At 49.0% G+C, this 52469-nt stretch overlaps 3 protein-coding genes across 5 annotated transcripts; 1 reads left to right on the forward strand and 2 right to left on the reverse strand.

Moving 5' to 3' along the window:
- Positions 1-217: 217 nt before the first annotated feature.
- Positions 218-12671, reverse strand: LOC144946462 (eukaryotic translation initiation factor 4E-like). 3 transcript variants are annotated; one of them, XM_078875351.1, is made up of 7 exons: positions 12626-12671; positions 9736-9848; positions 8874-8969; positions 7239-7302; positions 6390-6503; positions 5651-5790; positions 218-3485 (listed from the first exon to the last, which is right to left on the reverse strand). In XM_078875351.1, exons 1-7 carry the CDS (start codon positions 12641-12643, stop codon positions 3371-3373), a joined length of 660 nt encoding a protein of 219 aa, XP_078731477.1. In that variant the 5' UTR covers positions 12644-12671; the 3' UTR covers positions 218-3370. The 3 variants fall into 3 exon arrangements, with proteins under 3 accessions (XP_078731477.1, XP_078731476.1, XP_078731478.1); XM_078875350.1 differs by having other exon boundaries at positions 12614-12643; XM_078875352.1 differs by lacking the exon at positions 8874-8969.
- Positions 12672-17527: 4856 nt separating this feature from the next.
- Positions 17528-33337, forward strand: METAP1 (methionyl aminopeptidase 1). Its single transcript, XM_078875361.1, has 11 exons — positions 17528-17659; positions 19742-19793; positions 23912-24018; positions 24329-24389; positions 24908-24999; positions 25634-25717; positions 27519-27657; positions 29314-29445; positions 30063-30206; positions 30930-30995; positions 31705-33337. The coding sequence occupies exons 1-11, from the start codon at positions 17546-17548 to the stop codon at positions 31869-31871; spliced, it is 1158 nt and encodes a 385-aa protein (XP_078731487.1). The 5' UTR covers positions 17528-17545; the 3' UTR covers positions 31872-33337.
- Positions 32416-50106, reverse strand: ADH5 (alcohol dehydrogenase 5 (class III), chi polypeptide). The gene is made up of 9 exons (XM_078875362.1): positions 49932-50106; positions 46076-46177; positions 44521-44662; positions 43506-43593; positions 42859-43078; positions 41430-41690; positions 40526-40661; positions 39574-39712; positions 32416-32821 (listed from the first exon to the last, which is right to left on the reverse strand). The coding sequence occupies exons 1-9, from the start codon at positions 49950-49952 to the stop codon at positions 32797-32799; spliced, it is 1134 nt and encodes a 377-aa protein (XP_078731488.1). The 5' UTR covers positions 49953-50106; the 3' UTR covers positions 32416-32796.
- Between the last annotated feature and the right edge of the window lie 2363 nt (positions 50107-52469).

The raw sequence follows: 52469 nt of genomic DNA on the forward strand, positions 1-52469 counted from the left end.
AATTTAATCACGTCTTTATTCCAACTAATGACATAAATCCAGGCGCAAATAACAAAATGCTGCCAGAGCTTATTTAGGAGGTGTTAATTCATCATTGCAAAAATGTCAGTCGCCCATTTCAGCCGCCGTACTGCATCGACACACGGGAACTTCTGAGAGAAAAGTATACAGAGGCGCCGCATCACGTAGGCCCATCATTTTTTTCCTTACGAGTTCATGAAATAAACAATTTAATAGCAAAATAGGTTACCGGTACAAAACACGTTATTTGCTCAGATGATAATCTTACACGCAGAGAAAAGTCAGGAGAAAGGAAACTAGCGTAACAACGAAACCTCCTGGTTGCGAAATTGGCCACACGTAATGCATGGCTTCACAACCATGGCAAGAGTCCACACTTCTACGCGTGAGCACACGAGACGACACTTCAATTAAGCTAGCCACAAGCCGCCATGTCCACTACACATATAAAATCACGTACTGCACTTATACACGCCGCGAAACGCAGAGGTTTGCTATTGTCGCTTGAGATTCAGGTCAGGTTCCTATTTGCCACAGCCACTTAGTTCCTTGAGCAGCCCAAATTGCCTTCATATTGGTTTCAAATCCCGTTTACTGCCCTGAACCCGTGGTGGACATTACACGTTCTTATGGCACGCGGAGTCCTTCCAAAGGATATCCGTCGACCAGCCTTACGAGAAGACGGGCCAAGGTGACCACCAACTGGAATGAACTGACAACGGTCCGGTTGCAATCTGTGCACTGCCCTACACCAATGCGTCAAACCGGCTGGTAATCGTTTCATTATCAAATACATTCAGGCCATTCCCATTCACCAATGAAGGCCACCCCACATCATGTCGTTTATTGGGCTTTTGACCACTACGCTAGTCAGTTTAGGTTAAAGGCGAGAGGGCAGGACTGGTTGCGATATCACTTGCCACTGATGCTAGCCGTGACCAGGAAATCCAACTCGGGTGGCCGCATTCATAGCGCCGCTGGCTAATCGCTGCCACCACAAACTACGGCTCCTCCCCTGGAGATTTAACCAAGTTTAGGCGAGGGTCAGGGCTCGTTCTTAGCCCTGGCACTAAACCCAGCAGCACCTTAATTCGGTCTATTCATCCTTCAAAGCAGTCTGGCCTACACAGGGAACAAACAGCTGCTACGGCAAGACAGGAAGCCAACATTCACCCCGTCATTGTGGCGGCATTACGCTGCCAAACAATTGTGTAAAATGCCATTGCAAAAAAACACCGAGGGCACGTGCTTCGGGCCCAGCACCCGAAGTAGCCGGAGGACCCTGTTTACGCGCTTCCGTGTCGATAGCGGGCTTGTGTTAAGGTGCGCGTCTCTGCGGAGCAACCGTGTCGAAGATCTGCGACGGCGATTGACGTTGAACCGAGAGCCAGGACGAGAAGTCGATCAAGCCGATTAATCGACGAGAAATTGCATTCACCTACATTTCAACTTGATTTCAAACGTAGACGTCCATGTATGATTGTTACACACATTACATCCATACGAGAGAATTGCTCTTCTTGTGGTCGATACCTGTGCCCCTTTAAAAAAATTCAAGCTCCTCCACCCCACGTCCTGCAAACTGAAGGCGAGAAACCCCTGGCAATTCATGGTCAAGAGTCGGCTGACGATGCTGGCGATGCCACCAAGCACCTGCCCATCACCTCCTGTCCAGCAGCACACGTAAGGGTAGAGTTGAGACCCCTCCCCCCCCCCTCAATTACTTTCGTGTCATCAGATTAGTGGAGTAACTTAACCAATTATCGGTAAACTAATAGATTACCTAAATAATCGGAACAGCCCGGCTCTAGAAAAAAGATTAAGCGTTTATTAAAACGCAGTTGACAAAAGAAACGCTTTCATTTCTTAAAGTACGCCGGTCGGCAACGTTGGTTGGCTTGCGCTGCCGATACGAGAATCTCGAGTGCACCATTTCGACTCGCGCGCTAGAAACTAAATGCACACCTACCTCTCCCGCAGCCACCGCAAGCACGCGTGAAGTACAGCGCTTAAATAATAAACGTGCGCACCCGAGGGTGCTAAATGTACAGTGTGACAAAAAACGAGTACTTAATGAGTGGATTGCAATGTTAGACCATAGACACTTAAAACACACTATAATAAATACATTTTAAGTGTTGTGTGCCAGTCCGCTCTCGTACAGACTGCCAACACTTGTGCTGCGTTCGCTTGCTCTAGCATCCAGCAATGGTTATCACACAAACAGTACTGTACGATACACAAAAATAATCAAAATCAAAATATGATAGTGTCAGATGTGGTAACCTAAATTTGCAGTTTGGAAATATTAAGAAAACGTGCGGATGCGCGCACACATCAGGTCAAGAGTTTTTCAATCTTACACTAAGAGTTTGGATGCAAATAACAAAGCTCAATTAGTGCATGGTAACCTAGGGCAGGTTGCCAAGTTGCAGATATCCCTCCTATACCTTGCAAGAAACACCTCTATGCAGACTTTAGCTAACGCCCCAAGCACACGGCTTCACGAAGACCGCTGCCACGTGCACACATGGGGGGGACCTGACTGCAACATTCGAGTTTACATTATTTTTTGTTTGTTTTTAAAGGCCTAAGGCATTTGTGTAAACTCACACCAGATTGGCCCTCGAGGAATTGTGGGGTGTGGGAGGGAGGGTTAGGGGGGATGTAGACATCAAGGGAGGGGAGGGAGTCATGTGGGTTGGCTAAGTTGTCTGAAAGACAACCCAAACGGCTGTTATTTTGTACACACACCTGGACTGTGCGTTCCAAGCCGACACAGGCCGCAAGCCTTTCTTCGTGAAATCGAAAGCCGCGACCCCGGGTCCTCTAGTGGTGCAATTGTGATATGATCGACATAACGTTGAACGTAGTGTTCACCACATTCCGACACGTGGTGCGGTTTGGGAGCGGGCACTGCAGCCGTGTCCTGACACACGGCGGCGCATGCCGGCACCCGTCACCGCCTTGCACCAACGTAAAGTAGCGTGCTGGGAAATTTGAAAACCACAATTGTTCTGCACTCATTTCAAGGTTTTCTGGACCAGATTTCGAATACGTTTCAGAATGTTGACGCAATTTGCAAGAGCGCCTGCGGAAAAACTGTGAACATGACGTCGTTTTGGTAAGGAGTTAAAGTACCAGTCAATTGTGTTTTTTCGGTTGCATCTTGCGATACGAAGGTGGCTCGCGACGGATATGACACTGGAAGGGAGATGGGAGGGGGGGGTGAGGTGGGCTGGCAATGGGGCGTCATGGGGTGCAGCACGGCGATGGAGCCATGGGAGGGGGGGGCGTCGAGGTCTGGGGGGGGGGGGAGAGGTGGGGGGCAGCAATGCACCCGCCCCCCTCACACGGTAAACATGTTCTTGGTGCTGGAACCGCTCTTTGTCGCCGTGTCCGTGTGGGACTGGTAGCCGATGATGATGCGAGGAGGCAGCGCCAGGCGGTCTTTGTACACGCGCCTGTGGTGAGCACAGGGAGACGCGCATCACTCGTTAAGCAGGCGGACACGGCAGGAGCGTAAACTTGCGCGGCGGCTTGGGTCACCGTACATATTCGTTTCGATAAACCCTTGTCTGGAAAAGCGATTGGCTCAACTAAATTATACGCGCACGGCTCTTTTGTCGATCCAACCGCTGCCGGGTGAGGGCCTCCCCACGCCGTGCAGGTTGTGCGAGTTTATTTGGCGACACATCACCACGCTGGCGAGTGAGGGGTTGGTGAAAGTGTGGAGCGTAGGCCCAGCAGTACGGTATAACAACTGACTTTGCTTCACTGCCGTCTGTTAGCAGCAATGTAGCCTCCACAGGATGTGGGGTGCAAGAAATTACAACCCGATGACTTAAAACATGTCAATATTCACTGCAACAGAATTATTCAATTGTCACGATTCAGGATCCCAATCCAATGTAAAAGTTAAATAATGTTTCTCTTGATATCACCGTCCCGTTTGTCTTTTTTTTTGTAGTGTCCACTCCACTAGCCCATGAATACAATTGGCATATGATAAAACATATAAATAACACATTCTTATATACACAGTTTGTTCCATGTGTAGTGACCGTGATTGTCACTGTGTGGTGCCGGGCTTATGAAGCCACGGCAGATAATGTGTTGACATTATGTGGAGCCCGCTTACTGGGCATAGTACCAGCCCTAGCGGGGCTTGGGTGAGCGCTGGTCAGCGCAGGGGCACCACGTACAGTGTGCGGTGCAGGCTCCCGGTGAGGGAGCGAGAGAAAGTGTCAGCCAGCCAGGGTTACACGTTGGGGCAATGATACGCTGGTTGACCTGCTGTCACGTGACCGGATGACATTGGAGGGGGGCCACCGGTGGACGGGGGCCGCTGGGCGGTCACGTGGTATAGAGGAGCTCTCGGGAGCCTTTGGGAAAGAACTCGAGAGATCTAGAAGGTGGGCGGGGCGAGGGGCGGAGCCAACCCCAGCCCAGGCCGATATAACGGGGGGGGGGGGGGGGCCACTGTGAGGGGCTCGGGGTTCTTCGTGTTGCTGGTAATAAAGATCCACGTCGGGTAAAAGAAGCCTCTAGCCACGCAGTCCGGGAAACCAGCTTGTGGTCCGGGCCGGGATAGCGAACCGTGTCTAGTTCTGCCGTAGTGTGGCTAGATGAGCATTCAACACCCAAGTGTAGGTTGTGTTATGTTATGTTGAATTACTGAATTAATAGTGTTGCTCCCAAGACAACGTCTGCCACTCAGTTGGACTCACTACACATGCATCGTGAACATAGGACAACAGTCATGGATTAATCGTTGCGAAGAACTCTTTTTGTTAGGACAGCAAAGTTACGGATGTTCGTGATGAGCAATTAAAACAGCAGGGTGGGTCATGCTCATTTCGTCTGTGTTGCAATGCTGATTAAAATAAATGTGTCATTTAATCGCCACCACGCCCTCTATAACCGCTGCTTGGTGTAGTGGTTATAGAAGGCGTGACTCACAATCACAAAGTCTGGAGTTAAAATCTAAATTTAGAGATTGACTCAGACCATCATCATCCCTCTGGGGTGAAATACTATTTGTACAATGTTCTGAAAAGCCAAAGGTGATTGTCCGAGAAATTAGCCCCAACCAAAAAATTTGAAACTTACAAGTTTGGCCAAGAATCAACGAAGGGAGAGGAGAGTCCTGCAATGCTTGTTCACGCATTTCAATCAAAACTAAAAAACGTTCATGAGCTCTGTCATCTGTAAACGGGAGTCATGAGAGACCTTGTGAAGATGAGCCAATGTGAACAAAAATGTTGGTTTCTAACAGTATTGCTTCGATATTTACCCAATTAAACCAGCTACGTTAATCAAAACGTTACCCCCTAAACTTAGCGGAGACAAAACAGGCAGTAAAAAGATCTGCCTTGGCATCCAAGCCCTCTCCTCAGACTGAACCAAGACCCGCTGTCTCATCGCGGCCTACCAACGTACTACCTCTTGTACGCCTGGCTTGAGCGCTCTGGTTATTACCACTAATTAAATACTCACGAAGGACACATGCTGGAACACGATGCACAATCCGGTCATGCATGTGCGCGATTTCCACCCAAACTTGTGGTCTTTTACAAAAAAGAAACAAGCAAGTTATTTTGAGAATAAGCAGAAGAGAACGCCTTACCCAATGCCGACAACCGATTCGCGGTTGTCGCAGTCCGCCGTCCACACAGCGATCTTGTCCGCCTTCGGCCGCACGTTAACCACCGCGCCACACACGTCGTCGCTGTGGTCGTCAAATGCCTCCCCGATGAGGCACAGCAGCTGCAGCCAGACACAGCGACACTCGTATGTGAATGTATGTACGTTGAATTTATTTCCTACCATACGTAGCCAACCGTGCGAATCGGAAGTATGGGGGGGATTGACAACAAACTTAACACAAAAAGCAGGTCTAAAGAAATTCGTTTTCAATCTAGGTTTACAAGCACGTAGCTCTAGTGGATTCCTAATATCGTAAGAGTGTTCGAGACGGCCGAAAAAGCACATTTGAAAGCACGCAACGCAGCGACTGTCTTTGTTCAATGGCTCGACAAAAGCTGCTGCGAGGATGACCAGAGTAGTTTGCGTGATGGTCTTTGCTCTTTAACGAGATTAGCAAGATATTTTGGTTAACTTGTGGCAAGCACTTTGTGTGCAATGAGTGTGCCCTTTATAATATATTCGTTTGACAACCGGAAGCCAAAAAACACTCGTTCATTACTAGTTAAAATTATTGTCCACAGCCCCTTTAGCTCATATTATTATTAAAACATTTGTTTACAAATGAGCCAAGTTATTTGGTTGGTACCATCTGGAACGGCGGGGACTCAACACCAATTGCACTGCCAGCACACTCAACAGCTACGCCCAGCGGCACGCACCGTCTCTAGCCAGTAGCGGTCGAGGTCGGAGTGCCTCTGCGTCTTGGTGAGCGTGATGAGCCAGCGGCCGCCACGCTTGTTCCTCTCGTCCTCCCACATGGGCTCAATGCCGTCCTGGGGAGGAGACACACATGGTGGGGAAAAGAGGGTTAACCCCCAGGTATCGACCCAAGGTCGCATCTGTCTATTCAGATACGGCAAGCACATCAGCTTTACGATAGAGATTGGAGAAGTTCCACAGTGGATCGCCAAAGATAGTTTGCTTTGTTAAAAAACTTAAAGTATTTTATATTTTACCAGGTAAGGACGACTCGAGTTTTCAGAAACAATCTGGCCACAAATGATACCTCAACAAAGTGGCTTATCACGTGAAAATTTAAAGCAGCCAAACACTCTAAACGCGTCATGTTGATTCTAAATGGAGGGAAAAACCGGAGAACATGCAAACTCCAAAAATACAGGCGTCAGGGTCAGGATTGAACTCACAACCTCCTGTATAGTTAACATCTGAAAGGGAAATAAATGTTTACAACGCAGATGTCAAGCGCGACGGTGCGGGGCTCGGAGATGTTGATGACCAGACGTCGACGCTCGTTCTCTTCACATACGTCGCACGCTCGGAGAAGAATCCACCGCTGTTCATTCAGCCCTAAAGCTCGCCGTCAACGTAACAAGAGCCCTCTCGCCATTGACATCGTAAAGCCTTAAATGTCGCAGGTGACCGTCAGAAGAGGCAGGCGTCCCTCGCCGACCTGATCCGAGGCTTCGCAGTCACTCTCCTCACCTACCCCTGCGATCCATCAAATCACCAATGATTCCGTGAGACTCACTTTGCAGCGGCGAGCTCACCTTGAAAAGGGAGTAATCACAGCCTGGCATGAGACGGCTTGCAACCTGGATGTGATTGTACAACCTGGAGCAACATAAAAAAAAACATTCAAATGTATTACATTTAAACCAAATGTCTCATAACTACTATATATCGTTATTTTTTTTACTAGGTTGCCCTTACAAAAAGAAACAGTTTCATGCATCTCATTTTCTTGTTGTTAAATGAAGGAAACACTGACAATCTCTGTAACTCCCACAAAGCAATATTTCAACATCAGCATTTTCAAAAGCAATCGCGTAGGTTGACTGGAAACGTTCATGGCCAAAAATGATGAATGCTCATGACAAATGTTTGGGGCTCTTAAAGCGTTTCATTCCATTTAACAAACAAGATGTTTCACAAACAATACGGAGATAATGGTCATCATGGGTGCAAGATTATCTGCTGCTGTGTCTATCGTCTGGGATTCCCTCACCCGGCCATTCATGCAACCGACTTCCTGACCCCGTGACCCCGTTCAAGTCCAGCCTTCAAGACTTCTTCTCTGCTCATGACTGTCTATTATCTACGATGTCTCTTCACACACACGTATCTTACCTCGAAAGTACAGGGGGAGGCATAAGTCCTTTGCTCTGGAAAGCAAACGTCCTGCTGTTTTGTAGCATCTCGAGATGCAAATCCAAATTGTAAATTCTCGTACATGTTGTTTATTGTGAAATTTCGGTCACAGTTCCTATGATCACTGTTACATTGCTTATGGCTTTATTTTGGTGATTTCGAAAACGTTTTGTGGTTCGGCCATGTTTGTTTGTTGTAGTACGGAGTTAGAATGATGGCTTTAATCTACGTTGTCTTGTTGTTGTTGTTTGACTTGCATCCCACTGGGATTTTTGCACAGCGTTGGTGTATGGTGCTTTTTTTCTGGAAGACGTTGCAGTTTTTTCCTGGATTTTTCTGTTTACCCATAGTCACTTTAAGATGTTTTCTTGTTCATGATTTAGTTTTTTGTTTGTTGCGGTTGCACCCGATTCAAGATCCGAATGGCTCACAGGGCTATACCTAATAAATGAAACTGATTATCCTGAATGCTAAGTGTACGATGTGGTCAGCCCAGCAAAGTAAATTGTTGTACTGTACTCCTAATGCCTAACGTCTATGCTCCCTGCCTTCACCAACCCGCACTAACCAGTGTGGAATACGAGAAAAAAATCCCATCAATAACCGCACTAAACAGGGTGGCCCCTCATCCAGCAGTGGATTGAAAATGAGCTGGACACGGCAATGATATGAAATTGTAACATTTTTATCAATTAAAAAATAATTCGTGGCATATAGGTCCACCATCCTATGGGCCTTCCGAATTGTGTTACAAAAGCATTTAAGCTGCCAAACTCTGGACAGGTTTTGACTTGTGTGTGGATGTATGTATATTTATATAATATAATGCATATACGTATGTATACAGATATATATTCTGGATGTATTGATTTACATACCTTCGCAACATCCCACACAGACCAGCGTGGCCATGTGTGGTCAAATAATCCCCATGAACCGCACGGCGTGAGAAGCCCCTCATCTATCAGGGGATTGACAAAAACGGCTGTACGTGTACAGATAAGTGTTAAAAGCGTGTTAACGTATGTACGTACGCCCAAAAGTCCTCAACCGTGTCCACTTTGGTGATGAGTCGCAGGTTGGCCTGCCATGACTTGCTCTTGTCATTCTTATAGAACCAAAGAGCCCACCTAAAGCACACAGACACATTCATGTGAAGCTCAAATATATCATTGGAAAGGTTATCACGAGGCTTGAACTTGCTTCTTATAGGCTTCTTAATCAGTACATTCAAAAAGCTGCCTTGTACCAAAAGTAGGCTAAACCAATTTCGGGAAAACCGAAGAAAATAGCTTTGCATTCACATATAGTCCTGATTAAAAGACGTCAGGAAATTTAGATGCATCAGCAGCTTTAGAATAATTTCAAAACCCCATCTAATATGGGTAAATATGACACGGGTAAACGTGCAGTAACATTACACAGGCTATGCAAATCATGGTACCCAATATAATATACGGCACTTAAATGTATCGTCTTATAAATAGTGGACAATCTTGTAAGTCTCAAAAGTGTTACAATACCGGTAAACATGTATGCAAGTAGAATTCCATTGTGAGTCTTCACATGTAAAACGTAACTCTTCAGTCACGAGCTAATATCCATTCAAGTGGCTACATATAGATTGGACGCTGGGCATAATTGCAACTTGCATGCCCAGGTGCCAGGTTTCAGACTACGTACCTGATTGGAAGATGCACCCCCAATTTTTACTTTCAATTATTTTAAAAAGTGCATTTTATAATCTTAATATGGCCGCATTAAACTGTGAATATATAATCTAAAATTACTAGAAGGTAGCTCCCAATCCCACATAGAAATTGATGCGATAACATTTTTTCATAATCGACCAGGTAATCGGCAATCCATTACTTAAGTCATCAGATAGCCCAGCACCTGTTCTGCAGCGGGTGCTTGATGTAGTGTTCCGGATCGACGTCCGTCTGGTCCGTCTCCGAGTCCTCCACCTTCTCCGGCTCCTCCGGCGTCAGCGCACGTATGGCCATTTCCTGGGATCACAGGAAACGCGTAATGATGAGCACTCACGCCCTCGACATCAACATATAAACAGTTGTGTCTGCTCCATGAGTGGTGTAATAAGCACGGGTGGCAGTGACGTAGTGGTCAGCACCCAGCGATTCGAAGTTGATTCCCGGACACAGCTAACATCCCGTGGTCACATGTGAACTCGCATCAACCAGCACTGACCAACATGGTGAAGTATGTTCAAACATAACCCCATGACCTACATGGCTTCGGAACGTAAAGCACTAGCATATTTGCTTGAAATGTTCATATATTGTAAATGATCGATTCTCAAAGTAACTATTGCCATCCTTGCGTGACTGCTATCACAAATTATCATCATTGCTGTGCCTACGTTGTTATGGACAAATGCTTTAATGTATGTATCATGAGCATTAGAATATATTTCAATCGAGAAATCAAAGCACTGCTACATGTTGAACACCAGCCTTTGAGAGTTGTCAAGTCTAATGTAGGCTTGAATAAAGCATTACAATGTTAATTATGCTATTCGGCGAGGATCAACATCTTAAAGATCCATTCCTTGGGGAGGTGAGAGAGAATAAAGACATTTTTATGAAAATCCAGATGGCCAACGTGACAAAATGGCCAAAACACATATGTTGGCAATATCAAAATAATTCACCACCGTTAGAAAATACGAGGCGATAAGAGCATTTTCCCAAAAAGAAAATGATTAAAATGAACATTATTCAAGCTGACAATCAGGCTCGTTGTGTTCAGTTTTAATAAACACACATAACGTTAATGATCCCTTATCTACTCAATCCCAAAACAAACTCCAACGCAGACAGGCTCAGTCTAACCAACCTAAGGCAACAACGTTAACAATACCACAAATCTCCGTCCAACACAACACAGACTAGACAATAAAAAAACTTTGCCTCCATCATTATTCACACTGCCCAAGAATAAACAATAGTTTAAGGCAGCGGTTTGAGTAAGGCTCTTAAGACAGTAAATGTATAACATGCTTCCCAACAAACACAATTACACCCACGCTAAGCAACCACTAACAGCATACATAACAGTGCCATGCAAACAGAGCCAGATGATAAAGCTTAGGCCAAAGGCGCAGGAAAATGCCATTCATAAAATTCACTTTTGGTTAGCGCATTGTAGTGTACTATGAACCTAGGAAACCTTACGATGATTCATGGCCACGGCTTAACATCAGTTAAGAGTGATATTTGAAATGGTCTTGGGCACTTACTCAGCGTAAAAGTATGGTCAAATAATCCCCATGCCGTGTGGAAGCCCGTGTGCGCTAAGTGTAACAACGCAAACGCTTAAGTTTTACAATGCGACGTATGAATGTTGAACTTCTTTCGAACCGTACGTAGCCAACCGTGCTGATCAGATGGTTCACTGAGACAAATAATTTCCGAGTTTATGCGAATGCCGGTACCTCCCTGCTTAAACTAGCAGGGGGGGGGGGGGGTAAACCTCTGCTCATAATGGCAATTCAGCGTTCCCATGGTGGGGCTATTTTTTGCACAGTTTAAGACACTTTTCTTCTTATTACGGTCCTTCGTCAGATAATATGAGCAGAGGATAATAAGCGTAAAGGATCGTGAGAGATGGCGACGGATTGGAGAGGCATCGGGCTATTGATCATGACTAATGATGCGCATAGGGGACTATCAAAAAGTACTGTTACTCGCATTCGCAATAGCGTTTGGAGAGAACTGGACCGTGCTACAAAAGTACTCGTAGATATTTCTAGCATATGAAGCGCACCATTATATAAATAGCATAAGAGGACGTAATGCACATTCATAACAGCACTAGCAGGCCACAGTACAGTAACTCGCATAAACACAACCACTCGAGACTTTTCACAAAGTGGTGCAATTTGTTCTGACCCCGACCCCGGAGGGATGATGGGGGTTCAATCAACCCCCACCACCACAGGCTCCAGATCCAACATTCCTATAAAACGAGAGGGTGGGGGGGGGAGTCCCATCCGATCATCCTTAGGGGCCATCCATTTAGTAGATACGCAAAAATCTGTCAAAACTTGACCCCTTCCCCCCTTCCTGTGCCTTTTACACCTCCACCTGCGTACGTACGCTTGACCCCCCCCCCCCCGAATACTATAGAACGGCCCATATTTAATCCACGCAGAATCGATCAAGGATTAATAGTACGCAATCGTACGCATTTGGGTTATCACCCCCTATTGAATGGATGGCCTCTTACAGAAACACACCGTGACCCCCCCCCAACACCAGCGTATTTTAAGAGAAGAGATATTTAAGAGACGCAACGAGGCTAAGACAACGATTGACATAATTAAGGAACTGAGAGAAACGGGCCCAAGAGGAACACGACGCGATACGAGATCAGTTCGTGTGATAGCTGCCATCGCGCGAGACAATAAAATCAGCACCCGAAACCTCCCCCCCCGCCGCCGCACTTGAAGACGCTATCGAGGCCCTCATCCAGCAGTGGATTAGCCCCACGGCTGAGCAACGCGCCCGCACTTCGACAAAGGCCGCGGGACAACGGGAGAGGCCTTCAAAGCCCACGGCGCAGGCCTCACGCCAAACAACGCGAGCGTGCAGGCTTCTCTCACGCACTCAACGGGGGTGACACCAACAGCCCCAAGTGTCTCCCCCCCACCTCTACACCTCCGCGCGCAACCTTAGTGTAGTTAGCACGGCCGTCGTTGTTGTTCGTGGTTGTTGTTGTTAAGGTCGAGATGAAAACACAGAAGGCCGCGCACGTTTTGACTCACCGGCTCCGCGGTCGCCATGTTGTCAACGGACGAGGTCGGGGGGTGGGGGCCGTTGAGGGCGGGGGGGGGGTTCGTCACGTGGCGCGCGCTACGTCACGTGGGATCCGGCGGGGCGGGGCTTCGGGTTCAAATCCCTAACCCACGTGGTCTCTCCCACGCGCCCTTCCAGTCAGCGGAGTTCGTTGTCAGGCCGTGGTCGATTCACTGCTGGATGGATTCTTTCAGTTTCAGTTTCATTTACAGGTATTAGGTATAGCCCTGTGAGCAATTCGGCTCTTGAATCGGGTGCAACCGTAACAAACAAAAGACAAAAACATGAACAAGAAAACATCTTAAAGTGACTATGTGACTATGTGCAAACAGAAAATCCAGGAAAAAAGCAAAATATTCGCAATCCCCCGGGTATAATTTACATTTTTATTTTAAATATTGGATTTGCTCCTCCGGGAGTTTTCCCCCCTCCACAATTCGAATCAACATCGTGCGTTTAAGAGTATGTGGCTGTGAAACATTTCCACGTGACAAGCCACTTTCGTTTATTCATAAATGACGTCACGCACCTAGGTGGGGGTCAGACATTTGTGATGTGTGACGAGGGGGGGGGGGTTGAGAAATGTGACGTCACATCAAAATGCGCAACTTGAAATAAATATAGACAACACGTTCTACTTAATTAAATCGACTTTTTAATAAATGTTTTCTCCTACAACATCAGAGTGCAACGCCACATTAAATACGCACTACAATGGCAATAGTTTAAAGCGATTTGAAGCATGTTTTATTTTTAGGGGGGGAGGGGGAGAGCAGAGCTATGTGACGTCATATTTGAGGGGGGTCTGACTTTTTGTGCCGCCGTGTGACGATGGGGGGGGGGGGTAAAAAATCGTCCAAAATCGCGTGACGTCATTTATGGACGGCCCCTAAGGCAGATTTTTGTTTTGGGTTAGATCGCGTAAATATAGAAATGTGTCGTTCAACCCGCCACCACCCGACACAGCCAATTCGTCAGCGTGGTCACGTAGCACACCGCTGTGTTGGAGAGCAGAGCCACAACATTTACAATCGGAGTACGACGTTTCGCCAGTAAGGGCTGGATAGCTCAGTGAGCCTTACCTGGTAAAAAAAAAAACACATTCCTGCGGAGGGAGCTGGTAGGTACGTTGGGTTGCTCGGTCAATGGCCAGGGTCAACGGCGGCGTGGTGTATTCCGCAAATATGCCCGACTGTGAGGGCGGGCACAAGCCGGCGTGAGTAGGTTAAACGTTGAGTTTTCCTGGTAGGAACCTCCTGGTTACACCAGCCCACAGGGGATTATTGTGTCCGTCCGACGTGCAGGGAGGGGCTGGGTGGGGAGGGAGGTTGGGGAGGGGCTGGGTGGGGCTGGGTGGGAAGGGGCTGGTGGGGCTGGGTGGGGAGGGAGGGGAGGGGCTGGGTGGGGCTGGGTGGGGAGGGTGGGGCTGGGTGGGGGGGTGTGAGGGGTGGGGCTGGGTGGGGAGGGGCTGCTCACCCCGTGGTGCCCTTATAAAACGTTTAACCTACTCACGCCGGCTTGTGCCCGCCCTCACAGTCGGGCATATTTGCGGAATACACCACGCCGCCGTTGACCCTGACAATTGACCGAGCAACCCAACGTTCCTACCAGCTCCCTCCGCAGGAATGTATTTAAACCTCCTTGCAATTGCTTCTTTCTTTAATCGAACATTCTCGCTGTATTCTTGATTTTACAATGGAGAAAGCACAAAGCACTTATCATTCAACCACGGCGTCAATGATTTAATTAATGTATTTGTACAGCTTTGGATCGAACGAAGATCGATATCTGAACACTCCTTGTCAATAAGCAGCCGGCAGTTCAGTCGGTTCAAAGTTTTGCTACTTAGATATCCGTTCCGGTTGGACGCAAAATGAGCACGTAACAATAATTAATGTTCCTAATACCAATGTTTCCATCGGGTTAATGGTAAAGAAACAGGCGTGGAATGAGGGAAAGTTTAACTCTGGTTTTTTTTAACACGCACCTATTGCTTTGAAGAAGAATAAGAAAAATAACCTTTAAAATAAATATATTGTGTGTTTTATCGCAATAATTTCGTCTTGACATTTCCCGCAGTGTTTTCCTATTGGGCTTCGGAGCGAGATGTCATCGGCTGATCGCAGCTGGTTACCGTGGAGTCCATCTTACGTGGGGAAGAAGACCGCAGCCAAAGCATCTCCCGTGCATTTGGAAATGAATGAATGAATGGTTGTTGTATTCAAATACACACACCTCCCACCCTGTCAAAAACACTGTGACCTTAATAAAAACATCGTGTGGAAATACACACAATCACCCCCCCCCTGTCAAAACATTTTGTGGCCTTAATAATAACAAATTGTATTCAAATACACCCCCCCCCAAACACGTTTATCAATAATTTTTTGTGGCCTTAATAATCACAAATTGTGTTCAAATAGGAGGATAAAACTCCACACATACAATTCCCCCCCCCCCCCCCAACATGTTTGTCAATAATACTTTGTGGCATTTAAAAGGAAACCTAAGTATGACATTTCAGGCAGTGATGGATCATCTTCACAGTAAACACATAGGGGGGCAGAGAGGTTCCCAGTAACCAGTTCAGAGTTTGTGAGAAATTGGATCCTCGTTCGGTGCAACACGATGGAATGCACAACACAGAATGATAATCTTAATTTAGACTGGAGGAATCCGATGAGCTATGAAGCTCTTTTTCAGTAGATGTCCAGTGTATCATATGTGAAGAAAAACACTTTTTGTGTTCCCTTCCTTCTCATTGATCGAGACATCGATGAAATATTGAGATAACTCACGTTAACTCACGTATGTTTATTGGACATGATGTACCGTTGCTCAAAAAATCAATTAACCCTACAAAAATATCGATAATTTTGTGTTATAGCAGTAAGCTAATCTAACATTTCCTGCATGTTTACTTGGGTATGCATTATCATCAGCAGCAATATTTTCATAATTATTTTCACAATCTTTCTGCACTCGGGGAGCCCGACAAGTAATCTGCCTTTGTATGCAATACAAACAAAATGCCAAGATGATATACATAGCGATGTTTTTTTGTGTATTGTCTGAAGATGTAAAGAATATTCCGGCGAAAAAATTACATTAATAGCACAAATTGAAAAGTTGGAGCGATTTTAAATAAACCGTGGTCAGTCTTCTGCGTTCGTTACTGCCAATTATTCAAGGTCACTCTGTAGTATTTGTTTTATTTCAACGTCTTCCGAACCTCTCCCACCGTTTGAACTCAACATATATTTGTTACACGGAGGGAAAAAAATCACGTGCAGCCAGTTATCCAGCTAGTTTATTTGGCAACAGCCCGCAGCAGCCACGAACAGACCTATTGTTGTTGTCGTGGTGGAAAGCCAGCAGCCAGCCAGGGAAACTCGAGGCCATAGATAACTAATTTTCAGAGGGGGGTCACGTCCACCGATAAGACATAATCATTGTGAGAGCCACCACACATTTGGTAGCATTGGGTTTGAACAGCATGATGGGGTGTTTTCACAATTGTCTATATATCTTTTTATTTTACCAGGTAAGCCTATATAGCTCTTTTTCAGAAGCGACCTGGCCACAAATAACAGGCCAAGTTGTGTATCGTGTGGAAATTTAATAGCAAGCCTAAAACTTTAAACGCAAGTTGATTCTAAATGTGGAGGGAATAACCGGAGGACCCGGAGAAAAATCCACGCGACCACGGTGAGAGAGAATTTTAAAAAATAAAAAAATAAAAAGAGAGACACCGCAAACTCCAAATATACAGCAGCAGGCGTCAGGGTCGGGATCGAACCCCCGACCTCCTGTATACCAGGCGAGGTAGTTAACATCTCCTAGCCACCGTGATGATGATGATGATAGAGAGAGACACGCAAACTCCAACTATACAGCAGGCGTCAGGGTCGGGATCGAACCCGCAACCTCCTGTATACCTGGCGAGGTAGTTAACATCTCCTAGCCATTCTAGATTTGAAGCTTTCGTGACTGCAAGGATTCATATTCTTAGGTTTTTTCGGTAAAGTCACTTGATACAGCTGTCGTGGCTGTGACGGTTCCACCTGAAGACGGAGGCTTGTGTTGCCTCCGAAACGTCGTGATTTTTTATTTTATTTTACTTTTATTAATTTTAATGTTTTACCTACGTGACTACCGAAAAAACCTAAGAATATATCTCCTAGCCACCCCATTGAATTGTCGTTGTGGGTGAGGGGGCCCCGCACTAGAGGGCCACCAGTGGCCCACGGGCCTTGCAATGAAGTAAAACACTCGCAGACAACCAAATATTTATTATTATTCGTCCAAAGTGTAGCGGATTGCGTTTTTTCCTCTTCCACCCACCCCACCCCATCAGCAACCTCGCCCCTACCTAACAGGGCCACCGGCGTGCTACGGGGGCCGACGGCCACGCCTCCTCCTGCCCGCCCGGCTCATCCTCCTCCTCCTGCTGCCGGTAGCGGCCCCCCCTCGCCCCGCCCCCTCGCCCTCCCTCGCCCCGCCCCTCGCCTCGCCCTGCCCGCCTGGCTCCTCCTCCTGCCGGTAGCGGCCCCCCGCCCACCCCTCTCCCCCCCTCGCCCCGCCCCTCTCCACCCTTCGTCCCGCCCCGCCCCCTCGCCTCGCCCTGCCCGCCTGGCTCCTCCTCCTGTTAGCGGTCCCCTCGCCTGCCGCTGCCGCCGGTAGCGGCCCCCCCTCGCGTCCCCCTCGCCCCTCCCCCTCGCCCCCCCTTCGCCCCGCCCCCTCGCTCGCCTCGCCCTGCCCGCCCGCCTGGCTCCTCCTCCTCCTGTCGCCGGTAGCAGCCCCCCCTCGCCCCCCTTGCCCCGCCCCCTCACCCCCCCTCGCCCCCCCCCTTGCCCCCCCCCCTTGCCCCGCCCCTCGCTCGCCTCGCCATGGCCGCTGTGCTGAGCCACACTTGCGAGACGACCGGCTGCGCCAACGCCGCCAAGCTGCAGTGCCCGACCTGCATCAAGCTCGGCGTGCAGGGATCTTTCTTCTGCTCGCAGGTTGTTGTTGTTGTTGTTTGTTTGTGGGTGGTGCTGGTTGGTTGGGTGGTGATGGGTTGGTTTGTTGGTGGAATCCCATTGAGTCGAGGCCTGGGCTCACACGCCTCAGCCTTGGTGGATTTTGGTGGAAGGTGACCGCGTTTCATGTGCATACCTGGCAGCCCCGGCCATACGACCGTGGAGTTGCACTGCCTTTCTTACCGTTGGCCGTGATCCGGCACGAGAGATAAATCCACTGCCGCTGATGTGAATCGCGTGCCGGGATTTTAATTCAGGTGGCTTGGTTCGCAGTGATCTCACCACTGCACCCACCGCTCCTCCATGAGTGACACATTAACTGTGCTGTTCGTCATACATGGGTCCTGTCATAGTAATGTGGAATTTCATACAAAGGTTTCAGGGCTGCATTGCACGGATTTTTCTTGGTCAGGGAGACGCATTGTTGTAGTATGAGGGCCTTGAATCGTTTCGAGGCCAAGTACTGGCACATCCATACCTGAAATCCTGGCACATGAGGCCAGTGACCATTTGTATGTTGAACTTCTTTCGCGCCGTACGGAGCCGATCGTGATAATCAGGTGTGGGGAAGGACAACAAACTCAATATAAAACAGCAGTTCTAAATAAATGAGTTTTCAATCTTAACATTGCCTAGCGCCAGTGGCTTTAAGTTCACCACCACTGTATGTTGAACTTCTTTCGCGCCGTACGTAGCCAGCCGTGATGTAATCAGAGGTGCGGGGCAAAGACACCAAACTGAAGACAACAATCAGTTGAAAAGAAATTAGTTTTCAATCGAGAGGAGTTAAAAGTGCGTAGCTCCCAGCGGGCAACCTAATATCGGAAGAGCGTTCCAGACGGCCGCTGAAGCGCATCTGAAAGCGCGCGTCATTTGTTCGACGGCTGAGCCAAAAAAAATAATATCCGCTGCTGTGGAGGATGACTGGAGTTCGCGTGATGCTTTATGTTCCTTGACGTGATCAGCAAGGTACACCTGGAAGAGCTGCTAAGTCTTGTGTCCTCGTCCCAGTCGTTTTGACAATGTTTTGACCACAGGTAAACCGGAAAAGTGGATACATCGAGTGCCAAAAATCGCAAATTTTGCAACACAATTCTCAATTCGGAAGGGTTTGAGTTCAATTCCCGCTTGGGGGTTGAGGGCAACACATTATTATCATTAGCACTCTAGGGTCAACACAATGAGGACTACTTTGTGGATAGTTACGTTGTCTTGTGGAATAACTACCTCCCATCATACGAATGTGGAATTTCCAACACCGGCTCAGGATCACCAGTGTTGTTGAGTGTTGCCGCATTGCTTTTTTGGGCAGGACATGACAACCATAAAATTATATTGCGATGGGTGGAGCGGTGGCGCAGTGCTTGGCACGGCGTGTTAAAGAACATGGTGACCTGAGTTTAATTGTCGGGAACGATTGACGTCGCTGGCAAGTGATATCTCAATTGGTCCTGGGGTTCCCTGTGTTAACCAACCTGCCCTGGCCAATGTGGTGAATTATGTTCACACAAGCCTCCACGACCGACGTGGAATTGGGGAGGCCTTTATCAAGAAGTGAATCGACTATGCATGTTGAACTTTTTTCCCACCGTACGTAGCCGTGCTCATCGGAGGTGCGGACAAAGGGCTGTCAATTATTATTCTGCGTTCAATAGAAAATTTGACTTGCGAAGATGGATTATCAATATTCTATCATACAAGGAAAGATGAACTCGCTGCTTTCCATTGAGTCGATGAGTTGTCATTTAATAAATAATAATATTAGTATGACAGAGAAGTCACCATTACTCTTCCTGTGGAATTACTGTACCCCGTCATGGAAACGTGGAATGTCTACCATTGTCTCACGGCCGCCGACAAAGAGAATCACGGACCCAATGTTCGTTTGAGTATGGAGGCTTATGCAAGCTAATATGTGAGCTCGTTAAGCCGCGTCAGATTGTTTTGACACTGTAACGCACACTATGTGGGAACGCCCTCACCTAACATTGGATTGCCAAAAGGGGGCTGCATACGTGTATGTGAAGGGTTTTCTTTGCCTGGGTGCCTGTCGTGTGTGGGCAGGAGTGCTTCAAAGGCAGCTGGGACGCCCACAAGAAACTGCACAAGAAAGCGAGTGAGTGAGGCAGCTCTTCTTCATATGAGCAAATCTCCCCAAAATGCGCCTGATCTCTGCAGATCTTGGAAGCTGAGCGGCGTTGAGTCTGGATAGTACTTGGACGGGTGACCACCAATGCACGCCACATTGTCGTACTTCACCTGCGCGGCTGTGCTGTGTTGTGGACAGCCAAGGGGTAGTGCAGCAAAATTTAAAAAAATAAGTCAAATTCGCTTAGACAGTTTTACCTCTGCTGTGCCCATCATTGGATCTCGGAGATTAAGCAGGGTTAAGCCTGGTTAGTACTTGGATGGGAAACTTAACAAGGAACACCAGGTGTTCAGAGTCCCGGATATGTGAACCTTTGAGTGTTGCCCCCTTGTATGTGTAATGTAGCTCTCGGAAACATTGTCTTGTTCAGTTATATGTATATTTATTGTGAATGAAGTCCACCGACTCATTGATAATTTAACGAGTAACCGCGAGTTGACTATATACAGCTGGGTAACTTCTGTGACCCTACGCGACGCTCCCCATGTAGTTGGCTGGCTACACAGGAGCGGACGGGTAGTAGTCACGGAGACAATATTAAATCTAGCCTTCCAAGACTACAAGGTGCCCGATCCAAGATGATGAAGACGACCCGCTTCAAGACGACGACGGTGACGACAGTTTCTTGATTCTTCTTCTTGGTTCTTTCGGTAAAGTCACGTAGAAGGGAAGTAATAAAATAATAAAAATAAAACATAATAAAATATTTCTCACGACGTTTCGGCCACAATGCAAGCAGCCGTCCTCAGGTGAAGACCAGGTCTGTCGGGGAGACAGAGTCTGAATGAAACACCACCACGCTTGGAGCGTATATTTAAGCTGGGTTGGAAGGGGGGATTAGTACTACTTGTGAAATGCATAGGAGGTGGGCGGGGGGTTTCAAAGTCATTATGCCCGTGCATTATGCAGGATTAGCAGCATCAAAGGGAGGGGATAGGGGTAGCATTAATAAAGGGAAGGAATGTTAATAGTATGTAGCTGCAGTAACTAAACAACACGTAAAAAACTAAAGTATAAACTATATAGTATCATCAGTATACTAAATATACTCTCCAATAAGTTTCTTGATTTCCCCCACAGCCCAGAGCCCTGTTCCATGCCAGCTTTTATCCACTCCTCGACCCGGCCACGCCCCTTTTCACCGAACACTCTCTCACCTATTCATGGTTCTTTCGGTAAAGTCAAGTGACTTTACCGAAAGAACCATGAATATGAATCCCTGCAGTCACAAAAGCTCTAAATCGAAACTCTTTCACCTCTTCTGGGCCTGTCTGTCCCTGTCTCAATGATTATTTACCACTTCGGTTCCGTGCTATCCTTACGAAACCCTGTCAGTGCCCGTCGCGTCAATTAGTACGGCCACGGGGAGCCGTACTGTCCTTACATATGTGCATGGTTGGATTTCTCTTGTTTCTCAAATTTCCTCCCACACGAAGCCGAACACACATTTAAGGAGTTGTCTTCACCAATTTAGCAGCACCCTCCTGAAAGAGTCAGTAGACTCGCCAAGGCTTTCCTGGATAAGTGAAGGGCAGTCATTGGCATCACCATCTCCCAATTAATAAAAGACCGGTGACGAAATGTATCCGAACCGGCCCTGGGCGCCCCTTTAACCTATGTGGACCAATGTGGTGAAGTATGGTCAAACATCCTCCATCACTCTTCATCTTGCAGTGTATTTGCTGATGGGCTGTAAATTACAATAGTTTGTATAATCGTTATTGTTATAGTTACTGGTTATAATTATGGATTGACAAATAGACTGCATATACACGATTCATTGTTAGACAGCTGACATTTGAATGGGTGCTTGCCCAAATACATTGCTTTTGCAAACATGTATTCCTTTTTGCTATTGGCTGGTGGTAGTCATTTATTTGGAGCTAGGGCGCCACGCGCCGTTGGTATGTGCCCACGCCTGCGAGATAACGCGTCATCATGAAATGTGGTGTACGTTATTGAGCAATGCAGAGCTGTGGTGTCGAGAGTGTGTTGTTGAAAGCCGATCTCCTGACACTTTAGCACATGGCACTGCCGACTAAGCATTTAGAGAAGCAGTGTTGCTCACCCAGCATTTTTGTCTGTGTGATGGAGTGGGGAAAAGGAACGGTGGTGCAGTGGTTCGCACATGGCACTGTGCACCCGATGATCTGAGTTCAATTCTCGGCCACGGCTAACATCGGTGTCGAGCGATAGAACAGGTTCCGGGCCTCCCTTATGTCAACTCGGCCTTAAACAAGTACTGTACCTAATTCTAGATTTGAAGCTTTCGTGACTGCAAGGATTCATATTCTTAGGTTTTTTCGGTAAAGTCACGTAGGTAAAAAATGTAAATTAATACAAGTAAAATAAAACAAACCATATTAATAAAAAGTGTGCCGTTCCTGGCCCTTCCCCCCTCAACCATTATATATACGGGGTGGTATTTCTTGTGATCTCTCATTTACTTGATACAGCTGTCGTGGCTGTGACGGTTCCACCTGAAGACGGAGGCTTGTGTTGCTTCCGAAACGTCGTGATTTTTTATTTTGTTTTATTTTACTTTTATTCATTTACATTTTTTACCTACGTGACTTTACCGAAAAAACCTAAGAATAAGTACTGTACCTGGTGCAGTGTGTATACATCAGCTGTGGGGAGACAAAGGTGGTCACACCACCCCCCTTTTGGATGGGCCACATCCCCCCTGCTTGTGAGCTGTGCAGGCCTAAATAGATGCTCGCTAAGAGCACTTGTCTCAGCAGTCTATCAAAAGATGTTCGGGGGATCTTTGCGTTTTTGGAGGTGTGGCGGTTCAGTGATTCTCAAACTGCACTGGAAAACTACGACGACTGGGGTTCAATCCTCTGCCGTGGATCACATCAGTGGCAGGTGGTATCTGAACCTGTCCTGAGCCTCCGTGAGGTTGACTCAGCCTTAAATCATTAAGTGGAACTGTATCTAAGCAGCAGCATGAGAGAGGAAAAGGCAGCGGGCTGGGCTTGGTGCTGGCCACACCACCGCATTGTTGTTCTATGCCCGATTACAGCGCAGAACAACAAAGGTAGTTTTTGTCTTCGGTGAGCAGATGTGCACACACGCACACACAAAAACAACCCACCAGTGTGTTGGTACCTGAGTATAAATTATGCATGGCCTTCACAGGTCCCTCTCGCGAGAGAGATAATGAATCTCGCGTATAGGCTTCTGTCATTGTTGAGAAAAGGTCACTTAACTCGGTGTGCGTTATGAATGTTTAAGTATGGCGTATCCATTTTCACACAGGACCAATCCACGTTACGTGTATGAAAACAATAAATGAAAAATAACCGTGCAGCCCTTTGCAAAATATACTACTGGATTAAAGCCTCCACATGCCGTATCAGTAATGGGGGGTGGGAGGGGTGGGGCTGGGTGGGGAGGGGCTGGTCACCCCGTGGTGCCCTTATAAAACTCAACGTTTAGCCTACTCACTCCGGCTTGTGCCCGCCCTCACAGTCGGGTATATTTGCGGAATACACCACGCCGCCGTTGACCCTGGCCATTGACCGAGCAACCCAACGTTCCTACCAGCTCCCTCTCCGCAGGAATGTGTTAGCTCCGGTTCTGGCTTCCTTCCCGCTTGTCTGCGGTTTCCCGCGAAAAATGGGCAGAGTACAAACTCAACAGCATTTTAATCTGAAACAAGTTTGATGACCTTATCTTGAAGGAATTTACATAGCGCATTAACCACAAGGGGCTTTATAAAGAATTAACATTGGTACATATGAATTTAAGTGAGTTTTTGGTGAGGAGTGGAAACTCGTGAGGAAGGTGACTGTTTAATGTGGAGGCGGCAAGAAGAGAAAAAAAATGAAAGCGTCGATTGAGCACAAGAAGAAGGAGGAACGGAGAGAGACAGCAAAGATTGAGAACGTAGTGTAAAATACATTATTAGCCTGCACACGGGAGTACGATTTTTTATTTGATTGCAATATACTTTTTTCATCAGTTCCACCCCGCAAAAAAAAAACCCTTTGCAAGCAGGACACAGTATTTTCAAGGACACAATTGCATGTGGCTAATGTGAGATGTTTGTGTCTGTGTTTATCCGTGCGTGTGTGCAGAGGAAGAGAAGGCACAGAACAATGCGGCAAATATTCCCGGAGCGCCGATCACGGATCCGTGGCCCTGGTATCGCTACACGGGCACGCTGCGACCCTATTATCCCCTGGTACGTTGTGCATGCAGTACAACACAACGGTGTAAGAAAAGATGAGATGTTACACACGAGACGGGAGAGATGGGGCTAATAGTACGAACGAGATTGATACAAATAAAACGAAAAAACAGTAATTGATTCTTAATTGGAACGGTTGATCCGAAGTCATGCTAATTATTCTACTCGCTGGGTGGGGTGACTCATTGCAAGCCCCCTGCTACACGTGCTGGTGAAGGTCGCAACCAAAGGGCAGAACCGATGTGTTCAACCGACTGCCCTTACCGCTCAATGCCTTCATTTCCCTGTCTGCCGCTCCCCACAGAGCCTCAAGAAAGATGTGCCGGAGGATATTTCAAGGCCAGACTACGCGAATCACACGCAAGGTACGGTGTTGTTTGATGGAACTGTAACAAAATTAACGGCCAAAAAAGCACACAGTCTGGCTTTTCGTGGTAAAATTGCCAGTCGTAAAATTGTATTTTACCCATTAAAAAATCGTGCCAATTAATAAATTAATAAAGGTATCGGTAAATATATAAATGTGCAGCCCATTGATTGTTCGCCAACGCCACTGCGGACGGAGGGAGGCCTCCTCTATGCGCTCAGAAGCTCCTCTCGAGAGTATTTTGGCCCCTACTCTACCACACTGGCCAGACAGCTTGGAAGAGGTGGGCATTCCCCACGATTTACACCACCCATATTTTCTGCTGGCTGGACGGAGGCTGCGGGGTGGGGGGGTTGTGTTTCTGTAACGTTCCCATTGTTTCAACTTTACGCTAACCCATCATACCATGGCAGCATCCCCAAAGAATTGTTTTGTGTGATGGGGGGGATAAACTTTTGAACGTCTCAATTCATAAGAGTCATTCGAGGATGGGCATGTGTTTTGTGTTGGCTGCAGGAATCTCCCTGGTGGAGAAGGAGATGAGAGGTAGCACGCAGATCAAGGTGCTCTCTCCCGACGAGATCGAGGGCATGCGCATCGCCTGCAAGGTGCGGCGACCGACGCCTCGCGGTCGTTAAAATGTCACGATTGGAGACCCAGCGCGGTTCGCCGCGTGCGTTGTCGGCTGCAGTAGTAGCCACAGCGGGCGTGTCACGTGTTGTCTTGATTTTAGCCACGCCTTGGTCTGTGGGGTCCAGGGGGCAGGTATTTTAAGTTGTCGGAATCGAAGAGAAATGTTGAACGCCTAAAATAAAATATATATAACAAGGTGGCGTTTCGGGCAATGGTTATTCAACGCTTCAAATAATTGGTTTAATATTGGATTATGGTTCAAATATTGACTGCTGGGTTGGTGGTCTGAAACAAGGTCGTGCACACGCAGTTGGAGGAAAAAGCTGTTATACAGGCAGTGTGGGAATGTCACGTGATGTACAAGGCACGAGGGGACGACCGATCACGTCGCAATCGTACTCTTGACATGCGTTTTCATTACTCGTGCAGCCGCCCGGGTTGTCGTGCTTTATTTGTGAATTCTACACGGCCGCTTTTACACGTGCATGCAAAAAGGCACGTAAAAAAATCAAACGGACGCGTTACCTTTTTGCCTCGTACGGTGGCAGCCTCGTGTGCCGTGTCCACCCGACTGACCGTGGCTTGCGAATTTCGCGTGGCTCCGTGCAGTTGGGCAGGGAGGTGCTGGACATTGCGGCGAAGATGGTGAAGCCGGGCGTCACCACGGACGAGATTGATGAAGCCGTGCACGTGGTAATGTACCGGCCGAAAACCTTTGCACGTGAAGTTAAAGTGTGCCTCCGTTGAATATGCGTGAAGATTATCCGTTCGAGGTGGTCTGGCGTCTCGCAGGACCAGAGCGTTGAGCTGGCACGCCTGGGAACCTGGGTTCGAATCCAGGCAGCTGCCAGGGATGATTTACTTATTATTTTGCCGCTATACATTTCCACAAGAGCTACCATTTGTCGCCAGGTCATTTCTGAAAAGTAAGTAAATACCTCGGTGGGCTTTATCGTATATATTTTTAATGATTTTTGTTTACCTTTCATATACTTTGCACTTCTATTGTGTTTTTCTATTTGTTGTTGTAACGTTCTGACCCGCCCCTACTGGACATCTGTAAAAAAAAGAGCTTTATAGCTCATCGGATTCCTACAGTGTAAATAAATATTCTGATTCTGAAAACCAGGTTCTCAAGTGTAGCAAGTTGATGGGTTTCGGTCCAGTCACGAGTGACTCGCACAGAGACACATAGACTTACATAGAGATACGTAGACTTGCATAGAGACACATAGACTTGCATAGAGATACGTAGACTTGCATAGAGATACGTAGACTCGCACAGAGACACGTAGACTTGCATAGAGATACGTAGACTTGCATAGAGATACGTAGACTCGCACAGAGACACGTAGACTTTTACATAGAGATACGTAGACTTGCATCGGGACACGTAGACTTACATAGCGATACGTAGACTTGCATAGAGCGAGACATAGACTTGCATAGAGACACATAAACTTACATAGAGACACATAGACTTGCATAGAGCGAGACATAGACTTACATAGAGACACATAGACTTGCATAGAGATACGTAGACTTGCATAGGGAGAGACACATAGACTTACAGAGATACGTAGACTTGCACAGAGACACATAGACTTACATAGAGACACATCGACTTACATAGAGACACATCGACTTACATAGAGACACATAGACTTACATAGAGACATGGACTTACATAGAGACACATAGACTTACATAGAGACACATGGACTTACATAGAGACACATGGACTTACATAGAGACACATGGACTTACATAGAGACACATAGACTTACATAGAGACACATGGACTTACATAGAGACACATCGACTTACATAGAGACACATAGACTTATATAGAGACACATGGACTTACATAGCGATACGTAGACTTACATAGCGATACGTAGACTTACATAGAGACACATCGACTTACATAGAGACACATAGACTTACATAGAGACACATGGACTTACATAGAGACACATGGACTTACATAGAGACACATCGACTCGCATAGAGACACATCGACTCGCATCGACCGAGTCGTGATTTAAGTGGGTTTGCAGGTGCAGCGAGTTGGTGGTGTCAGTCTGGTCACCAATGACTGCGCCAAATAAAACTCGTGTCAAATTTGGTTCTCCACTTAATTTGTCTAAACTCCGCGAATTTAAATAATGATCAGTTTTGACTGTCATGCTAAAAGTTTTACGTTCTCTAGCGGGACATGGGGGTGGGAAAGTGCATCGCCCCTGTTGTGTGGAAAAGAGGCCGGAGAACATACAAACATACAAACTCCAGGGTCGGGATCGAACCCACGACCTCCTGTATACCAGGCGGGGTGGTTAACATCTCGCCACCGCGGCGCAATAAATTGGGGAATAAAAATACAAAACATCGTCTTCGATAACGACCGTCGCTGTTGCCCATTGTTGTTGTCGTGGTGGTGTTATGCTATTGACGGCGGTGGCCGCTTGTCCGTCGTTTCGCACCGGGGGGCCAGGCCTGCATGGAGCGCCGCTGCTACCCGTCGCCGCTCAACTACTACAACTTCCCCAAGTCGTGCTGCACCTCCGTGAACGAGGTCATCTGCCACGGCATCCCCGACCATCGTCCGCTGGTGGAGGGCGACATCCTCAACGGTGAGACGGGGCGTTCCGTGCGGCACGGTCATGATCTGTGCCGGCAAATCCGCCGGGGGGGCCGAACGTTTTCTCCAAAAACCTCGAGCTTCGTTTAGGAATAACCCCCTGATGGATAATGCTTGATGTGTGCGTACGTGCGCTTCGCAATGCCACGATACATACGAACGTGTAAAGCTGCAGCGAAAGTGGCTCAGAGGTCAGAGCGCTGAGCTGGTACCGCTCGTCGGCAAGCGATTTATTTATTTATATGTCAAGAATACAGAGTAGATTTCGAAGAGGGAGCAAATAACGTGAACCAAACCCGGAGCGATACACCCTCAAGATTGGGGACCAACCGGGGGGCGTCTGGGCTCACGGCCCTACCGTGTTCGGGGTAACGATCGGCAGCGGTGTATTTATGGGGGACTGCAAGACGATGGAAGAAGGCGGAGTGGGGGGGGGGGTCAATAATATAACCAAACAGAACCGGAAATAAAATAACACAAACGCAATGCCCAAGTTTGTCATTCTTGTTCTCTCCCAGGAGCAGTGATTACCGTGTGTTGACAGGGAGGTGGTGTTGTATGCAGAGTCCATCCCTTCTCCCCGGGCCCCATTTTTCCGTCTGCACCGCTTATCTTAAAAATAGATCAACTTTATCCATACATGACAAGAGAGCACTGCTTTGCAACATTTTCAAATTTTTTACTTTAAATTTTTTTATTTTACATTTTTTTGAGTCCCACTTTAAAGCACCCCCATCCCTCAATGTTCTGGATACGGTTCATTCACCCACGTTGGTTTTAAGGACTCACTGTATATGGCAAATGTCTTCCTATTATCTGACTTCATCCGTGGATAGAGAGGGGTAACCTGTTAAATGATCACCCAGAAGTGATGGGTTATTTGCAGCAAATCCATTCTGTTGCCGTTTCTTCGCGGATGGCTGCACGGATATCGTGAGTTATTTTTGTAGATGGTAGGATCTGCCAGTCGCGCACTCTCCCGTATCAATGCAGTTGTGGGGGGTACGGTCAACTCTCGATCGTCTGGGGGTCACGGGTGCGGGGCGAGGGTCCTTGGCTCGGATAAAATAAACACAGCTCACACAAAACATTTGTGAATCAAGCTACAAAAAACACACGTATTACCCTCCTATGTAGCATGGAGGTGAAGAGATAGAACGCAGTTTTTAAAATTTTGTTTGTTAAAGCAATCGGTTTTCCTTGCTGCCGTGCATGGGTCACGCAGGCTCCGAGTCGCTGACCCGAGACTACTTGAAGAGCCAGCTAATGATTAAATGAGCGCGCACTCGTAAAGTTATTAAAATTTTCTTGCTGTGGATTGCACACCTGATGATGATTGCTTGTGTTGCAGTCGAAACGTCGTGAGAATTTTATTGTTTTATATTTTTATTATTTTATTGTTTCCCTTCTACGTGACTTTACCGAAAGAACCAATAATATGAATCCCTGCAGTCATGAAAGCTTTAAATAAAAATTTAACTCGTAAAGTTTTTTATTTTTTGTCACAAGCGCAGCGACCCTGAAAACCCATCTAACTCGCCCACGGGTAACCCACGGGTCAACCGCGGTTTTCGCCGCGTGCGCCTCCTTTGTTAACGTGGCCGTCTTTTGTGTTCTGTTCGCTTGCCGCGCGCGTTCCTCGCCGCAGTCGACATCACGGTGTACCACAACGGCTTCCACGGGGACCTCAACGAGACGTTCTTCGTGGGGAACGTGGACGCGGCGTCCCGCAAGCTCGTGCAGGTCTCCTTCGAGTGCCTCATGCAGGCCATCGACGAAGGTCAGCGCGCCGCCGTCATGCATGGACCTCTCGGCACACGACGGAGCTGCTCGCTAGCTCGCAGCGATGGCTTGTGATGACACGTTGAGTCGTGTCGCGTTGACTAGTTGAACCGTACAGCCTAAGTTCGATTCCCAGTCATGGCTAGCATCAGTGGAAAGTGACGTTTGAATCTCGCGTACGCCTACCTTGGGCATCTCGTACGTCAAACCTAGCCTAGAATGAGTACCTCGTGCTGTGTCTGAACATTAGCACCAGGGAGATTAAGATGGCCCAGCCATAACGCCAGGTCACTCTTGCAAGAGAGACTATTCTGGTCTTTCGCGTGACAACTTATTAATGCCAGCATGGCTCGTAAACGGGTGGTGTGAATGGCACCATCTCCACCCAGTGCCGATGCTGATAAACTGCACAAAGTAATCACTTTAGGCCGAGTTGGCCTTAGTTGAGACCCAGGACATGCAGCTGTGGTGTGTTGCCAGCCACACCACCCTCTCTTGTGTGACATGTTGGCCTTCATAGGGTGTGGGGACGAGTGCAAGTTAGCGAGCACCTGTCAGCTTGCACGGGGATCTGCGTCTTTGTGTGTAATCCGCATGTGTATTACGTGTTCACAGTTAAGCCGGGCACGCGTTACCGTGACATCGGCAACGTGATCCAGAGACACGCGCAGGTGCACGGCTTCTCGGTGGTGCGGAGTTACTGCGGCCACGGCATCCATCGCCTCTTCCACACCGCGCCTAACGTGCCCCACTACTCAAGTACGGCTCGCACGATCGCCACCCTGCTAGCCACACTAGCCAACACGCTGATCTTCCCCAGGCCCACCGAGCTATACTATAAACACCAGCGTAGATGGGTGGACAATATCTCCTTGATGTGTCTCGTCTCTCCACGTTAAATTTGTTTTTACAAAGTCAGTCAGCCTACGGCCTTGTGGGAGTGCATAATTTCAGCAGCCATTGAGTCCGTACAAGCAACATGTCTCATCAGCAAAGGCCATGCTTGCTTGAGTCAGTGCTGTTGAACTGCCAGGACCCACTCTTGAAGATATGGGTCTTAAGACGTATACATTATATAATACACGGACCGATGGGTTCTGCGTGTAAAAAAAGATTTAATATTTCTTGTGTGGACAGATATATGAAGGAGACGTAGCGTTTCTATTGTGCGACTAATATTCTACAGAATGGCGCTAATGATTATTTTGTGCATGACACACTGCACATTCTGCTGCTTGGAGATCACATTTTGTGTGTATTATTATGACTATAATTTGTTCCTGATCCGTATTCACTTCTAAAACTGTCTGATAAGCTCCCCATCATTTTCCATCAAGTATTAAAATTGGTTGCCTGAATCTCTTACTTTTTACAACTCTTAATTCCTACGAGGATACAATTCCTATGACCAGTGAGGTTAGGGAGGGGGGGGGTCACGGGGTCACGCGTCTGGTACAAGTGTGTTCCTGTGTCGCCCTCCAGAGAACAAGGCAGTGGGAGTGATGAAGCCTGGACACGTGTTTACCATCGAGCCCATGATCTCAGAAGGTGAGGCCCGTTTTCTGGCACAATCCGCAAACTACAATTGGTTATTTTATCCAGGTAAGGCCTGCCGAGCAGAGGTCACAACCGGGTACCCGATACCCGTGCCCTACCCGATAACCGACTACCCGTACCCGGCCGGGTACGGGTACCCGGCCGGGTACGGGTACCCGTTTGCGACCCTGGTGCGGCCGGGTACGGGTAGGCCGTGAGTCACTGGTGAGTCACCGTTTGTCACTCATTTCCCAACGTCTTGTCTCTTCTCACAATTCAAGTTCGTAGAATCAACCCACCCACGCCTGCAACATGGCTTCATCCCAGAGGTCACAATCGGGTACCCGTACCCTACCCGATACCCTGCCGGGTACGGGTAGCCGGGTATCGGGTAGGGTACGGGTACCCGTTTTCGACCCTGGTGCGGCCGGGTACGGGTAAGGAATCAAAACCCGTTTGCGACCTCTGCTGCCGCGCTATATAGCTCCAATTTCAGAAGCGATCTGGCTACAAATGATGGCTCAGCAAAGTGGCTTGTCACGTGTAAGTGTGTCGCAGCCGAATAAGTCTAAATGCATGACCCTAAATGTGGAGGGAAAAACCGGGCCCATTATTGACCTGTGCTCGTGATGTGAAAACAAACAAATGGGTTGCGACCACCGTTGTGTTTTCACAAGGAGGTCGTGCGCGCGCGATCAGTTGCGTTTCCCTCCCGCCGCAGGCACCTGGCAAGACGAGACATGGCCGGACGAGTGGACGGCCGTCACCAAGGACGGGAAACGCTCCTCGCAGTTCGAGCACACGCTCCTTGTCACGGAGACGGGGTGCGAGATCCTGACGCTGCGGACGGAAGACTCGGGGCAACCTCACTTCCTGTTTCAGGACTGACCTTCACTTAATGGCACGTGGGGGGCCCCCGTGCGGTTGACGCTCGGAACCTCGCTCGGTTTACGCCCGCGGTTAGACATACGTCCGATTTCGATTTTTGCAAGCGACGCGGTGAACACTGTCGCGTGAAAATTTCTGCAAAAATGTAAAACTTTAAAAAATGGGAGATTTAAATGAAGGAGGGCGGAAAAAAGGAACTCGGAATTTTTTTCTTGTTTGTTGTTGCTGTGCCTGACGTGCGTCGTCGAATTGCCATAGAAAAACTATTCTTTTTCCCGTTTGCCAAGCTGTGTAGGAAGATTTGTTTTTTTCTACGCGGCTTTATCTCGCTTTTGTGCAGAGCGCCGTTGTGAGCCATCAACTTCGCCGTTTGTTCGACACTGAAAAACATTAGCATTTGTAAAAAAAAAAATGACGACCTTGATGGCAGTTATCAGACCGCGTTCCCCTTCCCCGCTGTGCCAGTTATTATACGTGAGAAAAATAAAACGGAGTGTTTTTACGACGTGCATTGTATAGAAGGAGGGACGCGCAAAAGCGTAGCAAGCAACGGGTCTGTTTATTGAAACGATGCAACTGGACGATTCCACCGATGTCATGTCAGAAACAAGTAGCTGGATTTTCATCTCATTACATTGTTCGATTTTTCTTTTTTACTATCACCTTGACAGCAACTGTCTACGTGCATTTTCATGTTTTCTTTTTAATTAGCAAAATGGTAATCTACTTGTTTTTGACGTAACAACTGTGCGGAACTGCCCAACTGGCAAAACGTATAATCGCCAAGCTTTCAGTATTTGTATCTAAAAATAGAGGACAATAGGAGCAGGCTGATTGTATTTATTTTCTACGATTTCACCGCTGTGCTGTTAATCGTTGCCAAGTGCTCTTCATTCTCTGCCGATGGCCATGGGTGCTGCAGGGCCTAAAGCTTCAGCACAGTGCGGATGCTGCGGAGGTAGAGAAAATGAAAAGTGTTAGGTGGCCACCGTTGATGTTAACATGCCGTGGCTGGTGCCGGGAGCGCAGGAACTCCGTCAAAATCGTGGCTGCATGGGTCGTCGTCGTCATCATAGAACATGGGGGCGTACCAGGGGGTTTATTTAAGAGTTTTTACCCCCCACCCCAACAACGAACAGATTTTGGTTGCTTGTAATTACTCCCAGGGCTGTGTGTTGCGGGGGGTACCGGGTGTGCGGTTTCAAGCTTCGTTAATGTCAGAACAAAAGGTGAACCTCACGATTCTTTTACCCAGGAGAGCCTTGCCGCATTTGAAAAAAACTATTTCGGGGAGGGTCTTGCATTGGGATATTTGACACGTTCCATTTTCTTTTTGGCTTGTAGTAGGAAACCGGTGTATCCAGGTAAATCCCACACGCAGGGAGGGGGTAACAATGAAAAGTTCTGCATTTTGGACCTTTGGATGTGTTCTCCGCAAACCGACAAAACTAATTAATAAAATAAAACGAGGATTGATTCCACCTGCAGTGCTGCCATCTTTTCACCACCTCGCAGCCCAAAGCCCACAACACCTGGGATTTCTGGCCAGTCTCTGAACACCGAACCAGGCTTGATGCTTTTCGGCTTCCGAGAAAGGTGCATTAAGGCTGATTTGGTTATAAGCCGTCAAATCTCAAGCGACGGTCAGGAGCAGTGCAATGGAGCTTTGGTGCCATCGCTGCAGTGCCACTTCGCATACCTTTTAAAACATCGGCATCGTAGTACCATGCTATGGAAAGTCACTTGACAGTCCTCACGCCTGCCAACTCTGGTCGAAAGCGCTGTGCGTCTGTCCATCTGCCTTTAAGATGAGGTCACGATAGCTCTCTTAACAAAAAATGGTTCAATATAAAATCAAATGTTGGAATAAAGCCGTCCAAAAAAATCGCCACGTCCTAAAGCATGGCAATTAAAACCACAGCCGATCATGGGCGAGCCTTTTCGGCCAAGGTGATGATGTCACACGTCGCGCTCCCCCCCCCTGTTGGCGTCATCTCGCTACGTTACAAGACACCCGCAGTGCAACATCATCTCATTATGCAGTCTGTAATGTCACGCTAACGCCAAATAAATACTTACGAGGGCGAACGCACTTTGGAAATGCGACGCACAATCCGTGCGTATTGGGAGGGGGGGGGGTTTCCTTATCGAAGCTTGAAACGCAGATGGGACGGCCATGGACGCAACCTCAGCATGTAAGCTACAAGACTGCTTGCATGCAGATATTCGCCAAAACACCAACAGCAACGCAGAGTAACGTTTATACGAGCGGTTCGCTCAGAGCGAGCTCTCAATCGGTTTTGTATTATCAGCCTGATAATACTTGTGGAGTTTGCGGCGGTACAGTATTTGTTTCTCTGCTCTAGAGAGAGAATACTTGACGTTGTTTCGGCTCTGAAAACCCACCTGTTTGGGCTGCGACATTAATACGAACCTCTACGTCCGTTCATGTAAGATCTTGGAAGCTAAGCAGGAATTTGAGCCTGGATAGTTTTTGGATTGGCGACCATCATTACCAATCAGTTGCCAGCAAAACTTGCCACCTTTGCCAACCTGCACTGGCCCAACGTGGTGAAGTATGGTCGGCATGGCCTGGGTTGTTTCGTTCGTCCAGCAGTGGATTGGCAAAAATGTCTGTGCATGTACAAAGTACATCCTACATCTCCTAGGGCAACTAAAGAATTTGTACTCAAGCGGGTGCACTCTTACATCGAGTATAAATGTGCTGAAGAGATAAAAAAAATATATCAGTTCAGAACAAGGGCCGATTTCTGCAGACTAAAAGAATACAATTCGCACCTATTTGCCTCTGAACAAATCGCCATGAATGCGTCCGATCCCATCAAATCTCAAGCTAAGCAGAGCCCAGCTTGGTTAGCACTTGGGACTGGTGACCACGAGGGCTTGCTAGGTGTTGTAGGCACAGGACTGCGAGGTGGTGCCAGGAGATGACAGTGCAGAGTGTTGCCCCGCCCCCGCAAGCAAAATCATCATCATCGGCCGCGATTAATCCACCGCTGCACGGAGGCATTTCCAAGTTGTCACGATCCCACATGATTCCACGACGTGCCAGGCCGCCACGGTGGTGAGATGTTAACTACCTCGTCTGGTATACAGGAAGTCGTGAGTTCGATCCCGACCCTGACGCCTGTGTATTCGTAGTTTGCATGTCTCTCACCGTGATGGTGTGGATTTTTCTCCGGGCTCTGCAGTTTTCCTCTCCGCATTTAGAAACAACGTGCGTTTAGAGTATTCGGCTGCTAGAAATTTCCACATGATAATCAGCTGAGCTATCATTTGTGGCCGGGTCGCTACTGAAAATGAGCTACATAGCAAAGTGAGCCTTACATGGTAAAATAAAAATAGTTTTTTAGTTTAGTTCTATGTGTGAATGTGGAATGCTGTACAGATAGAGGGATGTGCACATTGCTGTAACTTGACTGGGGGGGGGGTGGGGGGGAGTAGGTGCCACATCACCCCATGTTTTGAGCACGACCCGTGAAATGTTGGACTTCACCGAGTTGCAAGGGTGTCACGATTCACCTACCCCCTCCCTTTCCCCCATGATTTGAATTGTCGCAATTCAGGGTCAAGATTCAATTCACGAATAATCGATTCTCTTAATATTGCGATGAAGGTGCCAGCGGCGGCAGCAGCACAGACCTTGGGCAGCTGCAGGGATTCGCGTGGAAACATTACAACTTTCACGGGATTGAAAAATGCCAGTTCTTACAAAACTGCTTTTCGTGTTTAGTTTGCTGTCCTTAGCCCGCGCCTACCATTCGCAAGGTTGGTTACGTACGGTGCGAAACAAGTTCTACATGCAGGCGGCGATTCAATGCACGCATTGTTTAGCTTAGAGTTTAGAGTTTCTTATGGATTGATGCATTGTATGATTTATTGAAGAGTCATTCTAATTGCCTCTCGCTACCAGTGGAAGTTACTGGTGATGAATCGACGTTGAGTTATTTAAGCCGGCCCTCTTGAAAGGGGGGGGGGTGTTTAGCCGGGATCCACCACGCCAGGGCAATCAAATCGCACGGCTTAAATCGCCTGCAACTCCGTGCTAAGCAGCTGCTCCGAGGCTTTGTGGTGTGCAGCAAAGTCCTTTCTTGTACTGTACTTCTATACGCCACCCCTCTCTCCACATCTGTACACCCCAGCTTGCCCAAGTGTAATCAAATAACCTCACGTGGCCCAACAGCGGATTGACAAAAGGGCTCTGTCATGTGCATATATTTATCACTTAAAAATTCGCTGCCTGTTATTAGTCATAATCAGCCAACCGGCCGACTTGCAATGCAGTACTCGATATGCGCTACAGGCCCCCCCTCCCTTCCCACCTGCAGAACATCAAGGTTTCTTTTCTCCTGCCACTGCAGTTGGACCGTATGTTGGACCAGATTCACATCTTCGAGGCGACGTGTGCCCCAGCGCTCGCGAATTCGCCACTTTACTGCAGAGGCAGCGGTGTGGGACCATTGGCCCACGCACGTTCATACTGCGGGTGGATTAAACCTTTAAATGAATACCCACGGGGTCTGCTTCACGGCGGACGTTTAAGATCCTGTTACGTTATTTGAAACGAGAGTAGGCCGATGTGTGCCAACAGCACGGTCACAAATTTGGTGGACTGGGCATCTCGATGTGGACTGCACAGGAAGAACGGTGTAAATATTAAGCTTTGACGACATTTTTCGATTTAAAGCTTTCGTGACTGCAGGGATTCATCTTCTTGGTTCTTTCGGTAAAGTCACGTGGAATGGAAATAATACAAATAAAACATAATAAAATAATTCTCACGACGTTTCGGCCACAATGCAAGCAGCCGTCCTCAGGTGAAGAATAGGTCTGTCAGACTGTCTTTTCGACAGACCTGTTCTTCACCTGAGGACGGCTGCTTGCGTTGTGGCCGAAACGTCGTGAGAATTATTTTATGTTTTATTTTTATTATTTCCCTTCTATGTGACTTTACCGAAAGAACCAAGAAGATGACTTTGACGACATCTCTAAGGGAGTGGCTGAAACACGGCGCGCACTGCGGATTTCAAGCGCCGTCGCTCGCGATGTGGATAATGGTGGCGTTTTGGCGAAAAATATTTTTCTTGTGAACATTGTAGCCACGTGTTGTGAAATTTATATGAATATATCTTAATTGTGGGCCACGGGCTATTGCACTGGCGCACAAAATAACCTACTCTTGATGATTACCGTATTCGCCGGATTATAAGATGCTCTGGGGGAAGTCAGACGCGCCCAGAACGTGTGCCTGGTGGGAATGGCACCGGTCGTAAAGACGTACTGGACCCAGCCGTAGCTCTTTCATTCCGTCAGTCTGACAAGCGACGGGAATCGAACAACTGCGCACTTGGCGGCGGCTGTGCTCTTTTCACCACCCGACCACCACCGATGGCTTACCCTCCTCCCCCCGGGTGCCAGTTGAATCGGAACGTTGTCGCTCGGCAGTGTCTGCCTCTACGAGTGAAAAAGCAACCAAAACAACGCTCTTACCTTGACAGGTGCCATCGCTGTGCGTTAAGAGGGGGCCCAAAAATTCACGAGAAATTATGGCGGAGAAACGAACGTGAGCTACGAGCCTAATAAAAACAATCTCAACCCCGAATAACGTGAAAAGATGATCTCATCTAGACCTTGTTCGTATCCGTCTTTGTTAACATCTGTCGCACTTCGCTGCATCTCAAGCTGCCTCCAATATTACAACACCTCTGTCCCACGTCTAGATCTCGCTCTCTCGTCATATCGCTGGGAGTTTATAAGCGCGCTGGGGCGGGTCGCAAATAATCCTTGCTCAAGGCTCCCATGGGGCCGGCCACCACCACTGGATACCTACCCAAGAGCTGGGATATGTCCCACGAGAATTAGAACTTTTGAAGAAAACCACTGCTGCTCAATCTGTACAATCCTCGATTTTGATAAAAAAAAATATAGAAACATTAATGCCTTCCAACCAAATTGAAAAGTGATAATGAATTTGCCGTGTCCCGTATGTCTGTAACGATTTTTGCAAGATAAATCTCCCGACACGATTGGAACTTTCGCGCAAAGTTCTGTTGCCGTTTGGGGCTTGGATGTTCAAAATGAGGGCCCAGGTTGATCAAGGAGTGATTCGCGAACCTTCCCCAGGCAGAGAGAGCTCTGTGCAAGCTCCTATTGTTTCATTGCAGCGTGTGCACACGGGTGCGAGAGCTAATGTTATCGCTGGTTAAAAAACACTGAAGGACAAGCACGTGTTGGAAAGCGTTACAAAATCCATGCATATTCACGAGTTGTGTTCCTTGTTATTTTGATATTGAGATGTTCAATATCCGTTTGGGCTTGTAATTTATATTTATACGGTTGCCTTGTGCCAGCGTCTTGAGACGCTCATGCGTCTGGATGCTTTATAAATTCAAGTGATTATCCAGCAGATGGATTGACGAAAGGCTCTTAACTACTGCTGCTGCTACCACGACCGTCGTACGCAGTTATGGGAGTGGACCTTGCAGTGACGTCACTTGAGGGCCATTCATCGAAACATTTGAAAGTATTTCTCAACCATGAGATTTCAAAAGCACGTCAAAACACACGGAGCCCAGGTGCATACATCTACAAGAGAAGGGGGGGGATTAATTGATCCTCATGGCGGTACCCCGGGGTACCAAATGATACAAAATGGCCGAGGCAATTAAAACTTTTTTTCTGAGACACTTTTTCCCAGGGGTGTACTTAACTCCGCGACTGGGGTACCAATCAATCCGAAATCAGTTGCACTCCGCGATGTCGAAACACAGCGAGGACGATTGCGCTAAAGCCCTGAACGCTCGTATGCACCATAGTGCATCGTGTACAGCTCATCGAGACGAGTCGATTGCCGCATCGCCGGCCATCAACGGACTAAAAATTACTGCATCACGGACATTATTCGAGAGCCGGCTTGCCGCCATGAGGTTCATTTGTTGCGTTGCGTTTTGCCGCTGAGGTTTGGCTTCGGTCGTAACTGCTTCGGGGTCTCTGACCGCGTGCAAAGCCATGGTTTCATCAACCGCCCCCCGCCTCGCTCGTGTCGTACAATTAAAGCTCAATGAGGCCTCTGCTGCCTTCGCCAAAATTCAATCAATCCTCATGCTTTTTTCCCCCGCGAATGATTCCGCGCGTAAAACATCGGTGGCGCTCGGGAGACGAAGGAGGCCGGGCACGCTGCCGGCCATGCCAGCCGCACGTGCGCTGTGCCAGCTTAGTGGGTACTTGCTGACAGCACTTGCCCTGACAGTCTACACAGCTATACAGGGGAATGCCCGCATGTTTGTGTGTGTGTGTTAAGCATGCCTACGTACGTATGTATCTACATGCTTGTTTGTGCGTGTGTCTGTTAGGAGCGGTAGTGTAGCGGTTAGCGCGCTGCCCGACAAAACCAGGCAATCCGAGCTCGATTCCCGCTCACGGCCAACACCAGTGACGATTATCTGAACGGGTCCTGGGCCTCCCCTAGGTCGACTCAGCCTCAAATAAGTTACCACTAGGGAGACAGGCGGCCGGGCGTGGTGTTGGCCACCTACCCCTTCATGCGCCGTGCCGGCCTTCACAGGTGCTCGCTAACGGCACTTGCCCCAACAGTCTGTTAAATGCTACACGGGGGATCTTTGTGTCTGCGAGTACGCGAGCCTCCGCTCCCTGCTGCCGTCATGGACTGCCGCCCGCTCACCTCTTGCCCTCGTGCATCAGGTCAAACGCCTGGTTGATCTCGGCGAGGGGCAGCGTGTGGGTCACAAACTCGTCCACCTTCAACTTCTTGGCGAGGTAGTCATCCACCAGGCGCGGCACGCTCTCCACGCTCTTCCACCCTGGCGTCGCACGCACCCGTCACACACACGCTGCCACCAACGTCGCTCCGGGTGCTATTCACAGATTAACAAACACGGTTCCCCCCCCCCCTCCCCCACCGCCGTTTGGCCGGAACAGTCCCGGTGGTGTCAGAGAGGCTGTGGGCGAGCGATATCAGAATCAGACCTGGTTCTTATCCTCTACTTTAGAACATTTGATTTACGAACTTTTAGAGATACGAACGAACCTGGTCCGTATGTCCAGTTGCCTGTTCGGACCGAGAGTCGTAAGTTCAACTCTCGCGCAATAGTTGGCGGTTGTGGCATCTACATCTGCAGAACGTGAAGAACCAGTGGCATCTACATCTGCAGAACGTGAAGAACCAGGTGGTATCTACATCGACAGAAAATGAAAAACCAGTGGCATCTACATCTGCAGAACGTGAAGAACCAGTGGCATCTACATCTGCAGAACTTGAAGAACCAGTGGCATCTACATCTACAGAATATGAAGAAGCAGTGGCATCTACATCTGTAGAGCATGAAGACCCAGTGGCATCTGCATCTACAGAATATGAAGAAGCAGTGGCATCTACATCTGTAGAGCATGAAGACCCAGTGGCATCTGCATCTACAGAATATGAAGAAGCAGTGGCATCTACATCTGTAGAGCATGAAGACCCAGTGGCATCTGCATCTACAGAATATGAAGAAGCAGTGGCATCTACATCTGCAGAACATGAAGAAGCAGTGGCATCTGCATCTACAGAATATGAAGAAGCAGTGGCATCTACATCTGTAGAGCATGAAGACCCAGTGGCATCTCCAACGTACCCCCAAAGGCGGTGCCCTTCCAGGTGCGCCCCAGGACGAGCATGAAGGGCTTCGTCGCGACCTCCTGGCCGGCTGCAGCCACCCCGATGATGACGCTGACGCCCCAGCCCTTGTGGGTCGCCTCCAGTGCCGAGCGCTTGTGACGGCAAGGGTTTACGCGGCGAAAACGTCAGACTTGCAGGGCATCGATGTTACGTTACCACGCCCACGGCAATCGTTCTGTGGTACGAATAAAAACTGCCGGCAAAGCTTAGTCGTTGCCGCCGTTAAGAATCTGTAGTTTAAATTACTTTTTTGCGGTCTCATTTGAATTGTTTCTCTTTTTTTTTATATCTCGTACACACCGGCAACTATAACTTGGCATGTAATGATTCTTTACCTGCCCCAGCGATTCGATGGAGATGAGCAATTAAATTCGAGAATCAATTTGTCTCGGGTTTGCAGTCTCGTTTTTTTTCTTTCATATAGCGAGGGCGCTTAAATGCTTGGGCAACTCAAAAGCACCTTACGCCAAAAATCCCATCTCATCCATTCCAATGCTCTGCTGCAGTATAGCCACGTGCGGGGGGGGGGCACACACGATGCCCCCAACAGGGGAGGGGGGAGATTCTGCCAGTTGGTATTTTTGTCACAACCAAATGAGTATTTGAGTGAACACCTCCCCCCCCCCCCCCCGCTCGATGCACGCAATCAAAACGGAGCCCCCATTCACACAGACCGGCGCTGCTCTCGTCGCCCGAGTCGCTAATGTCCACATTTAGTCGGGGGACCAGCGCGTCAACTCGAGCGGCCGTGCGCGGTTACGGTGTCTGTGACACCCTCCGCCCCCCTCCCCCGCCCCCCCTCCCCCGCCCCCCCTCCCCCCCTCCCCCGCCCCCCCTCCCCCGCCCCCCCGCCGACGCACCATGGTGCCGACGTTGCCGATGCACTCGAAGGAGTAGTCGACGCCACCATCGGTCATCTCCGCGAGCACCTGCTCCACTGGCTTCGCGTGGTCCTTGGGGTTGAGGAACTCGGTCGCCCCGAACGTGCGCGCCGTCTCGAACTTGCCCGGGTTGATGTCGACCCCGATGATGCGGCTGGCGCCCGCCGCCTGGCACCCCATGATGGCGGCGAGGCCGACGGCGCCCAGGCCGAAAACGGCGCACGTGGAGCCGGGCTCCACCTGGCCGGGCGGCGCCACGCGGGTGAGCGGCGGGGGTCAAGTGGCAACGGCGGTCCACACGCGCGCGGCTCAGTCGCTCTGTCGAAACGTCGAGTGGCCGAGGTGGTGGCCGAGGTGGTGGCCGAGGTGGTGGCCGAGGTGGTGGCCGAGGTGGTGGCCGAGGTGGTGGCCGGGGTGGCTCAGAGGCTCAGGGCACTCAACTGGCACCGCTCCTTCAAACCCGGGACATCTCGGCGATGCCTGCCCAGCGCTCGTACCGCTGTGGCAACCACCCACCCTCCTAGTTCTACCATTTGAAACCTCTTCCATTCTCAAGAAAAACTTACGTAGGCTCCTACGAGGTCATGCGGCAGGGGCTTGTGGCCCAGTTTGGCACCAGCTATTATAGAGTTGCGTTCACGTTGCTGCGGTTCTTTGCGGCGAGCACAACGTCTTTAAAAACGACGGCGCTGTAAGCCTCTCTTGAATAAAATTAACGCGAACCGCTCGCGCGTTCCGAGGTTCAGCGGTGAACGGGGCACCCACCCTGCAAACGTATTCATCACGGGACACCGAGCACGGCTCTCACAATACTTCGGCATCACCGACAGCCACCGCTGCGCACTGGAACCCTTCTCTGACCTCTGCCCACTCCGCCCACTCCTCTGCCGACTCGTCGCCTCGACGCACTCCGCCTACTCTGGACTGCAACAATCGTCTTCAGCTTGCGCAATTTACCCCCCCCCCCTCGCGGCAGCATAACAAAAGACTGCTTAATCTTAGCTTCCTTATCTACTTCCGCCCCCGGCATCACAAAGCTTCAGTTTGAACTCCGTACGTTGCACCCACCCCGTTCCTCACATCGCCCACACACTTACCCTGGCCCCTCCCCTCCCTCCATCCCCCGCGACTATATAATTCCTCGTCACAGCCATCTCTTAGACACACTTCAGCGGTTGTGCTTTCTCTACGTTGTCCCCACCTGAAGAAGGATTTTTTACCTACGTGACTTTACCGAAAAAAACAATCGCCTGGCTCATCAAACCGCCTCGACGTAAACAAAAATCACGGCCCGCCGCTCCGCTCATCCACACCAACGCGTGCCGTAACGCAGTTAAGACGAAGACTGTTGGCGGAGCCGACGCATTTTTCCGAACTCCCCCACCGTCACCACCCCCCCCCCCCCCACCTTGGCGGTGTTGAGGGCGGCGCCGTATCCCGTGGCGACGCCGCACCCCAGCAGGCAGACGCGGTCGAGCGGCGCGGCCGGCGACACCTTGGCCACGGACACGTCGGCCACCACGGTGAACTCGGAGAACGTGCTCGTGCCCATGAAGTGGAATAGGCGCTGGCCCCGACAGGAGAAGCGTGACGTTCCGTCTGGCATCAGTCCCTGGCCCTGCGTCACCCTGACCGACCGACCGGTGGGGAAGCCCGAGGCCGGAGAAGCCGGATCGACAGGCGGGTGCGCCGAGTTACGAGGGCAGGGCGATCGAAGCCATCAGGAGAAGACTCGCGACAAAAAAACCTCTCAACTCTGCGCCTGTTGGGGTTAGCATTGTCCGCGTCCGTGTTACGGTTGCTCAGGATTTTCCATTGCACTCTCGGCATTCGCCGAGAGTGCAATGGAAAATCCGTCGAGTATTCGAGCACGTTACACGGGCGAATTAGGTACGCTCTTATCAAGACGGCTTTATTTGGAACGTAGCACCGTGGTAACTTGGCACCGTGCCACCCTGGCGTGTGATACTTGGGCACATCGCCCAAGAGATGAAGCAATACTGCATATTGCATTAATAAACACTGGGCAAGCAAGCGAACGGGCTCAGCACAAACCTGATTTTCTGGCAGAGGTTCGTCTTGGGGCTCAGGCAGAATTTGCACTCCCCACACTGCGGGATGTAGAGAGGAATCACAGCATCGCCTGCAACACACGGACACAGGCAGCGGTAACACCCAGGGCACGTTCTCATCGCTGGATCGAAGTACCGTGACCTCCCGAATATCCGGGGTCACGGTGGGGGGGGGGGGGGGAGGGAGTTTTGGCTGGGATTAAAAGAAACAAATGTAAATCAGCATACACATCACGATGATTGCTTACCTTCATAAACAAACGAGCGCTTAATAGGTAGGGAGTGTCGTCTGTATTTCGTTGTTCAAGCAATCGGTTTCGCGGCCAATGACTTTGCAGCGATCACGCACGAGTCACTGGCAAGTGAGGAGCAGATGACAATAATTAACCTGTCGAATGAGAATAATTAACCCGTCCTACAAGTAGTAAAGATAGCCTATTTATATTCGATGCCGGAGCAGTAGGTACGCCCCAACTATTGAAGGACGGAGCAGAAGAAAGTGCAACAGCAACGTTTTCAGTTCTCCAATGAAATAGGAGGCAGTGAGCCCCACAGGGCTGAGTGAGCCAACGTACGTACATACGCACGGACAGACAGACAGATGTACTAAAGTACGGATGTACGTACGGCAGAGGTCGCAAATGGGTTTTGATTCCTTACCCGTACCCGTACCCGGCCACACCAGGGTCGCAAATGGGTACCCGTACCCGTACCCGGCCGGGTACGGGTACCCGTTCCCTACCCATACCCGTACCCTACCCGAAATGAGTGAAAAACGGTGACTCACCAGTGACTCACGGCCTACCCGTACCCGGCCGCACCAGGGTCGCACACGTGTACCCGTACCCGTACCCGGCCGGGTACGGGTAGCTGGGTATCGGGTAGGGTACGGGTATCGGGTACCCGATTGCGACCTCTGACGTACGGTCGGACGTACGGACAGACAAACGGATCTGCAGACGTAAGTCCGTGCGTACGTCTGTGCACGCGCGTCTCACCGGGCTTCACGCGCGTGACGCCCTCGCCAACGCTCTCCACGATGCCGCCGCCCTCATGCCCCAGCACCACGGGGAAGACGCCCTCCGGGTCCAGGCCGCCCAGCGTGTACGCGTCCGTGTGGCACACGCCCGTCGCCACGATCTGCAACACACACCCAAAAATAAAGATCCCTCCCCACCACCACCACCACCGTGTAGGCTACGCAGGCTGTCGGGGCGAGTGCTGTTAGCGAGGAGCGCCGATGAAGGCCAGTACGGCACACGAGGGGGTGGGTGGCCAGCACCACGTCCGGCCGCCTTAGTCTTCCCAGTGGCGATGTTTTTACACACCGCACCAGGTACTAATTTGAGGCTGAGTCGACCTAGGGGAGGTCCGTGACCGGTTCAGATAATCGTTACTGGTGTTGGGCGTGAGCGGGAATCGAACCCGAGCCGCCGGGTTCATAGTGCAGCGTGCTAACCACTGCAAAGACAAAGATCGCCCGTATAGCCTTAACAGACTGTAGGGGCAAGTGCTGTTAGCGAGCACTTATAAAGGCCGGCACAGTATACGAGGGGGTGGGTGTCCAACACCACGTCCGGCCGCCTTTGTCTCCCTAGTGGCGATGTTTGCACATCGCACCAGGTACTCATTTGAGGCTGAGCCGACCTAGGGGAGGCCCAGGACCAGTTTAGATAATCGTCACTGGTGTTAGACGTGAGCGGGAATCGAACCCGAGTCGCTAGGTTCGTAGCGCAGCGCGCCAACCGCATAGATGACAAAGATTCCCCGTATAGTCTTAACAGACATCCTGCCAACTTTCAAGCTTTATCCACAAAGTACAAAATAATTTGCCAATTTAGCTGTTTGGATTTGTCTCATCATAAGCACAGACTCATCTGTATTTCTACCAAATGTCTGTTACTCTAGCCCTTCGATAAAAATCATTCTAATTTACATCAGTCACTCAGAACTCGCACGTGTATCAGAGGTTGCAATCGGGTACCCGATACCCGTACCCTACCCGAAACCCGGCTACCCGTACCCGGCCGGGTACGTGTACAGGTACCCGTTTGCGACCCTGGTGCGGCCGGGTACGGGTAGGCCGTGAGTCACTGGTGAGTCACCGTTTGTCACTCATTTCCCAACGTCTTGTCTCTTCTCACAATTCAAGTTCCTAGAATCAACCCACCCGCGCCTGCAACATGGCTTCATCCCAGAGGTCGCACTCGGGTACCCGTACCCTACCCGATACCCGGCCGGGTACGGGTAGCCGGGTATCGGGTAGGGTACGGGTACCCGTTTGCGACCTTGGTGCGGCCGGGTACGGGTAAGGAATCAAAACCCGTTTGCGACCTCCGACGTGTATGAAGGAACTCAGTCGCGAGGCCTCAATGTCTCTGACCCATGCATAACCGGGTTCACAACCCACCTTGATCCAGAGTCGAGACCTTCAATCGCGGGTGGCGAAAAAACACGGACGTGAGCCCAGGATCTCAGCGGAGCCGGCTCCGCGTCCCTAACCCTGCCCCACCGCGCACCGCACAGCGTGCGGAGGTGCCAACCTCGCCCCACCTTGATGCGGACTTCATGGGCGCGCGGTGGTTCAACCTCCACCTGCTCGATGACGAGCGGCTTCTTGGGCTCCCACGCCACAGCGGCGCGGCACGTGATCACCTGCAGAGACACAGAGGGGGGGGGGGCGGGTTAACGGCGTTAACGAGCGAACCCATCGTCAGAAGTAACCCCAACTGGAGGGGCTGCAACGGTGCATCGACCAGGTATGGCCCACTGAGCTATATAGCTTTTTATCAGAAGCGACCTGGCCACAAATGATAGCCCAACGAATTGGCTTATCGTGTGGAAATTTATAGCAGCCAAATACTCCAAAACGCGTGATGTCGATTCTAAACGTAGGTGGCGAAACAGGAGGACACGGATAAAAATCCACGCGAACACGGGGAAAACACGCAAGCTCCAAATATACAGCAGGCGTCAGGGGTCGGGATCGAACCCATGTTCTCCTGTACACCACCCGTTGATGCTGCTAATCCTGCATAATGCACGGGCATAAGTAGTACTAATCACATACCTGCATTTCCCATAAATATGCTAAATTCCTCTTGATATGCAAATTCCTTTGTCAAGGCGCTCTTCCCCCTCCAACCCAGCTTAAATATACGCTGCCAAGCCTGGTGGTGTTCATTCAGACGCTGTCTTTCTGATAGACCTGTTCTTCACCTGAGGACGGCTGCTTGCGTTGTGGCCGAAACGTCGTGAGAATTATTTTATTACGTTTTATTTTTATTATTTTATTATTTCCATTCTACGTGACTTTACCGAAAGAACCAAGAAGATGAATCCCTGCAGTCACAAAGCTTTGAATCGAAACAGGCGAGGTAGTTAACATCTCGCCACCGCGGCGCCGGATTCAAACCCAGGCTCCGAGCAGCGCAGGCTTGGCAGTTAGTCAGTCGAATCCACCCTGTGTAAAGCTTCAACAGAATTCAGTGAGTGATCACCACAGAGGTGCAGTCTGCACGGTGGGTGAGAGGGCACAGACTTCCAGTGTTTGTGTCAGAGTGACGCTGCAAATTGAAACTGCGAGCCGCAATGCTTTCGGACTTTTTCTTCTTGTGACCCAATGGTTGCAAATTCCATTCAGGCAAGGAGGGCTCTCTGTTCCAGTTAACATGCAAACGCGGAGTGGACTTTGTTGGTTGTTGTGAGGCTGACATGGGAATTCGTAGTTCGACTCGGCACGGGCGGGGCAGGTTAGAACTCATCTAACCTGCAATGAAGTTCAATGATTGATTTAAAAAACGGCGTATTACTCATTAACCATGTATACGGTCGTTTATATTTCTGCAATAACAGGTCCCTGCGGGGTGGGCTGGTAGGAACGAACAAATGAATGGCTATAATAAAATGAAATGGTGGGGGTACGATACTAAGGGAGAGTTTGAGGCCTAGTTCTAGGCTTTAGGCCTAGCTGTAGGCTTTAGGCCGCTGTGAGTTAATTTTGAATTTAAATGTTTTAATTAAAAACTATCTCAGGGAATTATAAGGGAATGTTACACTTGTTTAGCCAGGAAAGCCTCACTGAGTCTAAAGGTTTTTGTAGGGTCCTGCCAAGTGTTTGCAGTAGGGGGCGATGTTGCTACACCTAATCGGACATCGGACGGACGGACGATATAATCTATTGTAGGCTGGTTCACTTCGTTCCTACCAGTATAATTGCCTATTGGCTTAAGGACGTGCAATTGGCAGTGCCGCGGAACACAAACTGTACACAAATATTCAGAGGTTTTACCCTTTCTGGCAATAAAACATGCTGAAAGCTGTCAACCCGTACTGTTTACCCAAAATATTCCACAAAAAGCACCGTACACCAACGCTGTGTGCGAAAATCCCAGTGGGATGCAAGTCAAACAACATCAACAACCACAAGACAACTTAGATTAAGGCCATCAGCCTAACTCTGTACGACAACAAACAAACATGGCCAAACCAAAAAACTTTACGAAAATCACCAAAATAAAGCAATGAAACAATGTAACAGTGATCATAGTAACAGCAGAGTAGCAAGCCAAAGTCCTGAAAACGACTTTGTATTTGAGCCAGGGGCGGTTTCTTCATTAGGGTGATTGGGCGACGCACCACCAATGTCATTCAACCACAGAGTCACGCTAGCCGTCACTGTGCCTCTGGATATAGTCCAATCAGCGTCATGCTACGTTCTGTGGAGTACCGCCTCTTTTTGGGCGATTTCCCTCCGGCTGAGAATCGCCCCGAGTGGTCCCATAGACTTACATTCAAAGATGTTTTTTTTCGAATGGGGGGCGCTGCAATGCATTCTCTATGGCTTCCGGGAGGGCTCGCACTAACGTGCTTACGTCATCATACGTAAGCACGTTTCATCCAACAATATTATTTGTCGCCACCTAGTGGAATCTTTAATAAAAGAAACATGAGTGGATTGTATTAATAGTAAGTATAGAAACAAACAAGATGTATTGTAAGAGTCACTTTATTTTTCATTAATATTAAAGAAGTGAAGTTGCCTTTACATGCTTAAGCTGTTAATTTATCCTTTGCATGGGTGGACCTTATCCTTATCAATCATCCAGACATTTGCCCCCCCTGAGAGATTTTGCAGGAGCCGCCACTGATTTGAGCAGGCAGGGCCCACAAAAGCCACACCACAGCAATGCTGTATCACAGATGATAGCTCAACGAAGCTAAGATTTAAAACGCAGTCGCCAAAAGCGATGTTCTCGATTCTAAACGTGGAGTTGGGGGAAAAAACCAAACCCCGTAACGGAGCAAGCAACAGCAGCGGCACAAACAACAGCATTGCTACAGCCACAACATCAGCAGCGGTAACAGCAGCAGCAGCAGCAGTGACAGACAAGCAACAGCAGCAATAACAACAGCAGCAGCATAAACTACAGCAGCATTAGCAACAAGATAAGCAAAATGAATCAACAGCAGCAGCAGAAGCAAAAGTAACAGTGGAGCAAACAACAGCAGCAGCATAAACAACAGCAGCAGCATACACTACAGCAGCAGCAACATAAACTACAGCAGCAGCAACATAAACTACAACAGCAGCAACATAAACTACAACAGCAGCAACATAAACTACAACAGCAGCAACATAAACTACAACAGCAGCAGCATAAACTACAACAGCAGCAACATAAACTACAACAGCAGCAACATAAACTACAACAGCAGCAACATAAACTACAACAGCAGCAACATAAACTACAACAGCAGCAGCATAAACTACAACAGCAGCAGCATAAACTACAACAGCAGCAACATAAACTACAACAGCAGCAACATAAACTACAACAGCAGCAGCATAAACTACAACAGCAGCAACATAAACTACAACAGCAGCAACATAAACTACAACAGCAGCAACATAAACTACAACAGCAGCAACATAAACTACAACAGCAGCAACATAAACTACAACAGCAGCAACATAAACTACAACAGCAGCAACATAAACTACAGCAACAACAACAGCAGCAGCATAAACTACAACAACATCAGCATAAACTACAGCAACAGCAGCAGCATAAACTACAACAGCAGCAACATAAACTACAACAGCAGCAGCAACATAAACTACAGCAACAACAACAGCAGCAGCAGCATAAACTACAACAACATCAGCATCAACTACAGCAACAACAGCAGCAGCATAAACTACAGCAACAACAGCAGCAGCATAAACTACAGCAACAACAGCAGCAGCATAAACTACAGCAACAACAGCAGCAACATAAACTACAGCAACAACATCAACAGCAGCATAAACTACAGCAACAACAGCAGCATAAACTACAGCAACAACAGCAGCAGCAGGAGTAGCGGCCTAAATCGACAGCAGCTAGTGGTGGAAGGCTGTCCATACTTTCCCAGCAGTATCGGCCATCGCTTGAGTGAGTGGAGGAGGCGGCAGGGACAGTCCGGCAGTGATGGTGGTGGTCGTGGTGGTGATGATGATGTTCGTGGTGGTGATGATGATGTTCGTGATGATGGTGGTGGTGGTGATGATGGTGGTGTTCGTCACTGAACCCGGTTGGCTGCAACGAGAAACGCCTCCTCACTATGCAAAGACAAAGGTCCCCGCCCCGTGTAGCCCTCTACAGGCTGTTGGGGCAAGTGCTGTTGGGGAGAGACCGCCGGCTTGACAACGCACGTGGTGGGGGTGGGTGGGGGTGGGTGGGCCAGCTAACCACGCCCGGCCGCCTTTGTCTTCCCCCCCTCCCCCCAGCGGCGATTATTGTACACGCCGCACCAGGTGCTCACATTGGAACGTAAAAGTAATATTTAATATTTTTTTAAAACACGCTTTAATGAAATGTACCGTGCGAGTAATGGAAGAATTCCAGGAAGTGGCCCCGAAAGTTGCTATAACGTAAAAGGGCCAAACGTGAGTTGAGCGTGGACAATTAGACCCAAGCCGAAACATAACAAATAAAAAAGAATGTTTAAATTTTTTTTTTAATATATTTTTTAATGATAGAATATAGTATTGTCATCAGTATGACATAAGTATAATAATGATAAAAACAACGGCAATCATTGCCAAGTCATCAATTCCCAAGGAAGAGCGATACCTGATCAAACCAAGGGCATCACAACCACCAAAACTTTATGGGCTACCAAAAATTCACAAACCTGATGTCCCATTAAGACCCATAGTTAGTACAATAGGCTCTGCCACGTACAAATTAGCACAATACGTAAGGGGCCGTCCATAAATGACGTCACGCGATTTTGGACGATTTTTGCCCCCCCCCCTCAAATATGACGTCACAAAGCTCTGCCCCTCCCCCCAAAACCATATTTCCATTTTGAAAATAAAACATGCTTCAAATGGCTTTAAACTATTGTCATTGTAGTGCGTATTTAATGTGGCGCTGCACTCTGATGTTGTAGGAGAAAACATTTATTTAAAAGTCTATTTAATTAAGTAGAACGTGTTAATATTTATTTAAAGTTACGCATTTTGATGTGACGTCACATTTCTCAAACCCCCCTCCCCCTCGTCACACATTGTCACAAATGTCTGACCCCCCCCTAGGTGCGTGACGTCATATATGGACGGCCCCTAACTAAACAAATACAGACCTACATCGGTAAGACCTCTTCGTTCATCAAAAACTCTGAACATCTCGTAAATATAATTAACGATATTAAGCTTATTCCTAATGGGTCAACGAGTCAATTAAATTACTCGACTTTTCAAATCGCAGCCTTTTTTGCGATTTGCTAATCCCATTGTTTCAATTTCGATTTGAAATCGATTAATCGTTCAGCCCTGGTGTGGGTGGCCAACACCATGCCCGCCGCTTTTGTCTCCCTAGTGGCGATATTTACACATCGCACCAGATACTCATTTGAGGCTGAGTCGACCTAGGGCAGGCCCAGGACCGGCTCAGATAATCGTCACAGGGTGTTGGCCGTGAGTGGGAGAATCGAACCCGGGTGGTTGGCCAGGTTCGTAGTGCGCTAACCGCTGCACCACCGCTCCTTTTGACGCCAATGTTGGGTCGATTGCGTGAGACTGCGGTGCCCTCTCGTGGCTGCCGTGTGAATGTCTGAAACCTTCCCCTCTCCGTCCTCCCCCCAGGTCGACTCAGCCTCAAATGAGCACCCGGTGCGGTGTGTATAAACATCGCCACTGGGGAGACAAAGGCGGTCGGGCGTGGTGCTGGCCACCCCCCCCTCGTGTGCCGGTCCGGTCTTCATAGGGGTTCCTTGCTGACAGCACTTGCCCCAACATTCTGTGCAGGCTATACGGGGGATCTTTGTCTTTGTAGCGCAGGTACAATCACGCTCGTGCGCAGACGGAATCATGCACACTTTCATGCAACCAGCTGTATATATTTAAGGCTGAGTCGACCTAGGGGTGAAGACGTAGCACCGGTTCAGGTATCACTCGCAACTGATGTTAGCCGTGGCAATCGAATGTATCTGGTTCACACACTCAAGACAAAGACAAAGATCCCCCGTATAGCCTGCACAGAATGCTGGGGCAAGTGCTGTTAGCGAGCACCCATTAATATGAACGGCACGGGACGGTGGGTGGCCAGCACCACTCCCAGCCGCCTTTGTCTCCCCGGTGCAGATGTTTGCTCACACCGCACCAGGTACTCATTTGAGGTTGAGTCGACCGAGGGGAGGCACAGGACCGGTTGAAATAATCGTCAATGGTGTTGGCCGTGAGCGGGGAAATCGAACCCGTGTCGCCGTGTTCGTATCGCAGCGCGCTAACCGCTGCGCCACCGCTCCCCTCCACTCAGACACGCGTACATACACGCTCACTCGCGTACATACGCACATACGCACACACGTAGACACTTGCTGACATAACCACTCACGCAAACACTCACTGAGTGACGTCCTCACGGCGTCTGTGCCAGGCCAGGTGCACTTTGAGGCC

This window comes from Lampetra fluviatilis, chromosome 41, assembly GCF_964198595.1.
Source record: "Lampetra fluviatilis chromosome 41, kcLamFluv1.1, whole genome shotgun sequence".
Lineage (NCBI taxonomy): Eukaryota > Metazoa > Chordata > Hyperoartia > Petromyzontiformes > Petromyzontidae > Lampetra > Lampetra fluviatilis.

Coding starts and splice junctions, on each gene's coding strand:
- LOC144946462 (XM_078875350.1), bottom strand. CDS start 12,643: ATGGCGACCGCGGAGCCGGTGAGTCAAAAC. Junction 9,849..12,613: donor CGGAGCCGGTGAGTCAAAAC/GTGCGCGGCCTT, acceptor CTGTGATCCCAG/GAAATGGCCATACGTGCGCT. Junction 7,303..8,873: donor ACGGTTGAGGACTTTTGGGC/GTACGTACATAC, acceptor ATGTTGCTCCAG/GTTGTACAATCACATCCAGG.
- METAP1 (XM_078875361.1), top strand. CDS start 17,546: ATGGCCGCTGTGCTGAGCCACACTTGCGAGACGACCGGCTGCGCCAAC. Junction 17,660..19,741: donor GATCTTTCTTCTGCTCGCAG/GTTGTTGTTGTT, acceptor GTGTGTGGGCAG/GAGTGCTTCAAAGGCAGCTG. Junction 24,390..24,907: donor CTACGCGAATCACACGCAAG/GTACGGTGTTGT, acceptor TGTTGGCTGCAG/GAATCTCCCTGGTGGAGAAG.
- ADH5 (XM_078875362.1), bottom strand. CDS start 49,952: ATGGCCGATACTGCTGGGAAA. Junction 43,594..44,520: donor CGTCACGCGCGTGAAGCCCG/GTGAGACGCGCG, acceptor CGTGTGTTGCAG/GCGATGCTGTGATTCCTCTC. Junction 32,822..39,573: donor CTGATGCACGAGGGCAAGAG/GTGAGCGGGCGG, acceptor CTACCTCCGCAG/CATCCGCACTGTGCTGAAGC.